Raw genomic sequence first — 72089 nt, 5'->3', positions numbered from 1 at the left:
GAAGTTTATCACCAGCTGCCCCTTTACTGCATCACAGAAGTTGGATGTGTTACAATAGCTTGCGTCCATGACTCTGTTGTGCAATTTTGGTTTCTGAAATTTCTGGTTAAACCGCTGACTCAGAACTCTTTTGCTTGGCTGCTATGACACACTGCATCACTTACTGAAGCATGAGTTAAGGCGCTGGCTTCAAGAGACACGGAAATATAAACACGGATTTATTTGATTTTTGTCTCCTCCATAGCCTTCTCCACAGCAGTCTCTAATTACGGCTGGGTAGCCAGAGATAATTTTTTTAAATTCCCATTTCAAACAGTTAATCTCCTTGACGCTCTGAGCCGACTTTATCTATCTGGCATATTTTAATCTTGTATTTTCTCCAAGTTGCTCAGGGCATTGTACATGGTTCTCCTGTCCCCATTTTAGCCTCACAGCAACCCTGTGAGGTAGGTGAGGCAGTGAGAAAGTAACCAGCCTAAGGTTACCCAGCACGCTTCATGGTAGCATGGAGATTTGAACCAGTCCCTCTGCTGTTTAGACAGTAGACTGCTGACAACCGATCTGTCTACATGAATTATCATGCTACCTCTGTCATGCTCTAATTCCTACCAATTTGTTTTCATGAACAGTTTGCAGGGCTATGCACTTACTTCAGAGTAAGCCACATTGATTACTGTGGGGCTTGCTTCAGAGTAAACTTGCTTAGGATTGCACTGTATTCTTCATACTTTGTTAAAGACCTAGCATTATATTGAATGCTTTCCAGTGCTTTAACACAGATGTCGCTTCAGGGAAAGGCTACATAAAGAAAGGCATCATCATGTCTAGAAATGTGAACTTAACAATGGCCTTGCTGGATCAGATTAATGGTTCATGTAGTGCAGCTCTCACTCTCCAACAGTAACCAGCAGCCAGAAAAACAGCAGGTTGTCCATGGAGACAGCTGTCTCCTCCTGCCCCTCTCTGGTTTAGAGGGGCCAGGTCTGGTCTGGCATCCATCAGGAGATGGGGGTGGGGAAGGGACATAGGGGACGTGGTTGTCAGTGACAGTGTGACGTCACTTCTGGGGGAAACCTAAAAGTGATGTCAGTCACCTCTAGGAATTCCTTGAGGCGTGGTGTCACTTTCAGGTTTTCCTGGAAGTGACATTGCACCAATGGTGATGGCCATTTTTATTTTTTCTGCCAGCTGCTGCAGTGCTGGTGGGCAAAGCCCGCCCCCAGTAAGCACATGACAACCCTACTGGTAATCTGTGGCAACCATGTTCTGAAAGACAAGGGCAGGACTGCAGGCCATCAGCTCTGATGATCGGTCTGGGTCAGAGTATATTTTTAACAGGACTTTGTGTTTTAACAGGACTTGTGCAACTGGTGCTCTACTAACCCCAATACCAGGGGCTCGTTTGGCCTTTTGGTTTGGCAATCCCAGGCCAAATGAGATGTACTGAGACCACCAGACAGAAGGCTGATTCGATGAGCCAAAGGTTATGCAGGCCTGTTTTAAATCATTAGCTACATTTCTGAAAATAATTTGTCCCTTTGGAAAAAAAACTGGGTGAGTCTTTCTAGATGGTTCCAAATGTGGCTCTTCTTTTATGAGTCAAGAAACCTGTTATTTGTCTGCCATTGGCCAGAGTTTTCCTCTGTTCATTATTCCAAACATATAAAGGAAGAAGAAAGCATCAGTGTGCTCAATGAACAACCACAAGTTACACCATAATATATAGGGAACGAGGAAGAGCTTGCTCTGTTTCTTCCTCTGTGCATATCTGCCATATATTGTTGTAAGACAATGGAATATGAATACAGAAGAAATCACTGGGGAGAGCCATAGATCATTAATTAATTCTACTTCTAAACAGCTGTTGAGAAAGATGTCTGCTCATTCTAATTAGTTTGGAGAAACCCCAGAGTTCCAGGATACTTCTTCGCCTTGCTGATATATTTCTGCTGTTTCTTGATGGTTGCTAGACTTCTTACCTCAGAAAATGAGTGTGTCTAATGGAGAACAGTGAAACCTTTTACATCTCAGACCTACCTAGAAAATGGACCAGGGCTAAGCGTAATAGCTGCTCAAGTCAGTCTTCACATTCCTGCTTCCTTAATGAATATGTGGCCTGGGTCAAGAATTAACTCAAGAACACTAAAATTACATAAGCAGCTTTCCTTGAAGAAGAAAAAAAGGCTTTGCTTTTTATTTTTATTTTAAAAATTAGGACATTTAGAGTCTTTCCAACAAACAAGATTAAAATCACACAGCTTGTTCCATCCACAAAATATAAAGGGCAGCCTCAGTTTGCCCTGGGGACATGAAGAGAAGTGAGATGTGATTTAACCCTTCAACCTCTACTCAGTTTGACATTTTAAAGGAGAAAATACACATCCTTTCACATATGAATCCCCCCCCTTTAAATTTTAACAACAAAGTGGGGATACAGTTTCAAGTAACAAATTGGAGTGCAGATGAAGGGTTAAAATCTCCTCCCTATTGCATGGCCCCAAGGCAAATCAAGGATGCAGTTGGCATTTTCTGGATGGAACTAGAAATAGGGAGGGTCCTAGTATTTTCACTGTTGACAATAGAAAATGCCATACTAAAGGCACAACAACCCCTATGAACAATTCTATGGAATGTAGGGGCAGGCATTTAAAAAATAAGTGCGAACCTTGGCAAGGCAGGGCAGTGCTGTGGTTTCAGTTGTCAGTACAATGAGTTATTTCGTTATACAACTTCCTGTCCCACTTCCATGACTCCTGTTTTCTGACCCTTCTCATTCCTCACCCACAGTATTCATGCCCTTCCACCTCTCTTTATCCTTTACTGCCTCTTCTTTCAAAAGGATTCCCCACTCAAAACCTTCTTAGGAAACAGGAACCTTTATAATTCAACAAGTTTTCCAAAACATCCATATCCACTCGCATAATTATTTCTCCTCATTCTACCATAGCATGTAAATACAAAATTTTACACCAATAATCTTTAGCCACCACGGGATTTTAAGACAGAAAACTCCCCTCCCCTTAACCTTGAACAATGAAGAAGAGTTGGGTTTTATATGCCAACTTTCTCTACCACTTAAGGGAGACTCAAACCAGCTTACAATCATCTTCCCTTCCCCTCCCCACAACAGACACCCTATGAGGTTGGTGGGGCTGAGAGAGCTCTAACAGAGCTGTAACTTGCCCAAGGTCACCCAGCAGGCTTTGTGTGTAGATGTGGGGAAACAAACCCAGTTCACCAGATTAGCCTCTGCTGCTCATGTGGAGGAGTGGGGAATCAAACCCGGTTCTCCAGATCAGAGTCCACTGCTCCAAACCACCGTTCTTAACCACTATACCACGCTGGCTCACACCAGGTGAACATTTGTCTCTGAAAGTGCAGTAACTGGTTTTGAAAGTTAGAATTTTTGTCAAAGAAAATATTCATACTGATGCAATAAGATGCAGTTGGAGGCGCAATCATTTCAAAGAGGTCAGACGCTTGCAAAAGACTTTGCAAAATGTGATGCATGTCCATGCTTGGGCGCAGAAACTCCCTCACCCCTGTCCTACTTCCTCAATAATTGCTTTAGAAAGGCAGGTTCTACATCAAGTCAGAATTCTGAACCAAGCACCCAGAGCTGGTAAGACACAGAGCATCCCCACAGTATAGCTTAACCAACCACATGAACTGACACACAGAAACTCTGCAACCATATTTTTCTAATCTTTTCAAGAAATGTTTGCTCCCTTTAAGTTTCACAAATGTTTCCTGCGAGTCCAAAATTTAGTTTTAGCTGACATTTGGAAGCTGCTCCAGTCCCAAGATAGGGTAAGGTTGCTTTTTAGGAGAAACTGCCACCTAAACCCCAAAAGACATGGAATGGCAGAGTTACTATAGTTCAGTAGCATTTTTAGGGGTAGTACTAGTGTGGTGTAGTGGTTAAGAGTGGTGGACTCTAATCTGCAGAACCAGGTTTGATTCCCCTTTCCTCCACATGAGCAGCGGTTTCTAATCTGGCGAACTGGGTTCAATTCTCCACTCCTCCACACAAAGCCTGCTGGGTGACTTTGGACTAGTTCCAGCTCTCTCAGAACTCTCTCGGCCCCGCCTACCCCATAAGGTGTCTGTTGTGGGGAGAAGAAGGGAAGGCAACTGTAAGACGGTAAGAAGGCGATTGTAAGATTGTTTGAGACTAGGTAGAGAAAATCGGGGTATAAAAACCAACTCTTCTTCTTCTCTATGGGCCCAGCATAATCTGGAATGACGACACTATAAAAAGGAATCATAACTGCAGCAGTCTTCAGGATGGCACAGGAAGGAGAGTTTCGGCTGTATGCAATCAGCTTGCTAATTACAAACAGGCTTCCCAAACTCCACCCACCCAGTCAGTGAAATTTCCTGACGGACCAAGATTGAATACCTTGAAGAGGCAGGGCTTTAATAAGCTATTTTGCTCAAGTATTTATCACCAGCTTCCCTTACTTCTGTTGTGATTCTTTGATTTTAATGAGCTGTAGGTCTAATTTGACTGGTGGTGACTGGGCCTCCTCCCTAGGAGTTGGCCAGTGGTGCAGAGTCAGACACAAAATACTGCTTACTGAGGAAAGAACCTCACCCAACAGTGTTAGTCATATGACCTCTGAGGGACATTTTTCTGGAATTTTTTTTAAATTAGCATTTCCTTAGCATTTAGCGCCCCACACCACCCATCCTGTTCACCCAGATTAAAAATGTAGGTTTTCTGTTCAGAACTGTTTAATTCATTGATTTTAATACATTTTCGTTCTGCCGTTCCTCCACGGAGCTCAGGCTGGCACAGGTTGTTCTCCTGTCCTCCATGGTATCCTCAAAACAATGCTGTCAGGTAAGTTAGGCTGGGAAAGAGTGACGGTCCCCAGGTCCCCCATTGAGCTTCATAGCAGAGTGGGGATTTGGACAAGGATCTCCTAAATTCTAGTCTAACTATACCACGCTGGCGCTCTATAGTCAGAAGCTAACAAGCATGGTAGATTTTTCCCTTTCAGTTTATGCCACAATAAACGTCTTAATCATTAAGGTGTCTCTAGATTATTTTTGTTTCTTTGTTTCTACTCCTGTCCCAGGTAAGAAACAAAATAGAAGCACTCAGGGGACTCAGGGCTGCTGCCCATCCACACCTCCTTGGTAAGGTTTACTTACAGGAACACATTAGGTGATGTCATTGCATTCAGCGCCTCCCAGCTTCCTGCAGCCAAAGAATTGGAGCACGCTGAGGAAGTTCTTAGTGCCTGATGTCATGTCACATTGCATATTTCTTTCACTAGATATCCCAGAGCACATGAACCCATGAAGCTGCCTTCTACTGAATCAGACCCTTGGTCCATCAAAGTCAGTATTGCCTTCTCAGACTGGCAGCGGCTCTCCAGGGTCTCAGGCAGAGGTATTTCACATCACCTACTTGCCTAATCCCTTTAACTGGAGATGCCGGGGATTGAACCTGGGACCTTCTGCATGCCAAGCAGATGCTCCACCACTGAGCCACAGCCCCTCCTCTGATCAATGTGGATCAGCGGCAGCGATGCATCTTTCGTAACAGCTGTAGAGCCCAACACTAGGCATTCATTATATCACCCCCCTAGACAAGCATTCAGTGAACTCACTGCCTTGCCCTCTTCCACCCTTTGCCTTGGCTCTGCTCAGACCCCTGTAAAGGCCAGTATACAGATTCTGTACACATAACAAACTGCTTCATATAGCAAGCCTTCTTGCACTGTTGCTCTGCCTAGCAGAGCCCCCTCACCAGTAATGGACACACCTCTGTGACTATTCTGTGTGGGTCCAGAAATTCCAGTCACTCTCTGAAGGATCCATGTGACATCCATTCTAGATGTTGTGTGTGTTAAATGCTGTCAAGTCACTTCCGACTCATGGCATCCCTGTGAATCAATGTCCTCCAAAACGTCCTACCTTTAACAGCCTCACTCAGGTCTTGCAAATTGAGGGCCATGGCTTCCTTTATAGAGTCAATCCATCTCTTGTGGGGTCTTCCTCTTTTCCTGCTGCCTTCAACTTTTCCTAGCATGACTGACTTTTCCAGTGACTCTTGTCTTCTCATGTTGTGACCAAAGTACGATAGCCTCAGTTTAGTTGTTTTAGCTACTAGGGTCAATTCAGGCTTGATTTGCTCTATAACCCACTGATTTGTTTTTTTGGCAGACCACGGTATCCATAACTCTCTCCTCCAACACCACATTTCAAAGGAATCTACTTTCTTCCTATCAGCTTTCTTCATTGTCCAGCTTTCACACCCATACATAGTAATAGAGAATACCGTGGCATGAATTACCTTGACCTTGGTTGCCAGTGACACATCCCTACACTTAAGAATCTTTTCTAGCTCCTTCATGGCTGCCCTTCCCAGGACCTTTATCTGCTATCTAGATGTTATGGAGGAACAAATAAGTGGAACAATAAGTGGTTTGCCATGGGGGGAAGGTAAAATAGGTAGGAAGGTAGACCAACCCTAATGTAGACTGTAAGTCCTCTGGGTAGGGCCTCTGTACCTTTTAAGTTTGGTATAGCATCTGTGCATACAGGGTTATAAGAGATGTTGAGATAGCAGATAAAGGTCCTCCTGCTAATATAATTCACCTGTCCCCACATGTGCACCTGAGGCTTCCAGATTCCAGCTGTAATTCTGAAGCTTCTTATCAGCAAAGTCATGATCAAACTCACTCGGCACCAGGACTTCCAAAGGAATGGAGGAAGTCATGTTGTTTATGAATCAGCAGGCAGCAATGTTTCCTCCCTCTTTGGGGAGGAAAATCAAGGCTGCAGAATAAGACAGAACATCAAGGTCCTAACTACTTGCAGTAATTATAAAGTCTTACAGTGCTGTCCTGTCTCACTGTTCCTTTGGAAAGCTACCATTCAGGAGACACATTCTACACCTCTTTAATAATGTTTGTCCAAAGATCCAGGTAAATGTTTTCTAACAAACAAGGTAATTCAATATTATTTCTAAAAATCTTTCCACCAAGGGACTGTCTAAAACTCCGCTAAAATTAAGTTATCACAAAGGCAAATGTAAAAGGGGGGGGGGAACCCAATTTCCCAGCAGTGACTTCAGAGTAGTTACTTCATACAACAAATCTATGGGCATTTATGCTTGGTAATTAGCAGTGCGTTCCAGGCTGAAGTGCCTTGCATATATTTTTGAGTTTTTCACGCTGAACTGCCATTCAGGAAGTGACTGTGAAGCTGGCGCATACCTGCTTCACATTTCTTAAAGGTAAAGGTTCCCTGTGCAAGCATCGGGTCATTCCTGACCCATGGGGTGATGTCACATCCTGACGTTTACTAGGCAGACTTTGTTTACGGGGTGGTTTGCCAGTGCCTTCCCCAGCCATCTTCCTTTTACCCCCAGCAAGCTGGGTACTCATTTTACCGACCTTGGAAGGCTGAGTCAACCTTGAGCCGGTTACCTGAAACCGACTTCCGTTGGGATCGAACTCAGGTCATGAGCAGAACTTGGACTGCAGTACTGCAGCTTACCACTCTGTGCCACGGGGCTAAAAGAGCCCCTTTAATGCGACCTTTTGTATTTACTCCGCCCCCGCACCAAAGCATTTACTGAAGGAACCATGAAAAATCACGAACGGGGCTTAGCTATGCAAACGACCATTGCCAATGGCTATGCAAACGAAGGAGTGAAGGAGCAGGCGAGTGTGTGTGTGTGTGTGTGTGTGTGTGTGTGTGTGTGTGAGAGAGAGAGAGAGAGAGAAATTTCTCCTTTTGCATCAGGACCGTGAATAGACATTTTAAAGGTCACGTTTAAAAAAAGAGCTTTGAGCAAGCATCAAAATGACCCTGCACAAATGGCCTATTTGTTCTTCTTGTTCAGCCATGGCTGCCTGCTCTGAAATACCGGAAGCCCATGTTACTGAATCTTTTTCTTTTAAGATGCAGTTTATCTAATCTGCGTTGAATATGCAGCAAACAAAAGGGAGATTACAAACATATTTTATTTATTTATATCATTTATACCCTGCCTTTCTCCTCAATGGGGAACCAAAGCAGCTTACATCATTCTCCTCTGCTCTATTTTATCCTCACATCAGCAGGAATAAAAGACAGGCACAATCCTATGTGCCATTTGCAGTAGGGTCGACGGCACAGCAAGAGCAACAGAAACAAGAGTTGGCACAGCAAAAGAAAGACGCTGCCCCAACACTCCTGAAGACTCTGCTGTCAGCCACCAAGCAGGCTGTTGCGCATGGATGTTAGCCAATGCACAGAAGTCACCAACAATGCATGGCAATGGTTGGACAAATCCGTGCCATCATTCCATCTGACCCCCCCCTTTACAGAACCAGGCAGCCGTAAGAAGAGCACAGCCCCCTCCCCCAGTACAGGTCTCCAGGTTTTTTCCCAAGAAAAGGGCTTGAGACCTGCTGTGGCACCAGTGCTTCCAGGCAGATAGTTCTCATAACACTAGATTCTAAGCAAGCACTAAATATAACACACCGTATCAACTACTTCGGCAACTGTTTTACATGTTTTGATTGATGAAAACAGAAATATAACTCAGAACAAAACTTCCGACTTTTTGTGTACATCTCTGTTAAGTCCCACTGTCTCGAACAGGCCTTATACATGTTGCAGTTTCCCTAGGGATGTCCCTGCGTGGGATGGAGGGGCATATGAGAGCCAGTGTGGTGTAGTGCTTAAAGTGTTGGATGAGGATCTGAGAAATCCAGGTTCGAATCCCCACTCATGCCACGGATGCTTGCCGGATAACCTTGGGCCAGTCACACACTCTCAGCCTAACCTACCTCAGAGGGTTGTTGCGAGGATAAAACGGAGGAGTGGAGAATGATGTAATCTGCTTTGGGTCCCCATTGATGTAAAAGGCGGGATATTAAATAAAGTAAATAAAAATTCTGAAGTTCTGTTAGGGTTGCCAACCTACAGGTGGTGGCTGGCAATCTCCTGCTGTTACAACTGATCTCCAGCTGATAGAGATCAGTTCCCCTGGAGAAAATGGCCGCTTTGGCAATTGGACTCTATGGCATTGAAGTCCCTCCCCTCCCCAAACCCTGCCCTCCTCAGGCTCTGACTTCAAAATCTCCCGGCATTCGCAACCCGGAGCTGGCAACCCTAGATTCTGAGCTTCGCATTCGTTTGCGGGCTTGATTCAGATCAGGCCCACAACATACAGAAAAAGGGAACATAGACCTCCCTCCTATGACATTTTCCTAATCTGAAATGCCCCGGGGGAACTATTTATCCCATACGGGGCTGCATGTTCACCAATGTTTGCATAAAGGGGCTAACAGCACCCCCCAGATGAGGGTGCTAAACACACTTATTAGGGGTAAATCCAATTGAGCTCATTGGAGCTTGCTTCTGAGTAAACTTGCTTAGGACTGTGCTACATGCTAGTAATTTGGCCACATCCTTTAATCTTGCAGCATCTCAAACTGTGTTTAGTTGTCTTGAAACTGCAGCTTGAATTAAGAGGGAACATTTATCCAAGGTCAGTTTCTCCATAAAATAAAGACACCTGCCATCCTCCTGGTATAAAGTTTATAGAATATTCTGTGTACACCTTAATTTGCATGGTCAGCACAACCGCCTCTAAAAGTTACCAAATTCACATTTTATATTGGAAAGATTTCTCTCTCAGATCTATAGGCAGTCATTACAACTTTGAAATGCAAATAGGTGAAGCCCAAAAAACTGTCTGCATTTGCTTTTGACCTCGAGTCAACAAACCACACTGTACATCTCCAAGAGACGTTGACCTATTTCAGACTGTTGCACCTTTGTGAAAAGTTTGGCAGCCATTTCAAGAAAGCAATGAGTCATGGAATAAAACATCAGTTGCAGGGAAAACTTTCCATGAAAATAGCTTTTTGTGGCAGGCAACACTTCTGATCACACAGATGCTAGTTAGAACGTGGTCTTCAGTGAAAAACTGGCAAATCATAGAATCATAGAGTTGGAAGGGACCACCAGGGCTATCAAGTCCAACCCCCTGCACAATGCAGGAAATTCACAACTACCTCTCCCCTCCACACCCTTAGTGACCAGAAGATGGCTAAGATGCCCTCCCTCTCATCATCTGCCTAAGGTCACAGAATCAGCATTGCTGACAGATGGCCATCTAACCTCTTCTTAAAAACCTCCAGGGAAGGAGAGCTTACCACCTCCCGAGGAAGCCTGTTCCACTGAGGAACCGCTCTGTTAGAAAATTCTTCCTAATGTCTAGACGGAAACTCTTTTGATTTAATTTCAACCCATTGGTTCTGGTCTGACCTTCTTGAGCAACAGAAAACAACTCGGCACCCTCCTCTATATGACAGCCCTTTAAGTACTTGAACATGGTTATCATATCCCCTCTCAGTCTTCTCCTCTTCAGGCTAAACATACCCAGCCCCTTCAACCTTTTCTCATAGGACTTGGTCTCCAGACCACTCACCATCTTTGTTGCCCTTCTCTGGACCCGTTCCAGCTTGTCTACATCTTTCTTAAATTGTGGTGCCCAAAACTGAACACAGTACTCTAGTTGAGGTCTAACCAGAGCTTTCAGTTTTTGGAAAGTGGAACAAGAAGCTTGCACAATACACATATAGTTTCCATGTATGGGCATGTGGGGATTTCATTAATCTCAAATAATAAACATTTTGTTTCTCCTTTTTGGGACACAATGCCATATTGATGCCCTCAAGGCCCTCACCCCCTGGGGACAGGGTTACCGGGCTCCAGGTGGTGGCTGGAGATCTCCCGCCATTACAACTGATCTCCAGACGACAGCAATCAGTTCACCTGGAGAAGATGGCTGCTTTGGAGGGTGGACTCTATGACATTATACCCCAATGAAATCCCTCCCCTCCCCAAACCTTCTCCCTCTCAGGCTCCACCCCCAAATCTCCAGGTAATTCCCAACCCCACCTGGGGACCTCCACTTTTGGTCATGGCTTGTTCCCCTTTTTCCTGTACGCTTGTACACCTCAGTGTAAGCCTAGGATTGAGAGAAGGAGCCTGAATTAAACTAGTAATCAAAAGATAGTGAGTCACACCAAGAAAGGAATGCAGGGCATTTCTTCTATCAATCATGCAAATACCCACCTTAAGAGGGATTCAGTTGAGGGCCATTTCCCTCAAGGACCTTGGAGCCTCTTCTCAGAGGATTTGATCCTAACTAATGGCCCAAATTTCCAAAACAATAAGCAATGGGCTTCCCCTCAGTATCTCAACAACCGGACAGGAAGATTCCTGCCCTTCCCCAATCATAACAAGTACCTGGCTATAGATACTTATCTATCTAATTTCCAAATCTCCCCAAGGGAACATTTTTAATACTCTCAAGGCACAAGGGAAAACTCCCCTCCACGCTACAGACAAAGGATTTCCTTTCAGGCTGGCTCCTCTCCGAAACTTCTGCATTCTGATGCCAACACCCCATCCCCTCCTTAGTGTCAGCAAAAGGATATAGAGTTACCCCTCCATCCAGATTTGCAGCTAATTTGGAACCCATCCTGTTCCCCCAGCATCTCGGCTGGCCCCTCGCTTCTCTGCTTCAGGGTCCTGTCTCCACATCTCCTTCTCCCGCCTGGTGGGTGTCATCCCCCAATACTGCTTCAGCGCCACTGAGGACCCCCCTCCCTTCTCTCCAGGAGCAGGCTTGTATATCCTGCTTTCCCCTTTTCAGTTTTATTCCCTAGTAGGTAGGCAGTTTTTCTAGGAAAATGGTTTTTCTTTGCGTGTCATTTCCTGCGTTGCTCCTTTCTGTAATTTCCATTGTCGCTTGTTCTACATGGCATAGATTTATTCAGTCTCTTTTTCTGTTGGTTCAGGCTACCCAGAAACAAATTGCTGGGCAGGGCAGGCCCTTGGGCCCAGCAGCAAGACGCTCCTGAGTGGAGTAAGTGGGGATCAAGGGCAGCCTTTGCGGTCTGGCCCAGGGAAGCTCAAAGGGCGAGGCAGCAGTGAGCCAGCCTGGCTGGAAAAACAATGGCCCAGGTGTTTTGAGGCAGGGCAGGGAACAGAGGAGAAGAGGGCGGAGCTTAACTCAAGGTGTGAAGGTGGGGTTACATCAAAAGGAAGGGAGGGGAAATAAGAGAAGGCTGCTGGCAGGAGGAGAAGTAGGGTTGCCAGCTCTGGGTTGTTTTGAGGGTGGAGCCTGAGGAGGGCGGGCTTTGGAGAGGGGACTTCACTGCCGTAGAGTCCAATTGCCAAAGCAGCCATTTTCTCCAGGGGAACTGATCTCTGTCGCCTGAAGATAAGTTATAATAGCAGGAGATCTCCAGCCACCACCTGGAGGTTGGCGACACTAAGAAGAAGGCAGAAGTAGGAGTCAGGTTGCAGCGTTGTGGCTCTTTGCCTGTTTAACACAGTGTTACCCTGAGGTAGGTGACGTGAACTATACCTTAGGGGTCTGTATTTATGAATAAAATAACTGGCTTAAAGAAACAGTGACTGGGCTTGCGATCTCAAGACCCCATGGACTCCAGGTACGATGTTCCCCTGCCACCAGAGGGCACTATAGTTATAAAACAAAGCCTTCATCTGTTTAAGACTCTTTACCCCCTCTTTTTTCCAAGTTTTCCAAGCCACAGGCTACATCCCAAGTATATTAAACTACAGTGTTTGCTCTGTGCTACCAAGGGGACGCATTTGCACATTACAGCCCTGACTAGGGTTGCCAGGTCCCCCATCTTGATTGGCGGGAGGTTTTAGGGGGCAGGGTTGAGGCGGCTGTGCGCATGCAATGACGTCACTTCCGGTTTTACTTCCGGAAGTGCCGCATCGGCACAGCCGATTTAACACTCAAACCCCGCATCACTGCAGCTGCTTTAGCACTCAAACCCCCATATTTGGGGGATTGAGTGCTAAAGCAGCTGTAGTGATGCGGCGCTTCCAAAAGTAAAACGAAGTGACATCATCACTTGTGTGTGGCTTTGGCGCGGCTGGGTAGATTGGCAGGCAATTGCCCACCAAAACCACACACCTGGCGACCCTAGCCCTGATACTTGTAGATAAATTTGGATAACAATATTTTGGATAACAATATTTTCAGAGATGAGAGCAGATCTAGTAATAAAAATGAACATGTTTGACCTATCGAATGTAAACATATGACCTCTAACTTGCATATAGGGTTGCCAGGACCTTCTTCCACCGGCGGGAGGTTTTTGGGGCGGAGCCTGAGGAGTGTGGGGTTTGGGGAGGGGAGGGACTTCAATGCCATAGAGTCCAATTGCCAAAGCAGCCATTTTCCCCAGGTGAACTAATCTCTATCTGCAGGAGATCAGCTGTAATAGCAGATCTCCAGCTAGTACGTGGAGTTTGGCAACTCTACTTGCATAGCCTACAGCAAAAGCAAAGAAAGACCCATCTGGGAAGGCCTTATAAAAACCTGCATAAAACAAAGAGTATAACAGCACTAACCCTAACCAAGCGCACAATCCAGGTGGAAATTTTGCTGCACAAACTCCACTGAACAAGCAACACCTCACACTGCCTTCTCTGACTTAAATGTCCACAGGCAACATCCTTAGTAGACTGCAGCCACACATAATATTAGTAGGGTTGCCAACTGCCAGGTAGTTCTGGATAATAAGATCAGCACGATAGCTCACAATATTAATACAGTCTATTAATAAAATCAAAGACAATGAAAAAATTCCTTGTATTGCATATAAGGGTGAGGAACATAAACAATATCAAATACTGTATTCTGCTCAGGTTATAGTCACCTAACAGTGATTCATACAAAAGTACAGGGCAACAGAAATTTAAACAGCAGCAGCACAAACAATGTCAAGTACTGTATTCCGCCACAAACATCTCCCACCGGTGGCGAAGAGGGACCTGGCAACCCTAAATATTAGCCATTTGTGAAGTGGCACAATAGTCAGTAAAAGTTACAGAAATGGAAATGGCTATCATTTGTGATATTTCACGCTTGCATAGGATCCAGACACACTTCTTCAGCAACTGACAAACGTTTGCGCTGGTGACATTTGCCTGACCTTCATCATTTCCTGTTTAACTGGAAAAGTGGCTAGTTTTGAAATGTTCTTTACTCAAATGCTACCAGGATGTCTTAAAAAATTGGTGTGTGTAAGTGGTAGTGGTGGTGGAGGGAAGAGAATCAGGTTATACCAGTAGACTGCATAAAAACATGCGTCCTTCAGATTGATGCGAATGGGAGAGTTCGGGTGCTCACTTCTTGGTACGTGCTACTGAGATACTAAGCCTGAAGAAACAGGGATATTGGGTTAATTATAGAAAGGAACAGCCCTGTGAGATCGCCACAGCCTGGTTAAAGTACAGAGGAAAGCATTATTTACACTTGCACAAGGCAACTAGAGAAAAGGCTAAACACAACCTGGAAACATGCATATTCTTGGCGGATTTCACTGATTCTGGTAAACAATTTTACCAGACTGAATCAACATCTCTGTAGAGGCCAAGGCATTTAAAAGTAAAAAAATGAAAAAATGAGGACATGATAGGAAACACACACACACATTTCTGTTGTGCTTTTCACCTATGCAAAAAAATAAAATAAATCTTATTTTCATGCTTTGTTTCTCATTTTCCTCTGGATGTATGACCACTTCTGTTTAACATCTGATCGGATTTTTATAAGGAAGTTATATTATCCTCTTTGACCAATGTTATGGGAAATACAAAGAAGGCATGACTATGTACAGTGAAGCCATTGTTTCAGAATAATAGTCTTTGCTGTACTTTTATTTCTGCCTTATCCTGCAAGTACCAGGAAAATAGCATTGTAAAGATTATTACATGTTTAATTAGGGGTGCAGAAAGGGGTGGTAAACTGCTCCTGGGGCCCACAAGTCTGGCTGCCTGCAATTTACTGGTTCATCTTGTCTCAGGTTCGTGGACAAACAAGGTTGCTCTCATCCGACCTTTGACCTTCAGAACAGTGGTTTACAGAATCAAATAGGAAGCCTATTTGCCTATCTAGTGAATTGGCATTCATGGTTATTAATGATTAATCATAAACGGGTACACGTTAAACTATATATTGCATTATCATATAAATAGTTTGTGTGCTTGAACACATACTTGACTGCATTTGGGGATTTTGTGCAGGAACAAGACTCTGCTTTGCCCCAGGTTCTCTCTCTGTGGCCCCTTGTGCTTTACAACCCTTCTTTCATGCTGGTGTGTAACTACCCCGTCTCGAGCTACCTCATCACCCCCCCGCTTCCTGTTACATGTACAGCTAGAGCAAATCTATGGCTAAACCAGATGATGAACCACGGTCCCCTCTGTTTCATGCGGCCTAGGTATACCGAGTATCTAAAGGCTTTATCATGGTACGTTAAAAGATGTGCTTAAATGCTTAGCTGAAGGGCTGTCTTGTAACTAGCAAATTATAAGTAAATCTCAAAGGCTGCTATCCAGAGGGCCCAATATAAGCCCATAGCCTTTTATGGTCTGGGACCTGCGGGACTGCCTCTCCTGGTATCCCCCCCCCCCGCAGAGAACATTATGTTCTACCAATAATAATCTTCTGGTGGTCCCTGGCCCAGAGTGATAGGCTGTCCTTGACCAGGGCTAGGGGTTTCTCAGCCTTGGCCCTGGCCTGGTGGAACACACTTTCCAATGAGACCGGGGCAATGATTCTCAGCTGAACATGGCCGACTTCCATTAAAAGCATGCTGGTGTCAAGTTCCATCAGTGTTTGGTTTGTGTTGGCTACTTTAGATGACTGTGTCATCTTTTCAGGTTGCAATTCATGAGCGATGAAGAAACTGTGTAATCTTATCTCAGATCCTCCTCCCTTCATCTAAGCAGACCTGTGACAAAGTCAAGAGGTCCAGCTACAGAGGCCAAAGCTTCCTTTCTCCTGCTGTCCCTCCACAACTTGTATTCACAGGTATACCATGGAGGTCTCATTAATTCATCATTGCTAATAGTAATGGATGGACCGTTCCTAGGGGTACTTGTCTAATCCCTTTATAAAGCCATCTAAGGTAGTAGCCATCACAGGACATGGCAGCAAGTTCCAAAAAATAAATTATGGCTTAGATCCACCAGAAATTTCTGGTGAAGAAGCGGTTTCTGTCAGCAAAGCACAATTTTCTTTACCCTTCCCGCTGTAGCTCAAACTTGCCCACAAAATGCTGCTCCTGGAGACAGGAAATCTCCCAGGGATAGCATGAGGGGACAGTCAAAGGTCTGTCATGGGAGGGGGAATTGGAAATAATGACTCCCTTCCACAGAAATCCTCTGCTGGATCCAACCTTATGAACTGGATAGAAGAGAACTTGCTTTAATGTCAGCTCTTCCATACGCCCACCCAAATTAAAAGCTCTAAAATTCTATCTAGCATAAATTCCATTTAGGCCCTTCACCAGATACATGATATTGTTAACAAATACCTATCAAATTGTTCTGTGATAGTAAAAGCAACAGTAACACGATAGTTTTCAATGAGCCATTATCTTAGAACAAGTAGTCACAATTCGACGTCATTGGTTGGACTGGACGGGTGAACATAATTGGCATTTGGACAAAGAGATGGTGGCACAAATGGATGTTCTATGGGAGAGCCAGCGTGGCGTAGTGGTTAAGAGCAGTGGACTCTAATTGGGAGAACCGAGTATAATTCCCCACTCCTCCACATGAAACCTGCTGGGCGACCTTGGGCTACTCAGTTTTCTCTGAACTCTCTCAGCCCCACCTACCTCACAAGGTGTCTGTTGTGGGGGGAGGAAGGGAAGGCGATTGTAAGCTGGTTTGAGACTCCTTAAAAAAAGGTAGAGAAAATGGGGATAAAAATACTAAGTCTTCTTCTATTTGCCTAACAACACACTGAGAGGAAACCATATGGAAGAACCTCATTCAGAGGAATGAAGTTAAATTTGTGAAGTGTTGGCGTTGACACAGCACCTTCCAGCCCTTCATATTCAGTATACTCTGAAGTATACTGCAATACGGACAGAGAAAACTATTCTCACTCTGATCTCCATGTAATTTTGCTTAACTTTAGACCAACAAAAGACAGCACTGTGTTTAAAAAATCACTCATTAACTTTCATCATAGAAAGGTCTAACAGGGATGAAGGATGCTTATGACTGGCATATGATTTTGCAATGGCCTAGCCTTGTGCAATTGTCTAGTGGATAGTTGTAACAGCAGAGCAAACTGCAGTCCAAGCCTGCCTTGGCAGTTGTTTATCGTGAACTAGTCTTATAATCCTGATAAGCAAAGCACTGAATTCAGCCTCGTCTTTACTATTTTAGTTGATTGCTTGTTCCACTTCAGCCTTGGAACTACCGTACTTTGCTTAATCTCTTTTTCTGTTCTCCCTGCGTTGCTTAGAAAGGTATCCTTATTAAATCAGACTGCAGTTAACATCATCAGAAACTTTATTTAGTCTTAATAGTTGGCCAACAGGATAGCGAGAGGGCAAGAACAATTGTGGCCTAAGCTCCCTCCTAAAGGCAGCACCTCCAGGGGCACCTTGCTTTGTTGGATTATATCGTGGTGTTAGCTCAATATGCGTTGAAAATGGTGTGACATATTCTGAGTCACCAAGCTCACAGCAGGATGAAGACCATAGATCTGGCAGGAAAACTAACCAAGCAGGTCAGTACATATTGTGACTACCTATAGCAGCGGTTCTCAACCTGTGGGTCGTGACCCCTTTGGGGGTCGAACAACCCTTGCACAAGGGTCGCCGAAGGCCATAGCAAAACACGTTTTCCGATGGTCTTAGGAACCGGGACACCGCTCCTCTCATGATTAAGGGCTGCTGGTGGCGGCAGCGCCGCCTTGGGAGAGAAGGGCGGAGCGGGAAGAAGCGTGTGAGAAGCAGCCCTGGCGCTCGCTCCTTTTTCTTTCTTCCCCCCCAGCCCAACCGGTGGGCGCTCCCCGCATCCCGATTGGCAGCGGCCTCGCCCTGTCGGAGGGGATGGCTCCTCCTCCTCCTCCTCCTCCCCTGGCTGAGAGAGCGACGGAAGGGGTGGGCCGCCCGCTCTTCCAGTCAGGGTGGGAGGCGGATGGAGTGGGCGGCGTCCGAGGGGGGAAGCCCTCATGGGCTGCGCTCCCGTCATGCGCTTAGTCTCCTATGCTACGAAAGCGGGGGGGGGGGGCTTTTACTTCTGAGCAAAGGGGGGGACGAGAGGAGCTGGGGGGTTTTGGAAGGAAATGACCGACCCGGCGCCGGGAACACAGCCCTCGCGCTACGCGGAACAGGTGCAAACACGAGAGGAAGTGTGATTCAAGCGCTGGGCTTGGAGGGACGGGGGTACTCTCTCGACCACGCTGCATTAACTCGCTCTTGGCTGCCTCGGCAGAGTTTTCTCGCCTTCAGAAGGGAATAAAAGTTGCCCTGCCTAACGGGGCTGTTGCAAACGTTTGGGCAGCTCTTCAACGCTGCTGCAAAATGATCATTATGCCCTTTCTTTTGTTTTCTCTCGTTGCCCCCCCCCTTTCCCTTGGTTTCTTCTTGTCTCAAGTCCTTGGAGGACATGCGACATCCTGTGCCGTTAGTGGTCATCTGCCTACTACGATTAGTTGTAAATCAACTCACCATTAGGAATAATCACTATTATATATAGTAGGTAGAAAATTAGAATGCCATCTTTAACTTGAATCAGTGACTGTAGTTTTATTCTATGCTTTAACTTATACTCCATGTTGTATTCCGTATGTATATTTGTTGGAAGCCACTCTGAGCCAGACTCTGTTGGGAAAGTACGGGGTATAAATTAAACAAAAATAGAATAAGTTATATACATGCTAAATTGTATTTTTGTGAAATCAAACCGCTTCTTTCATTTGAATAATGGAAAGGTGTGCCTTCCGTTTTATGCAAATCAGATATTTACATTATGATTCATAACAGTAGCAAAATTACAGGTATTAAGTAGCAACGAAAATAATTTTATGGTTGGGGGTCACCACAACATGAGGAACTGTATTAAAGGGTCGCAGCATTAGGAAGGTTGAGAACCACCGACCTACAGTGTATCGTATTCTGAGAGGTCTTTGCAGGTCAAGTCTGAAGGGATTTTTGACATGCCTCTAGCTTTAATTCAACCAAAGCTAGATCAGTAATCTTCTCTTTTGCTTACGCTTGTTTATAGCAAGCCCAGTTCCCCATATAATGCATAGCGTTTGAATCCATTTTTTTCTTATATGATCTTAAGGTTCAATTTCCAAACAAGGAAGAGTCCTTGTTTTTCCTATTCCTTTTTACTCTTTATCAAAGGTTTACGAAACTACTATATTATAGCCAATCAAGTTTCAGAGGAAGTTGTAAAGCTACACCCATTGAATTTCTGCCTGGGTACTTCCCTTTCTTAAGGAGAAGGGCTGTAGGTCAGTGGCACAGCATCTGTTGTGCATGTAGGTCTCAGGTTAAATCCCTGGCATCCAGTTAAAAGGATCTTTTAGTAGGTTATGTGAAAGACCTCTATGCGGGGCAACAGAAAGCTGCTGCTAGGCAGAGTACACAGTCCATACTTTGACAGACCAATAGCCTGACACAGTGTAAGGCAGCTTCATGTAATATGAGTCCAATGTTGACCTGAAAGACCCAGCCAAAGTGTGGATGCATGCAGTCTAATTGTGCATACAATATGTAAGATTGTACAACATGTTTAACTTCTCTCCCATGTAAACAGATCTGTGTCTCACTTAATAACTTGTATACTTAATGAAACAATAATTTGTAAGTAGCTTAACTCTTCTCTTAACATCAAGGTTTTGTGATCCTGGATCCTAGAATACAGTAAGTCATTTTGTAAACTTTGGGACAAAGTTTCAACTCAATATGTATATAGTGCTCAGGAGGGTTCAAAGACCTTCACATACATACTGTCAATAATCCTCCTTTACACCATGTACGGTAAGTCAGTAGTAGGATTTTCGTATTGCATGAGGAGGGGGTGGGTGGGAAGAAAGAGATGGCAGCATGCCTAATGCCATGCAGTGAGTTCATGGCTGCAAGGACATTTGAACTGGTGACTTTGTAGTCCACAACCCAGTCTCTTAAGCTTGTACACCACAGTAGCTCTCAAAGGGACAAACTACTGCAGAAAAGAGCAACCAAAATGATTAGGGGACTAGAGCAACTGTCCTCTGGGGAGCGGTTAAGACACTTAGGGCTGTTTAGCTTGGAAAGAAGGTGGCTGAGGGGAGACATGATAGAAAAATTATAAAATTATGCATGGTTTGGAGGGAGTGGACAGGGAGAATACTAGAACACGGGATCATCTGCTAAAGCTGGAGGGTGAGAGATTCAAAACAGATAAAGAAGTATTTTTTCACACAACGCATAGTTAAATTGTGGAACTCCCTGCCCCAGGATGTGGTGATGGCTGCCAGCTTGGACGGCTTTAAGAGGGGAGTGGACATTTTCATGGAGGAGAGGGGTATTCATGGCTATTAGTTAGAATGGATACTAGTCATGCTGCATACCTATTCTCTCTAGTATCAGGAGCATGCCTATTATTTTGGGCGCGGTGGAACACAGGCAGGACGGTGCTGCTGCACTCGTCTTGTTTGTGGCTTCCTAGAGGCACCTGGTTGGCCACTGTGTGAACAGACTGCTGGACTTGATGGGCCTTGGTCTGATCCAGCAGGGCCTTTCTTATGTTCTTAATTAGTCCCACATACAGTATGCAGGCTGCTTCCCCACCTCTAAAAACCATCTTATAGGACAGGCAAGGAGGAAAGGAGGATGACAAGGGGAAGGTGACAATGGCACTTTGCCCTGTTGGTGGGCACATTCTGTCCACTTCCTCAGACCTCACCCTCATGCCCCATGTGACAGAACACAAATCCAAACAAGATAAACCTTGGCTCAGTGGAGAAGGAGGGAGACTCCCAGAGGGAGACTGATGCAATCAGGCATGTCTAAAATCACAAATACAACTATAAACGAGGAGCAGGAGCCAGTGAACGGGGATGAGAAAGTAGAAGAACTTGGCCCCGGATTGAATAGCCTCCACTGGAAAAAGGAGAGAAGCAGCGATGGACTAGAGCAGGGGTGTCAAACATACGGCCTGCGGGTTGGATCTGGCCCATTGAGAGCTTTTATCCGGCTCGCAAGATAGACAAGGCTGCCACTTCCCCCTGGCTCCCCATCTGGGCTGGCAAGGAATGGCCCGGCCTGGCCAAGTGATTTATGTCATATCTGGCCCTCATAACAATGAGTTTGAAACCCCTGGACTAGAGAATTCTTACACTTGCCTTTCCACAGAAAGCATCTGGATCCAATAGGAAGTGGGCTTCACTTGCACACATGTGTGACAAACATATATGTTTCCTTGTGTGCTGGAGAAGGCAATCTCAAAAACCAGTGCTATTCCTACTCCTAAAAGTCCCAACCTCCCCCCCCCAGTTCGTTAGCCACAACCACCTCTTCTCCAACCGCCTCCTGTGAACATCCCACCTTCCAAGTACTCCCCCTTACCTTCCACCCATTTTTCAAGCAATCCCTCCTATTCTTCCTTCCAGCCACACCCCAGGGCACAGTTCATAACAACACATGGCAAAGATTGGTCAGCAACTAGGAGACCAAAGTTGAAATCACAATCGTGCAGCTCACTGGGCGACCCTGGACCAATTACTCTCTCTCAGCCTAACCAACTTCACAAGCTGTAGAGCTCCTTGGAGGAAGGATGGGACAAAAATGAACCAGACAAGAAGAGTTGGTTTTTATATGCTGACTTTCTCTACCAATTAAGGGAGAATCAAACCGGCTTACAATCACCTTCCCTTCCCCTCCCCACAACAGACACCCAGTGAGGTAGGTGAGGCTGACAGAGCGTGACTGGCCCAAGGTCACCCAGCTGGCTTCATGTGTATAGGAGTGGGGAAACCAACCCGGTTCACCAGATTAGCCTCCACTGCTCATGTGGAGGAGTGGGGAGTCAAACCCGGTTCTCCAGATCAGAGTCCACCGCTCAAAACCACCGCTCTTAACCACTACACCACGCTAGCTTATCATCTCACTATGCTTATCACAACTAACTTATCACCTCACTATGCATATTCAACTTAAAGCAGACATTGTCAAACAGTATCCACTTCAGTGCAAGCACTGTATGAACCTGTAAAACTATAAACTAAAGAAAACTGGGGGCGGGAAGTAGTGATCTGTAGTAGGAATGAGAAAGTGGCAAAAATCACCTTCTCGCCAGCAGACTGCTGTCCTGCTGCCAAAATTGCTGTTATGCCAGCAAAATATCACTTCTGAATCCAATGTCAATGAGATCTTTTCTGTACTGAAATAATGTAGACTTGCAATTCTTGGATGCAGCCATGGATTACAGGGAATTTCCCCCCTCTTACATGAAAACAAAGACTTAATCTTAAATCAGAATCTTTTTTTGAAGTTATCCAAGGCAGAAAATCTATGGCAATTCTATCAAATGTACATGTTGTGTTCTACAGTAGTACATGACAACTGGGTTGATGCTGGAGACCAAGTTTATTAAAGATACTACCAAAATTTTGGCAAACATTCCAAAAAATCAGACTTGTAAACATAATGCTTCCCTTTTCAATTGGCAGCACTTTGAAAAATATATTAAGACAAAAAGAAAAGACAAGTATAATTCAAAAACTCAATTTTGTGACCAATAACTTATGTTCCCACATGATAAAGTGATGGTTTAAATTAAACCAATTAACTGCATGAAATGAAAGTTTGTGCTGTTTGATGATCACAGTATTTTATAGTTAAATACATCTTTGTTATACTCCTGGCACCCAGGAAAAAAATCTTTAAATATACATTTCATGTAGGCAATAGCTTCTTTGCATATTTTTTCTTCAAAAAATACTTTTATAGCAGTAATATAAATAGGTCGCCTACATGTTTCATTTTATAATTTTGCCCAAAAACTATAGAATTAACTTTTGTAATGTATCAATCCCCCCCAACAAAGCTGACAAATAGTTGAAATGGAAATATTTATCTTTATAGGAAAAAAACCTGCACTAAAACTTGTCAGCTGTTTTAACCTGAACATTTGGCCTGTAAAGCAGATTTCCTCCAACTTGTATATGCTCACATGCACACAACACTCTCGCTCTCATGCACGCATACACACACACTTGAGACACTAATAGGCCATGTAATGCTCCCATTGCTTTGATGAAGTGGGAAGCAGTGACTTTATGGAGCAATGAATTAAGTACAATCAAGATGCATAAGCAAACACCATAAGGCAACCATTGCAATGGGGGTTGAAATCACAAGTTACTGTTGTTGACAGACAGGTTGTATATGTTACATATACACACCTCTTAACCCTCCCAAAACAATGTTTTTACTTTTTTTTAAAGTTTTGTGCAAAGTTTTACACTTTCTACCATTTAAGGCAAATAGTTTTGCATTAAAAGAAAGTCAGAAAACAGGCTTATAGGCATCCAAAAAAGCTTCTCCTTTTGCTACAAGTTCTCTTTTAAAAAATGTGCACAACCTCAGAACTAGAGAGACTGGATCCCCCAATACCCACTGGTAAAATGATTTCCACTGATAAACATGTAAGTGTTAAGGAAAAGGGGACCAGAAAAAAGCAGCTTCAGCTACGTAGGAAAGCAATATCCTCCTCATCAACAAAAACAGCAACGCAGTCTGCAAATGCTGAAGCTTCTGCATTAGAGCAATTTCAGATTTTTTAACCTTGGAGCAAGTTGTATGGAATTTTAAATAAATAATCTTTAGTTTATTCACATCTTCTGGTCCAGAGATCTAGTGCCATGACTCTGCTTGCCGTTGGTCAAATTCACCTATAAGTCTTTTAATGTGCGCCAGCTTGTTATGAAGATATTCACATCTGTACTTTTCTTCATGGTAGTTGGGGCTAGACTACAACCACAAAAAAGAAGAAGATAGGCTTACCAAATGGATCACATTTAATTATTTAAAAATACATCTTGATTTTGTAGGTCGTTCCACCAATACTTGTGCGCTTTATGCGCTGGATCCAGGCTAAATTGGCCATCTCCACTGATTCCCAATTTCCACATGTCATTTCTCATGGTCCCTTATCCCCCAGGAGCAGCATTTCACACATAGGTGCAGTAGAGCTCAATTAGCTGTGTGGGGAGGGGGAGGGCAGGAAAGTTCTGTTTTCCCATTGGAAAATTTAGTCTGGATCTAATCCCACATCATTAATTTTGCAGATAACAAAACTAGCAGCGACTGCAAATACACTGTAGTCCTTCCTTCTCCTTTAAAAAAAAAAAAGAAAATGGCAGAACTGATGCACACAAATTAAGAAATGTTTAAATAATTCTATACAGGGAAGACTAACCAAACTTAGTGCTGTGTGTTGGCTAACGGTATAATCAATAACGGTACACCAAAGGACCCAGGAGTTACAGTGCAACCTGGGTCTTTATGATAGGAAACATGCCCTTATGTTGCATCATGGGACCGACCAGCTGAAGGGTTTGTAAGTTGCCTTATGTGGGAATGCTTTGGAGATGCAGCTCCAAGGAGTCAACAGTGTCTGATTCATTCTGTCTATAGACGCAGCCACTGTGACTTGCCGACTGGGGCAACTGACCCAAAGAAGTGTCCCATGGTGCTCGTGCACATTGGAGCCAGAAATACGGACTGTATCCCGGCCTCAACCAGGCCAGACATTACTTCCTCCACACTTGCCCTTGTGGCTGTTTGCACAAAGAGGTTTACGAACACAGGAACCAACCAACAGTTACTGTATACTGACACAATGCAGCGCATGTTAAGTACATTCAAATCCCACTGAGAGCAAGAGTTAAATGTCAAAACTGGTGTCCCTCTGACCTAAGAGGGATTTGTGCAGGGCATTCTCTTGACTAGTCACCTGGTGTCGCATTGGCTCATCTGCCGCTCTCAATTTCTACTGTTAAGGTGGGGGAGGGGCATGCTAACCTCTCAGAGCCCTTGCTTCCTTGGCAGACCTCTTTAAGCCGTTTTTGTCTTTTCCAGTCCAATCCTTAATAGCTGGCTTAGCTCTGTATAATCTGGTTCCTCTGGGGCCCTTATGCCTGCTACACCGTCATGGCTATAGCCAGAAATATAGAGCAACAATTGCTGGTCTTGACTGAAAAAGTTATGGAAGATGCTTTTGCAGACCAGAATCACGGCTAGCCCAGTCTCTCTGTTAAACATGCCAAACAAGGAGTCCAGACTCCCAGAACAGCCTTGGAGAGGGACAAGGAAAGAGGTGTAATAGACTAATATGGTTTTTAGTAGGTTAGAATGGTATATAATTGATATCAAAAGATGTGTTTGGGCTCAGCTACAAGAAGCGTCTGAGAATGGCAGGAGTGTCCAACTAAACAAAGAAGTGAAGCTGTTAGTTCAAAGATTAGTTGGAGTCCATCAGATAGTCACTGTAATAATTTTTTATATTCTTGGTTACAATACACTGAGATTTCATATACATGAATACAGAAATTTGGTATAGTGTTTTAAGTCATAATTAGCCAGCCAAGAACATGAGCCCTTATTAGGTGGGATAGCTATCTATCGTTGGAAGATGACTTTGAAAACTTGCAAACATGGGAAGCTGAACTGATCTGGACTGCCTTCATCGAAGATACTTCTTGCTTGTGATCTGCTATATTCTTTTAGCTTTAATGTTAATATAAAGGATATAAATAGTCATGTTTTAATAAAAAGATAAAATAAAAGCAATAATTTTCTAGTAATATTTTTACTTGTGTACTATACCCAAAACAAACCAAAAATGTTGTCGAGGTATACCTTTTGTCAAGTTATTAATGCTCTGACACATGAAAGCTAAGAAGGTGCCTAGGACTTTGTGAGTGCAAGCCTATATCTGAATCAAGGCTAACCAGAGTCATCCAGAACAAATTCTCCAAGCCTCATCTTAAAAAATATATTTAGAAATGGGTTCAGGATTAGAAAGCTGGCACTAAGTTTTTTAATTCTATTGGGGAGGGGAAAAGAATATACAAGAAAATAAGCTATACTAACCTGTTTGATCTTCCGATATTCTTTTAAGACTTCCTCATGCAGTATCTACACCCAAAACAATAAGAACATCAATGATGTATGTCCCAAATTCTTCCCTGCTATTCTATTGAAGTACCGGTATGCATAGGAAATAATATTTGGTATTAGAAGGAGAGTTGGTTTTTATATGCCGACTTTCTCTGCCACTTAAGGAAGAATCAAACTGGTTTACAATCACCTTCCCTTCCTCTCCCCACAACAGACACCCTGTGAGGTGGGGGGGGGGGCTGAGAGAGCTCTAAGAGAGCTGTGATTAACCCAAGGTCACCCAGCTGGCTTCATGTGTAAGAGTGGGAAACCAACCCGGTTCACCAGATTAGAGTCATGTGGAGGAGTAGGGAATCAAACCCGGTTCTCCAGATTGGAGTCCACCGCTCCAAACCACCGCTCTTAACCATTACACCATGCTGGCTCCAAAAATATGAATATACCCCCTTTTAATTGCACCACAGAGCACAGTAAGAAACACACACAGGGCCACAGAGAGCCCATGCCATGCAGCAACATAATGCTTTCTGACTAGACACTTAAATATTCCACCCCCCTTGCCATTTGTCCCAACTCTGGGATTAGGGGTGAGGACAGAAGAATTTATCCAAACTTGGATCGCCCCTTTGCTCCTCTTACAGAGTTGCCACTAATCACAGGTCTAAAACACAACAAGTGCTACTTCTCACTCAACTGAAAGTGGCCTACAGGGTAACAACTGACCCGAGCCTATTCATCGGACCACCATATTGCTTAGAAAATAGGAATAAGCAGTCATCACTAAACTTTATTGTCTACTTGTTGCCTTAAAATATATCAAGCCAGAAAAAAAGACAAAACCTTGGATCCATCAGAAGAGTGTGCCTTCCTCTTCAACTACCAGTCTGCTTGCTTGTCCCCCCAATTCTCCCTTTGGGACAACCAACCTTCATGAATAAAATGCATCACATAGTATGGGGGAGCTGCAGTAAGGAACCCAGAGAAGTTGCCTCTTCCTCCTGCTGGCAGCAGTGAAGGGTGGGGAAGAACACGATGAGTTCTCCAATTCCCCCTCTTCACTGCAATGCTCATACCCCGGTGCGTTTTACTTATAAGGGTCACCTGACCCTTAGAAAGGCTTTAGGGGATAAGCAGCAAGAGGCAGGGAAAGAGCCATTTCTACCAGCTTCTTCTGTGAGTTTTTCACAATGGATTCAATCCAAATTCACAACAAATAAACAATCTTTCTTAAAAAATCCAATACTCATTTAAGCCAGCCAAGGAAAGGAAGCCCAAAAGAGAGATGTTGCTGTGTTTGCAAAAAACTGACACCCCCCCCCCCCAACCAAGCTTCATCAAGTTTGTAGGGCGGGAAGTACTCCAGCACTTGGTAAAAATTCTGTCTATAAGACTTCAATGCACAGGCTTGACACACCCAGCAAAAATTCTTTGATTCTCTAGTAAAGAGTCGGAACTTTGAACTGTGACCTCACACTGGGGTAATGATATTATGGTCACCCAGCAATACTATTCAAAATATCCATAAAGACAGAGTTATACCACCAAAGTAGAAAATGGAAAACAAAATGTTTTACCTGATACTCTTTAGATCCTGGAGAAAGCAGCTTACGCTGTGCATCTAGCTTCATAAACCTCCTAGTAACGTTGTCCATCCTTGCATGCAATGTTCGGTATTCATCATACTCTGCATTGAAATCATCCTTGTAACTTTGCCTTTGTTCATATGAGACAATTGCTATATATTTTCTTTAAAAGAGAAAGAGAGATCAAGTAGAATCATCCCCAATACTTTCAGTTTACAAGATATTTTCTAAGCATTTATTGATCTTGTTTGTGGGCTTCCTAGAGGCACCTGGTTGGCCACTGTGTAAACAGACAACTGGACTTGATGAGCCTTGGTCTGGTCCAGCATGACTTTTCTTATGTTCTTATCTACTTCTCCTTTAAAACGTTGCACAATTTATGATCCTTAACCTACAGGTATTATGAGCCAATCACACTTCACCTTTTCATTCCTTTTCATTGTATTCAATAAGTATGCCTTAAAAAGATGACCTTCAGGATTTGTATTGGAATAAAGGCCATTAAGATTAAATATGGATATCATAATCCTTCTGTGAGTATGTGATTAGGCTTACAATTCCTGGAGTAAATTATAAATCACCATAACTTTTGAAGAACAGGAGTTGTTCCAAAAATGTCAGACAAAGGTAGTCAAACCTTAGCCATTTGTATTTTCAGTAAAATATTGCTTTCATTAGGGAGAAGAATATTTTTGGTCTTTCTCTTGAGAGCACTGTACCTGATTAATTAAATTAATAATTAACGTTTTAATCAGCAACAACGGCGTCAAGAGGAAGTCAAAATATCCTTCTACCTATTGAAACTGATATTTCAATGGAAAGACATTTCATGCAAGCAAAAAGCTAGCTTTCAAAGTAGCAACAGCACTGCGCACCGGCACACTGCCTCCCCGACTATCTTGTTACACCCCCTTCTCTACTGCGTTATTGCTACTACTAAGAGGAGTAAGGTATCTATAATTTCCTTGGGGAAAGCATTTGAGCCTGAAAGAAAAGGATACCTCCACTGGTTCTTGAGCTCTTTCCCTATCCCTTGTCTTGTGCAGTTAAAGTCCCTTTGGGTGAGAAACTGCTAATATGCTCTCAAGTGGGTTTACAGAGCAGTGCAAGACTGCATTCTCTCAGATTCTACTGTATGGGGGGGGGGGAAGAGTCCACACTGTCCAAGCAGGACAAACAGGGTCTGTGCCAACTGCAGCTGATATGCCATAAACATGTGTAGGCAGCATGATTCCAGGGACAAGGATCACGTGGATGTGGCGAGAGTCGAATTAACATTGCTGTGTTTTACAGTAGCACATTTGACTAATATGCAAAGTTGCGTCAGCATTTCAGTTAAAAAATGGCCAGAAGTACAGTCTGCTCTTAGTTGTTAGGTTTACTGCAGGAGTATAGGTTGCAGGGTGTCCTGCCGCTGCCTAACACAGACACTATGGAAAGGCATCCGAGGCACCTCACACAAGTTTCATTCACTTCTCTCGTTGAGGGAAAAAATTCAACACAACAAACTGAAAAAGCAGCACCCCAGATAGTTTAAGACAAGCTATTTTTCTGAAGGGTTTCCTACAACAGCTTCAACAACTTGCTCTGGTAATTATTAATTAGGAAGATTTCTAAAAATAGTTAGGCTGGACAAGCAACAAAAGGAATGTACACTACGTACAAACAATGCCCAATTCTGGTACTTGAACAATATATTCCAAGCATGCCTAGCTGAACAGGAAGCTATTAAGAGTTTTGAAATAACACCCCTCCATGACTATTTACCATTTCTAAAATCTACTGAACAACTAGCAAGAAATGTCATTGATCTTACATTGACAGACACTGGTTCAGTGAGTCAGAAGACGGGGGGGACTTGTTTACATGAAGAGTTTTAAAACTTTTAGCACGTGCAATTATAGTGAATATCTTGCTTATTGTTCTGCATAGAAATGGATTTTTAAAGACAGGGCTAATGGGCATTGCAACACAATATTTATCTCACTGAACATCCACTATTTCCTGTGCTTTCTATATGTCTTTGTTCCCTGCCTGCAGAGTTTGCTCTGTGCCATTGGGAGGGGGGAGGAGCATCCTCTGTATTGCTGGTGCCACCACTTAATCTTACAGGGGCCCATGCAGTTCTGTTGATGGTGTCACAATGATATCTCTGACACAGCTAGAGCACAGATATGAAACCAAATCACATGGGTCACCACAGCCAGATTAAATGGCAGTGAGGGCAAAGGGGAAAAATGGCCCTAAGCAGCAGCTGCTACCAAGAGAACAAAAGGACTGAACATTACTAAACATACAAACACGTTTGCATCTGGTGTTAGAAGTTGCAAAGGAATGGGAGGTACTTTTCAACACTTATAAAAATGACGGATATAAATTCTAGCTGTGGAAGCCAAAGTTGTCCAGAAGTATCTTGCTTTTTTGGGGTTTGTAAACAGCTCAGAGCATAGGAAAAGCAGCTATTCAATGCCTTAGAACAAACAATAAGCTGAGCCTTTGCATGCTGCAGCCCTATGAGATTTGCAAAAGGAAAGGAGAGGGCTAGAAGTTGTGAACTGGAGGAGTAAAGAGGCTCTGTCTCACCCGAGCAGCCCACAGTCTCGGTAACTCTTTAGTATCACTGACTTGATTCCGAGTTCTCCCCTATGCAATTGCCAAGAATAATCTGTCTTCAAGTCTTTGGGAACAAATTGGATTAGGGCTATTTTTTCAACAAGACTTCTGTACAGGATGCTACTCTTTGGGAAGAGGGGATGGAAAATATCTATACCGGGACCAACATTTTCAAATCAGTATCCAAGTGTTTCTCCTAGGCAATCCACTCATTTGCTTCAGCCTTTTCATACAAATAAGGCAGTCAGATGTGAAGCAAGAATAAACTTCATCCTAAAGTCTGAGGCGGCATGTATACCAAGAGTGCTTTTCTCTTCCAGATAGGTAAGACAAGTAAGAGGGGGAAGCCAAGATGCCACTGCTAAAATTTAAATTTTTACGTTAAACATGGCAACATTGCCTTCCCTCAGAACGAGAACATGGCAACATTGCCCTGTGGCTTTTCCATTTTGTAGCCTGAAAACAGCTTTCATGGGTTAAATGCTTTATCACCAAGGAATATTGCATAAAAAGGTTTCTCCCTGCCCCACCCTGCTGTCCCAGCATTATTCTACTTACACAAAGTAGTCTGGTAGCTCACTTGTTGACAAAGGATCTGTTGAAGCAGCACAAGTCTTTTTAACACCTGTAAAGAAATAAAAGTTTTGACACTTTGATAAGAGATTATATTAAAAGGCAAACCTGCTCTGACTTTGAAGTGCCTACACAGGGTGCTCCTTCCTAAGGATTAGTTTTCATAGTCTCCAGAGACAATTGAGAGCAAAGCATGCTATTGAATGTTTATAATGGAGGTTGTCTGACAAATTCTCAACAGCCAATGGCAGGAATTTAAAATGCAAAAGCAACTTCAGACCTCATACAATAAAAGCAGTCTAGTGTTAACCCTGGGTCACCCTTCTATTATTCCAAGACAAGTCATGGCATCTGCGCAGCAATTCAAGAATTTCTGTGGCAGATGTCGGCACACAATAGGAGATGGGAGTTTTACATCAACCTCCAGTTCTCACTGGAGTGAAATAAAGACTTTCCTTTAACTCCTTCCCTTCCCTATAGCCACACCAAGTTATGGACCTGCAAAGCTCCAAGAATTTAGTAGCAAATCAATCACGCAGGAGGGGGAATCCATAAAATCAAGCCAGCGCTGTCTCAGGGAATGATCGGGGTGCACCCAGTGCTCCTCAGGACAACAGGTTAAAAATACAGCTTGGGTGTGAAATGCCCCTTGAAGGTGCTTCTGCTTGGGAAAGGGGCCTTATGGGCACTGCAGATTCCCACTTGGCATCCCACAGCGGCCTCCCATGCCACTTTGTGCACCATTCCAGCTCTTCCTGGATCTTCAAAAGTAACTTACGGACAGGGCATGATGGACTGCAACATAAAGGAGGGGGGGGTAGGAAAGCCATGTTGAACAGGCAGTCATCAGTGTGAAACACTCTGGTTCCAAGCTAGCATGAATAAGCCAGACAGTTTGCTTTAAGTTTATTAATGGGCTATTGCCTGCTGGCTATGAGCAGCCCTATAACTTTCACAAGGGCATTAATAGGTGTGGGTAATTCTGACGTGTTTACTTCCATTGGCTGTCAGCAAGTTTCAAACACATTAAACCTGATATTACATCACAATATTTTACAATGTAGAGCACTTAGATAAGAAGTTATCCTTGATATTCTGTGGCTATAATTAAAATTATGCGACTTGCATCATAATTGTTTTGTATTTAAGAACACATCAAAGGTATAAACAATCTAGAGGTATGCTGATTAAGATTATATTCCCTAAATCAACATTTTGGGAAAACGATATTACTTAGCATACCTAAGAAGCTAGTAACAATTCAACGAACCCAGCTGGACTTCTTTAACTATGCGATAAAAAGGTCAGGATTCCATGTTACCCTGTATTATTAAACAAAAGTAAATTCAAGCTTTCCCAAGCTCCTACCGGGACAACCATATCATGGGCTTCAGTGCTCAGAAAACCTACAGTATTGTATCTATCAGCAGTATACTTAAGCATGGATTTATTTATAGAGATGTAGATCAACTTTTCAATTAACTCCAAAGACTTTAAAATAGGTCACAACTCAATTTGGCTCAGGAAGTGTTTAAAGTGATAAATTATTAAAACACCCTTATTAATATTCAGTAACTCCAGTTTATCTTTAGAAATAGCTCAAAAGTTCTAGAGTCAGAGTTTCCCCCCAGATGCGCTAAGGGTCTGAATATCATTTCAGGAATTGAACTGACGATAGCCTGCAACTTCATGGCTACCCAGTTGTCATCACAACTCATGGCAAAAATCCAGAACTGTGTATTCAAGCTGAGTGCTTTAACACAATGCAAGCTAGCACACTGATGTAACATGAAATGCCATATTTAACATTAGAGCAAATAACTAAATATGCAGAATTGCTTCCAGCTCTACAATATGGATTAATTTACTCTGACCACTTAAAGTCACCCACTTTGTCAATCACCAGTCATGACTGCTAGTCAATTTTAGCTGTGTTCCTAAACTGTATTTCAAGTTTAGCCAAAGCATTGAAATATCCCCTATAAATCAATGGAGTAAACTAGCGTCATGGTGGCTGAATCAAGAGGAAAAGCAATTAGGTAGTTATTTATACATAGCTCCAGGGTTCTGAAATTTTCTATATCCTGATAGTTCTCACACTGCAGATGTCATTTTTGGATTACCACATAAATTATTTATAAAATAAAACAAAAAACACATAGATTGGCTAAAGAAAAATTAGAAGCTCTTGAAAGTGCAAAAAACCCCAAAAGTAAAACACAGGCTATTTCCTGCTAGTATGCAAACCCTTTCCAGTTCTGACTGATTAGCTAAGATACCACAGAGGCTGTGTTCCAGCTGCACCTTAACGAAAATCAGTCCTCCCCTCCTCAACCACTGACCAAAAAGCTGTGATGTCATGGAATGTTTGAACATTCCACTGTTTAGCAATACCCTGCCAAAACTAAGGGCAAAAGTGCTTATGTGTTGTTGGTGGATTTATTTGCATAATTTCTTACTCTGTGGCATGGGGGAGGATGAAGAGTTATATTCAGGAGAGTGCTCAATGTCTGTTTTAGATAAAAAATACTTGGTTATATATAAGGTTATTTTTCCCATACTGTAGTTCTAAGAAATCATATTTAGGGCAAAGGAAAAAGCACCAAGTCATTACTGACCCATGGGGTGATGTTACATCATGGCATTTACTAGGCAGACTATGTTTATGGGGTGGTTTGCCATTACCTTCCCCAGTAATCTACACTTTACCCCAAGCAAGCTGGGTACTCATTTTACCGACCTCAGAAGGTTGGAAGGCTGAGTCAACCTTGAGCCGGCTACCTGAAACCGACTTCCGTCGGGATCGAACTCAGGTCATGAGCAGATCTTTGACTGCAGTACTGCAGCTTACCATTCTCCACCACCACTTTATCATTTCCGCTAGTTTGACTTCAGCTTACTAGTAAACAAGAGTGTATTGTTAAGATATGGTATCTGTTTGTTGTTCCTCCACTGAGATAAATTCCTTTGAACTGGACATTTGAAAGTTTAGAACTGGGAAAGGTTTTTTTAAATATTGTTGAAGCAGTGGTTCGTTTTAGTTCCAATGCTAGCTCAAACACTGCTCTCTATTAATACAAGATATTTACTTAAAGACAATAAGGATCAAAACTAGAATTCATATATATAAAGCAGGGATTCCCACTGTGGTGCCTGTGGGTGCCATGGTGCTCGCCAACACCTTTCCTCATGCCCATCAAGTATTTTTATAAAGTGGGCAGGGACAGATGGGGCTTGTGCCCAGCAGGGTTTACAATTGGCAGTGCAGATTAAAAGACATTCTGTTAAACGGGGCTTCTGCCTTAAATGCTGGAGAAGTAGTATGAGAGTTCTGCATAGCCTCACTTCTGAAACTTTGTGGCTGGCTCCGCCTCCTGCAGCAGACATTTTGTTCTTGCGCCCACCACCCTGTGTCAGAATTCCAAAGGTGCCCGCAGGCTCAAAAAGGTTGGGGGCCCTGATGTGAAGTATGCAAACTTATTCTGCACTAGGCACTTACATCCAATGCATAACTGCAAGATTTTACTCTTTACTAAAAGATAGAGTGAACAGCGTATAAGATGTTGTGTGGACACACTTCAAATTTTGTCATGGTTTACACATCCCAGAATTAACTTTATAACCTTTACAATTACAAAAGAGAATCAGTAACTGAGTGCTAGATAATGCCGAAAGAACAATGACAATCCTGAGATGCAGACATAGCTACAGCAATTACACATCAGGTGATCGCTGTCGCTTTCTCTACAGCATTTAAAGGTACCTTACTATGAGGAGGTAATGCCAGGTCTTTTCTTCCTACCTACTCCCAACACCCTCAGTTATTTATGCATTTCTTTACAACCTGAGCACCAGTGCTCACACAATTGTTCCGCCTAGTTAAATCCTTATGTAGCAATTCTCCCATACAATTCTTCTGTAGCAAGACATTAATGAAAAACCATCCTGAGTTGCATCATCAAATCTAATATGTTCCCTGACATGCTAACTTCCTATTTATAAAAACCAGGTTTTCACCAGCTATACAGTTATTCTCTCTATTTCAATCTATGAAGATATGTTCAGGATATCAAGGGACACATTCCATTGTCCTCATCTAGTATACTAGTTCTTTGGAGACATCCTTGTTCCTAACTGTACAGGCACTTTGAGCTGAAAGTTTTGACCCAAGGAGAGAAGGCACGCACTTCTGTTCTGTCCAGATTTTCAGAAGGCTCTATCTGTGTGTTTGTTTGAAATGCATGAGGCAGTGATGAAAAGTTCAAAGTTTGGGAACTGAATGCACAATGCTATTAATGTGTTTATATATTTCCTCACATACGAGGAGTAACTTTTTTGGGAGGAGGAAAAAACCTAGTACCTTTTCCTTCTCCCCACAAAAAACAGGACCAAATATGTAGATACAGAAGCACTTCTTCTGTATACACACAGAATAGAGGTTTGCCTCTATTCAGCAGTTAAGGCACATTTTAAAATTGTGTGTAACAGACTAAGGTTTGGCTCCTTAGTCCCAGTGAACTAGGGACTGAGCATCTTGGCAGGGCTTATCTGGAAACATGATGGGCATAGAGTCAAAAGAGTCAGAGGCTAGGGTGTGCATACACTGCCCACCAGTTGCGTACCTGAACTAAAATCTCAACACTGTAACAGCGATGTAGTGTGCCAAAAACTGCACTAATACTGCATTTCAGCTCTTTCTGCACATCTTACTACACTTTCCCCAGCATTCTCTTCCTTTTTTGTGCAGAATGGGGCTAGCCTTTTCAGTCTCTTCCCTCCCCAGTTCCACTAAATCCTTTTTAAATAACGTAATTGGAATTGTGTTCCAATTCCTTGGATACTGTATAAAATGGATTTTACTGTGGATAAGAATCCTAGTGAAATCATTCAATTTCTACTACTGTAGAATGCACCCCCCCCCAAAGCACAGAATGCCTATTGAACGATATGGCACATTAGAATAAGAGTTTATGGCATATGCTGTGCCATATCACCTTTTGCAATAGTTGCTTCATTAAATGACCCACCCACTACTGCTATTGTTTATGCAAATTAAAACAAAATTAGTCTTACAAGAACAAGCTTATAGTTTTTCAACGGACTACAGAAATTAATCGGATGCAGGATTGCTCATATATGCCTTTTGCTCGCGTAACTTTGTACAAATTCATTAATTCGGTATTCACTTAAATTCAGGCAGAAAGAAGGAAGGCACGGCAGACTGTTACATTACCACGGCAGCATGAAAGTCATCTGCGTGTTTGGGTCTCAAGCATCTGGTGCATCGTTACGAGAAATACAGGAGGTGAGTGGGAACGGAAGGCGAGGTAGGTATGAGAAGTAACCACACCAGCTGCCTGTCCCACATGGATCCAGTATGCTTATTTTACTGGGGAGGTGTGGGACCCTACCATGCGGAAATGGCTTCCACATTGCATTCAGTGTAAGAATGTACCACGGTTGCTTTGACCAGACACAGAAAAAAAAATGACAGTACCTTCACTAAAATTCAGACTGGAGTTCTTCAACTTGGCAATCTCTTTGTTTTCACAGTCTTTCGCCTTCTCTCTAACATTCTCAATGTTATGTTCTTTAATTTGGTCCTTTTCCTTATGCTTCTTTGACTTCTTCTTGGATTTTTTGTGCAACACTGAACGTTTCTCATCTGTAGATTTTGGGCACACAGACAGATCTTCAGTGGGTGCTGGGATTTCCAGTGGAGTCCTAGTAGTGCATTTTTGATGCTGGTCCTCATAAATGCTGCCATTCTGACTCAAAGTGTCAACAGGCAGGTCTTGAGTTCCCCGGCCTTCAGGAGTGCTAGGGGAATTGGAGTTAGAATTTACAGTCCGAGGAGGATTTGAAACAGAAAGGCAAGTTGGAGGAAGTGGGGGAGCAGCTGGTGTTGCAGCAGCGGCAGGAGGAGGAGGAGGAGGTGGTGAAGCTTCACCATTTTTTTCACCAGAATTAGTCAAGTGATCATTTAACGTTGGTTGAACTCTATTTGTAAGATGAGATATCCTTGGCTTTTTATTCATTAAAGGATCAATGAAGTCAGAATCCAAAAGCCGTTTCTGCAATAAAAATATATTTTGAACACATCAATATTTTGAACACATTTTGAATACTTGTGCCCTTAAGTCTTTAGAACTCCATGATTAGATACATCAGCATGTATCTAATCATGGAGTTCTAAAGACTTAAGGGCACAAGTCTTCAAAAGAGAGAAGCGTTGACTTCTGTAGATTCCCCCCCTTCCACTGCAGACCTTGGCTTTGCCATTATGGTATCCCAAGGGGTCCACTGACCCACAGGAACAAAATTCCAGAGGGCTCACTGGTCTGCATTGGGAGTGCGACGCAGGTAAGTCCTGCTCCATGAGATCCGTGGACCACTGGAACGCACCATTATTTTATCAACTGGGAGTAGTTATTATGCCGCTGCCCATGTACAAGATATATTTACTGCACTTAAATATAAATGACCTATTTGAAGGTTCAGGGGGAAAATGCATTTCAAGTGTACAATGCCATGAGAACTCTTTGGAAAATGAGCTCTTCCCTTAGAAACAATCCTTGCTCACAATGTAGTAAGAATTGACATGCCTATGCAGTATATATAGTATAGGTGTCAGATGAGAATCTGGGAGACCCAAGTTTGAATCCCCACTCTGCTGTGGAAGCTTGCTGGGTAACCTTGGGCCAATCATATACTCTCAGCCTAACCTACTCCTCAAGGTTGTTGTGAGGATAAAATGGAGGAGATCAGAATGAAGTAAGCTGCTTTTGGTCCCTACTGGGGAGGAAGGCCAGGTACAGAGGAAGTAAACAAATTACTTGAAAGAAAATTGTTCCTTTAATACTATTGTTGGTGCTACATTGCTGCTTAATGCATAGCTTGTTTGTTCTAATTTCTCATGTCCACATGAGATGAAGGAATGATTCTAATGTTGCTTTGGGTCCCAACTCATTTCCACTGCATAGTGGGTTTTTTGAAACTGAAGCTCTTTAGCATGTGCAAATGTACCCAAGATGCATATTATTTTTTCTGAGCAAGCAGTTCCCTGCATGCCATATTTTGATCTTGGAAAGTTTCAAGTGCGGCTTGGGGTTGTGGGACTGCCAAACTGGAAAGACAACAAATGCCAGCTGCATGAAGTAGTCAGATGGGCTGTGACCATGAGAACAGAACTGCTTAATTCGCTGTAGCTTTGATTTAACAAACATAACAATATGCAAAACACTGCCCCTCATCCTGAAGAGAATGGGACTACAGCTGATGTTTTGTTTACAGACTGGGATGGATCTTGGTCTTATTTCTAAACTGAAATTATAAGATTGTTGAGTAAAACTGGTCTTTATAGCAATCGGGATGAAGTGCTAAATGAAATAGCAAGACCAAACCACATTATATGAAAGAATCTGAAACAAATCTTGATTGAAATATATATTCCATAAAAGTACTGATGTTTGGAATAGCAAAGCTAATGACAAATTCAGCAGAAATTAAAGCTAGAACATCCATTTTGTTATGCCATTTTTGCCTTATAGATAATCAAAAGCATATTACTTATAATGTACTTGCCAGCAGCCTTAGATTTAGAAATCATAGTGCAGGAATCAGAACAAGTCTGCAAAATATTGTTTGTTTAGTATCATTTTTTCCCAGGTAGCCAAATACTGAGTGACAGTTTCTGAATATTTAGAGAAGAGGAACTTTTGAGATCTGACAATTAGGATCATGAAGGAGGTCTAGTAAATTGTTATAGATCCACAAAGAGTTAAGTAGTCCTGCCCTAAAGTAGGCCTTACCATATCTGCTGTTCATATTCATGAACACTATTCCTATCTCATACTAATCAAATGAAGCCTCCAAACATGGATCCACACTTCTCACATGCCATCTTGCCACACCATATAGAACATAAAGAACAGCAAATTAAATACCTGAGGAGATGAAGATGCACCATCTTTAATAGTACTCAGAGGAGATTCCAAGTGACTGTTGCTGGTGGCATTCTGAGATGAATGTAGTTTTCTGTTTTTGTTTTGTTTTTTAAAAAAAACACATCCAGGTTACAAGGAAAGTCATGCTAAAGATACACTAGCAGATCTTATTTCTTGGAAATAAGTGGACTGTTTCTAACCTGTTTTATATTTTTAAAAAAGGACTGAACTTACCTAGAAAGTATTAATTCCAGTGACTGCCTGTCTATCCCATTGTATCCAGGCCAGTCTTTATGAACTTCTTTATAAACATATTCTTTCAATGTATAAGAATTGTCTTTTGGATTCAAATTGGCTACCTACAAGCAAAAATAAAAAAAACATATTAAAAATCATGCTTACGATATACAAACACTGCCACAATGTTAACTATCAATATAAAAAGAATAGTAAGAAGACAGCAGCATGAATAACAGACAGACAATCAAGCCCAAAGGGCTGGCAGAACAAAAGTATTTTAATTCCTCCTCCAAGCTGTAAGGGACTTGACACTGTGAGCTTCTCCTGGAATAAGATTCCACAATTATTATGTCCCATAAGTAAAAGAACCTGCCCCTTTTTGACCAGAGCATGCACATGGTACAAGACCCCACAGTACAGTCTTCACAGGAGTCTGGGGGTGGGGGGAGATAAAGTAGACAGTATTTTAATACATGCCAAACCTGGACAATTTACAACCTGGAACTAACTGACAACTAGTATAGTCTTAGCATAGGTATGATTTATCCTGGCTAAAAGGTGGAAGCTGCATTCTGTACTAATTGCTGCTTCCAAGGACTACCCCACACAGAGTGCATTAATGCTATCAAGAAGTTACTAAGGCAGACATGGCATCTGCCAATTTAGGATCCTCAAGGAGAGGATGTAATCTGAACCAACTAAAACCGGTGAAAGTATTAATAAAACCGCAGTGACAATAAGTTGCTTTTAAAAATCTACACCAATTTTTCTTCTATGTCTTAGTGCTGGAATATGTAGGGCAGAAGGGATTTTTGCAAAGAGTTCAGGACTAGATGGACCTTGATTTATCATAGCAAGGGACTTCTTGGCAAAGCACACATTTAGGATCACTTAAAGCAGATTAGTTATGCCTTAATGGTTAGAGATCCTGAGTACATACTCTTGTGTTTCAAATGCAATACGTATCAGTGGACCATGGAGATTTAAGTAAAAATAGAGTTTACCCATGATGTAAAAGACATAAAAAACACAGACAGGTTTATTCTCTCCTAAAATAGAAGTGCACACTTTGCTAAAAATAGTTTAAGTTGTGCATGCGTATGCACATACATTCAAATTTACACAGAACCTTTTTCTTCCGCGTGCCAAAATGGTAGCTAAGCGCCTTAATGTTTTCAATTATATCAGCAACAACCTCCAAACAGAGGTAAACCTCTCTATCCCTGATGTCGAAACTATGGACAGGATCCAGAGAAAGGATCTGCATACGTCTGGTAGAGCTGAACATGAAGCTGGGGCTTTGCTTATTGTTCTTGGCGCAGCAGTTACTGAAGAAACAAACTGCTGTTCAGTTGAAAAGCAAGCTTACCTCTCTGGCAGCAAGAGCTGCTGCAATAAGAGAAAAAAAGTGAGAACTGCTTCAGAAGTTCCACTGTAAGCTTTCTGAAACTTACTCTTCAGATCCTACACTCTCTGTAAAAAACTAACAATCCTGAGTTTTGAAAAAACAGAAGTTCTTTATCATCTTAATTTACAGACTTAGGTAAAGCTACAGCAATTATTCATCCCTCTCCCTCACACAATTAATAGCAAAGGATAAAATGAGCCCTCTCCCCCATGCTATTCAAAGTTGTTCTCTTAACTCTGTCCTCAAAAAGCACTAAACAATCTATTCTACGTATCAAGTGATTCATAGACCAAACTTTGTATTAAGTCATGAGTATGGATCAGACCTTCAGGCGTAGCTGGTGGGCGGGGCAGTAGCTCTGATCCAACCCAGAGTTTTACACTACAGTTTAATGAGTTGCATTAAATTAATCTGGCAAGAAGCCATTCTCAATGAAATCACTGAAAATCAGAGACCACAACATGTTTTTCCAGAATGTTTTAACAACTAGGTTTTGTGTAAAGAATATATACTTTATCCTATCAAGTCCACAGTTCAAGTATTATTTGTAGTTTATTAATTGTAATTATTTTGCCAAACAACCTAGGTTTTTCCTGATTTCTATGAGCAATAAGACCAGTTAGTATTCTGCTTGACCTGCAAGGAGTCTTGATTATGCCAAAAATTCCCCATGTTTTAAGTAATATTTTGAGCACTGAAGATTATGAAAAGTGTAGATTTATTAAGGAAGCATCAGTTTTAGTCCAACAATATGACCCAGCCCCATGTTTGTATATGCAAAAGGCAAGAAAAAACATTTATGCAACTAGCCCACAGGATAGCCTGCCATGGGTCTATGATACATAACTGTTCATGTTTCCACTGTGCTTTTTGGATGTCAGCAGAAGAAATAGGATGAATTTCTAAGCATCTTCCACGTTTGTTCAATTTCTGAAAAAGCATACAAAGGAAACAGAAAACCTAACTCGAGCAGTCTTTCTGCATGCCATTTGGCTTAAGAATGCCTACAGATTTAGGATATGACCATACCAGCCATCTGCCCCATGATACATCCCAGAATACAGGAGGAGCCATGAAGTTGGGGAAATTTTCAGAGAACCAGTGCTAAGCTAACAGTAACGCAATCAGAAGAGACTCAAGGAAGATGGTATTTGCACATGCCTTGAAGCGGGGGGGGGGGGGGGGGAAAGGAAAACCTCATCAGGGAGGTAGGAAAGTAGCAGAGCTCTAGAACATCTTGGAGTTGCTTCTTGGGTGGCAAAGAACCCATATATGGGACTGCATAGAACCACAATGTATAACACAAGAAAAGCAGCTGCAGTCAACAACTGAGTAAAGGAAAGGGCAACACCCTCTTATACGTACTAACTTTCTTCCGTTCTCTAAGAGATTAACATGAAAAATATCCCCTCCGATACCACATGTCAGTAAATATGCTTGTGAGTGGTGCATGAACTTCCCATTTCTTATGCAAACTACACAGGTTAAGTTTTGATCTACTGCTGATTCTCTCTCTCCTGTGCACATGTACTGCCAATGCACAAGAGCAGACAGGAACGTGAGGTACAGAACATATATTGTGGGACAGATGAAAAAGAAAAACATGAACTCCAATGAAGATGTGCCTTTAGTTAAAGCATCAAGGTCTTACAAGGCATAGTGCTTTTTTAACTACCATGAAAAATGTTTCTGCACTATTCAATAAACGCTCTAAATCCAATCTAGAATAAGCCACATAATGTGGCTAGTTTAATTGACAATCTTAAACCCAACTGTCATATTAGCTTAAAGAAATTCACTCTGCACAAAGAAACGCCTAAGATATAGTATTGGCAGTTACTGGCCACAACACAGAAAGAGGTGAAGCAAACCCCCCTAAAACACAACATGTAAAAATAAAATAAGATAAAGGAATAGCACAAGAGGGGATTTGTATTACTATCTCAGCGAGAATACTCCATTTCAGAATGGTAGAAGAATGGCAGCATTTGATTTATTTGAGGAAAAACTCTTTATTAAGTACAAAATTGAAGAGTTGGTTTTTAAATGGCTACTTTCTCTACCACTTAAGGAAAAATCAAATTACAATCACCTTCCCTTCCTTACCACAGACACCCTGTGAGGTAGGTGAGGCTGAAAGAGCTCTAAGAGAGCTGTGACTAGCCCAAGGTCACCCAGCTGGCTTCATGTGTAGGAGTGGGGAAACCAACCCGGTTCACCAGATTAGCTTCCATTGCTCATGTGGAGGAGTGGGGGATCAAACCTGGTTCTCCAGACTAGAGTCCACCACTCCAAACCACTACACCACGCTGGCTCAACTGCTGCCTATAGTTTTAATATAATGCTTTTAAACATAGACCACTGGGATTTAAAATAGACCCCAAATGATGCTGCTAACTACACATTTCCTGAAACTCTTCAATAGCTATAAATTCCTGTAATCAGTTTTATTCATGATGGGTAGCTGTGTTAGTCTGTCTGTAGCCGTAGAAAAGAGCAAGAGTCCAGTAGAATCTTTAGGTAGTTTTGTTAGAATTTCAGGTGCTACTGGACTCTTACTTTTTTCTACCGCTAGTTTTATTAAGTACTTTATCTACCTACATGCAGTTCCTTCTTAGTCACTTTCAATTTTTCTGTCCTGCCTTGTTTTACCATGAGAGCACGTTTCCAGATTCAGAGTGAACAAAAGTTCACTTTGTTTTGTTCTAGAAAAACATTTCAATTAGTGAGGCAAAATTACTATTTATTGCTAAATTTGCTGTTGGAGAAGTATAAGGGTTGGCAAAACCAACCTAGGATTTTTTTTTTGCAGCTTTGGTATAAGGATGATTCGTTCTTCTCTCTAGAACTCCGGAGCCTTTTCCTTCTTTAACATAGTGCTAATCGTTCTTATTAACAGTTCTGCTACTTATTTGTTTCTTAGTTGTTTGGCAATGTGGTAAGGTATCTGGTCCCAGAGCTTTCCCCATGGTTTTCTTTTTTCATCACAGTTGATATGGTTCAGCAGAATAGCCAACTCTTACACTCTGTAACAGCTGAACTCCTTATCTGACCCTGCTGGAAGACCACACTAGAAGACAAGCCCCTTCTTGCTATGGTGCAGCCACTGACCGCTACCAGGTGCACATACATTGCTTCTGGATGGCATCCATTCTAGTGATCCTGTTAGAACTTACAGCCTGTCCTCTATGTTAAAGGATACTGGAGAATCTACCAACGGCTGGGCTTTACGGTGAATGGCTACAGCAGCTGCAAACTTTTCTTTCAACAACAAATTCCCTAATGCAACATCACATTCTGCTTTGTGGAAATAGATGCATAATTCTTTAGATTTAGGCTTAAATGTGCAACAATTTATAGATACAGATGTCTACAAAACTGGATGCTTTTTCAAGGCATGCAAAAAACAAACAAAAATGGTAACTGGGAAAAGAAAAACAAGTACTGTCTACTATTTAAATATGGCAATAAGAGTAACTTAATTGTTGCATACAACAAAAAGATAAGGTTCAGAAGAATAAAACAGATATACTCACCTGCTGAAGAATAGCTGCAAGGGAATTCTTGTCTTTCTGACTAACACCATCTTTTAATAACCGAGCAAGAAGTTCTGGTTTCTTGTAGGGTTTCAGCGCCAGTAAGTGAATCACTCTATCCCTATATGGCCGTTGAGAAATACTGTTGTTTAAGTGGGTCTTGCGTATTGTACTTGCAGGATTGATGGGAGTTGATCTTTTCCTCTCAGGCACTGCATCTGGAATACTTTGTGGTGCTTTCCGAATTTGTACTCGTTTACCTTCCATAACAAAAAAAATTTTTTAATTCCCTCCCATCTCAGACAGAAACAGTTTCTTCCAAACTGAACATCACCAGCTTATGTCCTACTACAGATGTTTTAAAAATAGGTGTATTATTCACAATATAGATTCATTACCATCTTAGAAATCTGTTTATATTAATACTCATCATGACAAATTTCATTGCCCTTGCATTCCAAGTCCAAGCTAAACCCTTCAGTATATTTATCATTTTTGAGAGGTATGTGACAAACTGCAATTCAAGCCAGAGACGAATTCCTCCCTCCATAACACTAGTTCAGCCATCTTGTGACAATGTTTCGGGAAATGTACTATGTACTATAAACTAATAATAGCTTATTATCTTGTTTTATGCCTCCAAATTATTATGCAATATTTTAGCAGCGTGACAGCAACTTTATTGCATCAAGAAAAATGGTTCTATAAATCTAATTTACTGGAAATAATATTTCAACAGAAGCAAAAGCAATGCCTTGGGAGTGAAATCTTCACTGCTGAAAGGACTGACACCATCATCGCCTGCAGCGTCATGCAACTTGCTTTTATGGTACTTATGCAAAGTAGATCTAGACACTTGATCACAATGCTCAGAATGTAAACTATTAGTGATAACTCTTCTGAAATCATGGAATGTTGTTCACATACACTTAAATGGGAAATTATCATCAATATGGATAACACATGGGTTTGTACAATCTTTGTGGGGAGACAGAACTGTCTGTTCCAATTACTATCATGGCAGAAGAAGTGGTAGAAGAAGAAGAGTTGGTTTTTATATGCCAACTTTCTCTACCACTTAAGGAAGAATCAAATTACAATCACCTTCCCTTCCCCTCCCCACAACAGACACCCTGTGAGGTAGGTGAGACTGACAGAGCTCTGTGATTAGCCCAAGGTCACACAGCTGGCTTCACGGGAAGGAGTGGGGAAATCAACCCGGTTCACCAGATTAGAGTCCACCGCATGTGGAGGAGTGGGGAATCAAACCCGGTTCTCCAGATTAGAATCCACCACTCCAAACCACTGCTCTTAACCACTACACCACGCTGGTAGAATTTCAAATAGGAGCATGCCAATAATAAAGTCTCCCACCATCACCCAAACAGGCTGTGGGACATGGGGCTGAGGGTGGGAGCAACAGCGAAGGGAAAAATATCAATCAGACCATGTTGTCTTGGAGAAAAAATGGCCACAGCTTTTATTGAGTACAACTGTAGGAGCACCAGTGCAGCATAGGGCATGGATCCAGCATCAGGTGACCCACCTGTCAGCCAATGACCCAAACCCTTCACCCAGCCTGCCTGCTGGGGGAGCAGAAGAACATAAGAAAAGCCATGCTGGATCAGACCAAGGTCCATCAAGTCCAGCAGTCTGTTCACGCCATGGTCAACCAGGTGCCTCTAGGAAGCCCACAAACAAGGCGACTGCAGCAGCATCCAGCAGCATCCTGCCTATGTTTCACAGCACCTAATATAATAGGCATGCTCCTCTGATACTACAGCAACCATGAGATGGCAAGTCTAGGGGTCTCACATGGGCGTACCCCACTGCATGGTTCCCTTGCCACCTGAGGGTTTAAACTGGTGCCTGCCCATTAGCCTTGCATAATATGGAACGACCCCACCCTCAAGACCCCATATGAGGGTCCCCAGATGATGGGAGGCAAGCATGCAGGCTTGGCCTCCCCCCAAAATTGGATACGGTCTAATGCTCCCCCCAAAAGCCTGTTGCTGCAGCTCCAGACAGCCGCCAATGAGCTGAGGGAGAAACCCTTCCCCTCTGATTGCTCCCCATCCCCGCAGCTGCAAAAGCTGCCCCAGGTAAGTCCAGGGGGAGATGCATGTTGAGATCTGAGTGGACGTTTACATGATGTGTTTGAGAGCATAAACAAGGTGATGATAAACAACCATGGTACAGAGACACTGATGGGATGGGCAAATTATGGGTCCCAAACAGATTCCACACATTACCCCAGTGACAAGTATTGTTAAAGCTTTAGAATTCTCTGAAGTAAGGCAGCATCAACAAAATTTTAATTTTTTACACTTCAGTGTTACAGCAGTTGGCTTCCTGCTATTACAGAAAAGAAAAGAAAATACAACCATACCTACATATGGTCCGCCAGGTTTTATGACCTTTGTACTTCGATTGCGAGACTCCTCTTCTGCCTGGGTCATACGTTCTCTGGTCATTTGATAAGAATCATTTGTTGCACACACTGTAATTTTGTCCTGTATAAATCCCAGACAACTGAGCTGCGAGGATCCAGTACTAAACAACAACAGGAAAAGCTATATAAACATCTACTGAATGCAGACTTAACACCGTAGAGCAAAACCAGCATTCATTTGAGAGATACAAATACATTTACTTCTGGCCATTTATGCCTAAATTGTGAACTATAAGAATTTAAAAGATTCCATTCACTTGATGGAAAGGCATAGGACTGCTTTCAGACTAACAAAGGTTTGTTTGCAGTGGGGGTTGATGCTCCCTCCATCCTTCCCTCACCTGCAGGAACCAGGAAGCCATCAAACTCCAGCAGGCACCTATGCGAAGTGTAACATTTTGAGACACAATGTTTAATCCTGTTTTGAGGGGAAGAAACAGACTCCAATGTGCTTAGGTGCCTGCATCTGGATGTCATCACAAGCTGAACTTTGATTAATGCTTCCCAAACCAGGAAGCCTTGAGTTGTGCTCCATGTGTTAGGAAAGGAAGCAAACTTGGCAATGAGCAACTTTTGGGTTCATCGTGAAGATTTTGAAACTATTTTTTCCTTGTATTAAAAATAATTAATTTGCTATTTACATTCACAACCCAAAGTCTAAACATTTTTGCTCAGAAGTAAATACTGCCAAGTACTTTGGAGCCTTTTTCTGTAAAAATATTGTAATTACAGGAAATTTCAGCTCCTTTCTCCTTAACTTTTCCTCACATGTGTATGTACCTTCTCAACCCTTTCTATGCATCATAACTACTTCCATGCCTACAAGCTGAAGCTACAATAAACCCATTAAGTTCTAAGAGGCTGCGGCACTTTCTGTAATTCATATAAATTCTCTACTACATCCTCAATGAGTTTCTGCCAAGAATACATATTAACATTCCTTTTATTACATTCTATAGCAAAGACATGATTCATAACTGGTCTCCTAGGTATATTCTCCCTTTTCTATAACATTGAGTAATAAAGGTAAACAGTTCCTCCTGTCTATTCTTTATTAATGTGTAATTTTGTAGAACAGCTCTGAAAACCATGTTTGTTCTCCTGCTACAAAACAGGTGCTATTTTGTAGTGTAACTGGAAGGAATAATTTGGCATATGTGCACTGTACAGGAGTGACTGGAATATCATACCAGACATCAAGAATAGGACAGCTGGAGTCTTCTGTAACACTAACACAAATCAAATCTAAGCAAGATGATTTCCATAAAAAGATACTTTTATTCTACAAGAGGGCATGACACATCTTAAAGCAGTGCTTAAGATGTCTGACATTGTTTGACAGAGCAGCATCATTGTCTTATTACAATAATTTTGTAGTTCTCTACCAGAACACACTGGGAAACAGTTTGCTGGACGCAACACACTTCATAATAGCTTACCGTGAAACAGTTTGCTGGACGCAGTCAAAGCTTCCCTGAGGATTGTCTTTACCAACATTTGACAAATAGAAATTAAAAGTATGTACTTCATTTGGGAGATCAGCTTTAGGAATCTTAACAAGCTGAAAAACAATCAGAATAAGGCCCAAAGGTTTATATGCAGCATTACTATTTATGATTCATAATAATTGCAATGGTACTTTTCTAGTGTAGGACACTATGGCTGCACTGAGATATGACAAAATTGGCTTCTTGCCTTGCTTGCCTATTTTCTCCCTTGTGTGAGGTCTGTGCTCTGTGGTCTTCTTGGTTTTAGAAGCCTTCCCTTAAGCACCAGATTGCTGTGATAGTACAATGCAGGTGCCTCAGCAAATTGGAACTTGCTCTCTCCCCACAAACCAGGATTTGTAACCTCTGAATGTAGCCTGTCAATTGTATGTAACCGGCAGAACTGACAGAGAGGAACACTTGAAGAAAAGCCCCCCGAGGCCAAAAGATTCCCAGCTCTTCACACTCATCCCAAACACAGCTTTACTGGGACATTGGGGCACTAGCTAAATTGCTTCAGCATTTAGAGATGCTGCCAGTATTATTGGAATGACTTCCTTTAGCTCGTTTATTAATCCAGGTGGAGAAGGAACAAACCAGAATTGTGACACTTCATTCAGTACTCTCCCTGGAAGTACTAGCAAGGTTCAGCATCTACTGATACTTCTCATTTATATCCACACATACCCAGCCTACTACAACCCAAAATAACCTTAACATTTCCCTCTCTATTGGTTTCAGAAAGGAAAATAGCTAGCAATCCATGACTGAGGGGTGGGGAATACTAGTGGCACTGATATTAGGCAGCTGGACACATAGCATTCCTATAGGCCCTGACTCCTTTATTTATTTATTTATGCCCAGGAACTCTGTCAGGATGGTGATATATACTGCATATCTGTGCAAGCCTCAAAATAAAATCATGACCATGAATGTATTGGCCTTCTGAGGCTATAACCTCTTGTTTACGAAACTTGAAAATACTATTAGGCAATTTACAGCACAATCCCATCATTTTAGACTGGAGTACCTGTGCATGGCATCGCACTGTTAATTACTAAACTATAGGCTAAATTACAGATGACTAAGGCCACTTCCTCACAAAGGTGTTTCCTTGGCTTCCCCTGTACACTCCAGTGCTTTAGGAGCATCCTACATGACATAGTGGTCTAATTGTGCTCCAATTGTTCTTTTCCCATTCTCAATATCTTTTCTCAAAACTGCTTTGCCCTGATCTTTTTGGAAAGAGTATAGTGATAGTCCAAGAGTGTTATTAGTTGGTCTGAAAGGGAAGGTATGCATTATCCAAGAGCCTGCCCACATCAGTGCCGTTTTCCTTCCTGCAGTGCATTGAAGTCGCCATTTTCTGGCTTGTTAAACTAGCAATATCTACGTTATAATGATTTGTTGCAGCAATCTACTACTTCAAAAAAATATCTGGCTGAAGTTTTAAAATATTGGGTTTTAGTTTATGACTTACTGTTATGTTTTATCTACGTTATTTTGTAAGCGGCCTCAAGGAGGCTCCCAGGAGACGCAGCATAAAATAAATAGGTTCTCTGAATTCCAGCTTTCATTAAGAAACAAAAGCATCTAGCCCTTTTCATTGCAGAGAATGAATGCGAGCTATATGGAGAATTGGCATTGTGTGGAGGCAGTCTTAGATGCAAATCATTACTGGTATAAGTAAATTACCGTATTTTTCGCTCCATAAGAAGCACCTGACCATAAGACGCACCTTTAGAGGAGGAAAACAAGAAAAAATATATTCTGAATCAAATGGTATACTGCCCCTGGAAGCCCGGCGGGGGGGGGGTCTTTAAACTCCTCCGCGCTGCCATCCCAGGCAGCGCAGAGCACTTTCAAGACCCCCCCCCCCGCCCAGCTTCTAGGGACTCCCTGGAAGCTCAGCGGGGGGTCTTTAAACTCCTCCGCGCTGCCATCCTAGGCAGCGCAGAGCACTTTCAAGACCCTCCCCGCCCGGATTCTAGGGACTCCCTGGAAGCCGGGCGGGGGAGGTATTTAAACTCCTCCGCGCTGCCAACCCAGGCAGCACAGAGCACTTTCAAGACCCCCCCGCCCGGCTTCCAGGGAGTCCCTGGAACCCTGGCGGCGGCGGGGGGGGGGGTCTTTAAACTGCTCTGCGCTGCCTGGGATGGCAGAGTGGAGAACTTTCAAGACCCCCCCTCCCGGCTTCCAGGGAACTCCCTGGAAGCCGGGCTGGGGGGTATTTAAACTGCTCTGCGCTGCCTGCCTGGGCAGTTTAACCTCCGCACCCCCCTGGCGCTTCCTGGTCCGAGGCTCAACAGCTGAGCCTTGGGACCGGGAAGCGCGGGGGGGGGGGGGTTAAACCGCTCTGCGCTGCCTGGCCAGGCAGCGCAGAGCAGTTTAAAGACCCACCGCCCCCCTTCCCGCCCTGCCCCGTTTCCTGGGACTCCAAGGAAACCGGGCAGGGTGGTCTTTAAAGGCGGGAGGGTCTTGAAAGTGCTCTGCGCTGCCTGGGATGGCAGTGCGGAGGAGTTTAAAGACTCCCCCACCAAGCTTCCAGGGAGCCCCTAGAAGCAGGGCGGGTGGTCTTGAAAGTGCTTTGCGCTGCCTGGGATGGCAGCGCGGAGGAGTTTAACCTCCCCCCAGCGCTTACCGGTTCTGAGGCTGCGCTGGGCGGCTGGGAGGGGCCTCCCGTCCCCCAGCTGGCTGGCGGCTTTAAAGCCGGCTCCTGGGGCGCGTGAGCTCCACGCCGGGCTCCCGCTGCGCTGGGCGGCTGCTGGGGGGGGCCTCCCGCCCCCCAGCTGGCTGGAGGCTTCCTAGCCGGCTCCCGGGGCACGCCGGCTCTGCGCTGGGCTGCCGCGGCCGGGGGTTGGCCGTGGCTCCCAGGGCCTCTTGCAGCTTTGCCCTTCTCCCCGGGGGCCGGATTCACACACATTCGCTCCATAAGATACACAGACATTTCACTCACTTTTGAGGAGGAAAAAAGTGCGTCTCATGGAGCGAAAAATACGGTACTTTATTTAATCGCCCCCTGCCCCCGCACACTATTTCAAGTAGCTGTGTATTTCCAAAGAAAGAAGTGATCAGAGGTTTTAGTTATAATTTCCCACTACTGCTCTATAAGAACCCTTACTCTTCAAGATGTGCAAAATTTTCAGACTATTTTAATTCTTTTGTAAGTAGGTAAAACTTAATTTTGCTGCTGAAGTGAGCTGCAAAATATTGTACTTAAGAATCAGCAGCTTCTATGAATAGCTTTTGTGCAACTGCATAATGGCACCAGCATAATGCAGCTATGCCGTTCCTCTGCTGGCAATTAGCACTTTATAATCTCTTCTACAACACAGTAAATTCTGTACTGTGCAGAAATAAAGATGAATGTATACAGAGAAGAAAACAAGCTCTGTCGCATGATTTATTGTTTAAAAATATATAACATGGAAAAATATTTGAGACAAAGTAAATAAGATTAGATGAGCATAATGTCCTATATTTGTTATGCTGGTCCCTTTGGGCAACGTTACTAAATTTATCTTGTCCAGCAAGAGTAAGCTATGCACAGAAACCAGATTCAGCATGTAAGTACTCTACAACAGGTACCAACAGGTTGCTAGGCTAGGAAAAACACATACATATCAGCCAGTTTGGCCCACTCAAGTGCAGCTGTTAGGCAAGGCAGAATCTCTGGGAAAGGGTATTTGGACTGGGTCTAGGTGCTTTCCACCTTTTGCTTCACCTGCAGTTAATGTTGTGAAATGCTTCTCTCAGAAATACCTATATAGTGAAGTGCTACTATTTTGAGATAGCCTGTACAAAGCTTGAGAGGCTTGGCACTCCAGTTTCAATAAGAAATCAAGCACAGTAGTACAGACCATCTTCTGCTGTGCTTGGGGCTCCCCGCTTTGAGGTCTTTATGTGGCAGTTCATACTGCAAAAGAATGTTTTTCCAAAATTTAATCCTGTTTTTATTACAGAAGAACTAAAAATGATGTTGCTACTCTTGATGCTGTGTTATATGCTTGAGCAGGTGGTGGCTATGCAGCTCCAATCAATCTTGGATAAAATGGATTATCTAGACCCATTTCAATCCAAATTCAGGCCTAGGTCTGGAACAAGATCATTCACTTTAACTGATGATCTTTACCAGGACAGTGACAGAGTGACCCCTATTGATTCTCCTCGACCTCTTGGTACCACTAAATCATGGTACTCTTGTGGACAGGCTGGCTGGATTGGCAGCAGAGGCACCATGCCTAAATTGTTCTGAACATACCTAAGCTGACCAATTCCAGAAGACAGTGCTAAGGGGACTGCTGCTTGGCATTTATGCTATGGGGTCCTGAAAACACCTATCTTGTTTCCTATGCTGTTTGACATCTACATTACACTGTTGAGACTGACTGCCTGGGTTTTTGGAGTAAAGTGCAACAAATATGCCGATGACATCCAGCACTATTTCTCCTTAACAACTGAACCAGGAGGATCTGTAAGTCCTGAACAGGTCCCTGGAGAAGGTAATGGGATGGATGAGGGCCAACTGAAACCTCGGTCTACAAAAGACTAAGGTGTTGCTGGTCAATAAGAAAAGCAGCTCAAGGACTCAACCTTGCCTGAAGGAGCAGATTTGTATGGTGCTGCTAAATCCGTTTCCTCTGCGCTACCAAGCACCTTTCATCAGCTTGAGCTGATCAAAAAAAAAAGAAAAGATCTGACCACAGTGATCCAAGCTCTTGATAACGTGCAAGATTACTGTAAGGCACTCTTGTGGGGATGCCCTTCAAAACTTTCTGGAAATTACAGTTGGTCCCAAATGCAGTGACTAGGCCAGTGGTCGGCAAACTGTGGCTCGTGAGCCGCATGCGGCTCTTTGGCCCTCTGAGTGCGGCTCTGCCAATCCGGCACCCACTTGGCTCTGCTTCTGCCGCTCCCACCAAACTTGCTCGGGGGCTAGAAATTCCCTCCATTCCTGGCTCCCGAGCGGGTGTGAGCGGGAGAGGGGCGGGGGAAGAGCGCTCGCTTTGGCCCGCAGCCAATTGGAGAGGCGAGTGTGCCGTGCCGCGGCCCGCCATTGGCTGCTGCGGGGAGGCCGGCTCGGCCTTGCGAGTCGCAGCGGGGTAGGGCCCGGATAGGGCTCGGCCGGCTGCTGGGATCGGGGGAAAGGAGGGGACCCCTTCCAAGCGCCGGCCGGTCGGGCCCTCCCGACAGCCTGTCTGGGCTCCTCCGGCAAGGGGAGGCGGGGGCCCGGCGGGCTGGCTGGGACGCCTCTGGGGTGGGCGGGCCAGGCCGGCCTTCCCACTTGGCAGCAGCCCATCGCTTTCCTCCGCGGGGCTGGCGAGGGCTCATCCCGGAGGCTCGGCCAGGCGGCGGCCCTCGGAGCCCGGGCTGGACCGGCGGCAGGGAGCGCTGACAGCTCAATCATGTCGTCAATCGGGCCAGTCAATCAAAGCGGTTTTCCGAGCCGCCGAGTGTCAATAGCAGTGGGATCGCGATGGCGGGAACTGATAGCGGCTGATTGATCCATCGCTGGCAGAAAGGAGCTCGGGGGGGGGGAGGGTGAAGGAAGCCAGTGGGGAGAGAAGTTGCCCATTTAGGCACGGGGGGGGGGTTTGCTTTGAATTTGCCCCTCTCTAGATGCACATTTCCCCCATCCGAATTCTCAAAACTCTGCATGGGGCGCTTACTGTTGAGTTTTGAGAATTTGGATGGGGAAAATGTGCATCTGGAAATGTGCAAACCCAAGGCAAAACCTCCCGTGCATCAATGGCCAAGGAGCCCCAGACCTCCTCCTCCTCCCCCAACCCGGGCAGGGGGGAAACCCCCACCCAGCCAGGCCAGCCTCCCTCTGCGATCCCCTGACTCTTCCTCAACTCGGCGCCCTCCGGCCTGCCTTTCCAGCCCGCCCCCGGGGTTCCAGAGCAGCTGGGCTCCTGGCCGTGGGGAGGGCCCGGCTGGCCGGTGACCCGCAACGGCTCCCTCGCTTGACTCGCTCCCGACGCCCAGGCGGAGAAGCCGCCGCCAGAGAGACCTCTGGCCCTTTTCTGCACCAGCCCAACTGGAAAGCGGATCCGCTCCGAAAGGACGAGGGCCGCCGCTGTGTGTGTGTGTGGGGAATTAAGCATTCACTTTCCAGGAACTGAGAAAAAACGGGGATGGGGGGGATGGGGAAACGGGCCAGAAGAGACGAAGGCAGCGGCTTTCCCTCTCCCGCCACCCAGAGGCCTGGGGCATCGAGGAAGAGCTACCCCCTTCTCTTTTATTTCCCCAAAAGATAGCCCCCTTCCCCACTTTTCAACACGATCTCTGCCCAGTTCTTCCGTGACTCAAGGCTGCCCAGGGTCGCCGCCCGGGTAGCTGCCTCTCCTCTCCATACAACCCCCCCCAACAGTCCCCGCCTGAAACCCGGAGGCTCCCTTCCTCCCAATGTGTGTTATGTCTGGGAGGTTTCGCCTTGGATTGGCCGCTCTCTAGATGCAAACTTTCCCCATCCAAATTCTCAAAACTCAACAATAAGCCCCCCATGGAGAATTTTGAGAATTCGGAGGGGGGAAACGTGCATCCAGAGAGCAGCGAATCCAAGGCAAAACCTCCCAGACATAAATGGCCTGACCTCGAAGCTTTTGAGGCTGGGGGAGGGGTTTCCATCGCACCCTTCTGCAGCCGGAGTTGGCAGGGGGGGCGGACGAGGAACTCCAAAGGGGGGGGCTGATCTGAAACCAGACCAACTTGCAGGGGGGACCTCTTGCTCCAGCGCCCTTCTGGAGGGCATCCCCCTAACGCCGCGTTGGGCCGGGTGAGAAGCGGTGAGTAGTGTGGTGGGGGGAGAAGGAGATGCAGCTGTCTTTGGGGAGGAGCCCTTTTTGTGGAGGGGGAGAGAAAGACCCCCCCCACACACACACACATTATTAAGTATGATATCAAGTTTTATTCAGTGTACCTATAGTTTAATTAAGACTTAAAACTTTAATTAAAGTTTATTAAGTTAATAAACAGTACCTACCTATATCTCAAAAGAAATCTCAATCGTTGTACGGTTGATATTTGGCTCTGTTGACTAATGAGTTTGCTGACCACTGGACTAGGCTATTATAATGGAATAGTTACAAGGATCGTATCACTCCTGTACTAAAAGAGCTACAGTGGCTGCCTGCTTCGTCTGGGCCCAATTCAAAGAGCTGGTTCACAATTTAAAGTGCTTTAACAGCTTGGGTGTACTTGAAAAACACTTCTTCCTGATCTGTCCAGCTAGTCAGTTAAAATCTGCTTCCCAAGCCCTGTTCTCTGTGCTTCACATTCAGAGGTGAGACAGGTGGCTACGAGAGGCAAGGCTTTTTCAGTGGTAGGACCATGCCTTGGGAAAACCCTCCCCATTGAACCTCACCACCACATACTTCACTGGAGCCAACACATTCCTTTTTACCCAGGATTTTAAGGAACGAGTTTATCTCAAAGCTGTTCTGTGGTCTGTTTCTGGCCTGAGGACAGTCTTGTGGATATTTTTAAGCTGTTCAATTGTATTATGTTGTTTTTATACCCTTGGCTTGTTTTAATATTGATGTTTTTATTATATTGCCTTTAACTTGTGAGCTAACTTGAGTAGGTTTGCAAGGAAGGGATATAAATTCTCTAAATAAAAAATACAGGAGGGGGGATACTGAATGAATCTGCATGGCCCAAGCTAGCCCAAATGTGTGTGTGATGTTGGAAGCTAAACAGGGTAGGCCCTGGTTAGTACCAGGATGGGAGACCATCAAGAAAGTCTAGGGTCACTATGCAAAGGCAGGCAATGGCAAACCACCTCTGAACCACTCTTGTCTTGAAAACCCTACAGGGTCGCCACAAGTCAGCTGTGACTTGACTGAACTTTCTACCACCACATCTTAAAAACCCTCTATGGAGGGGATGGGGAACCCTCATGAACAAAGTCCCACGGAGAGCCTGCAATAAAAGGGGAGCTGGGCAATTGCTTCTGCCTACTTTTGCAACAGTCTAGCAGCCAAAGATTGTGTACCTTATGTAAGCTAGGAAGAGAACTCACATTTACCAGCACTATTGTGGAAGAGTGAGCTGTTTGGCCTCAACAGCCATATATAATCATTTTCCTACACAATAATTAGTGAAAGCAAATATATGTTCATCATAATATGCAAAGCGATGCTTGGACTGCCCAAGTGATGTATGTGCACACTGGCCAAAATACACATTGTACGTGACATATTACTAAAAACATATTTTTCTTTAAGGAGCAAAACATAAAAATGGTAAAAGGTAAAGAAATATTTAAACAGCAGTAAATGTGTGAAGTCCAGCATTTGTTTTCATACCACTAATGTCCTGACACTGTGGCAGAACACAGTACCACCATGGGAACCGCACAGCGATTTGCTTGCCTTTGTTTCAAAACATGTTAAACCTTCTTTCTGTCCCAAGTGCTCCAAAATTTATACAACTCAAGATCAGCTAAAGTTACCAGGATGCTCCTTACCAAGACAGACATCAGCAGCTATGACACACTATCACCCCAATAAACCTGTTCTAAAAAGTCCTCTTGAAACTGTCACAATGGACATAGGTAAGGAGGGTATTCTACATATGCAAGCACCACTGGAGAGAAAACCCTGCTGTATACAGTGCAGACCTGACCTAGAACAGGAGACAAAGCCTTATCTACTGATCTCAACAAGTGAGGGGGAGTAGGAAGAAAGGATTCAAATGCAGGTGTACTACACATGGCTGTTCACTGTCAAAGCTTCTTATCCAGCAGTAAGCAGTAGGAAACAGTAACAGCCATCCCTTATACTTTTATCAACACTTGTAATAGCAATAGATTTTAAAGATAAGCACTGCTTCTTATCCAGCAGTAAGCAGTAGGAAACAGTAACAGCCATCCCTTATACTTTTATCAACACTTGTAATAGCAATAGATTTTAAAGATAAGCACTCACCCCTTGGAGTCCTTGAAATTGAATGGAAGGTCGAGAAGGAATCAGTTTCTAAAGAAAAAGAAGAAGTTACCTCTCATTAGAATGAAATTCAGAATCGGGATATTAAATCTTCTATAGGTATTGAACCTGAGCTCTGAAATAAAGTTATCTTTCGAAAAATGAGTAAAATAAATGTAATTTGATTTAGCTAGAATATAGAGGAAAGAATTAGCTTTTACAAGGAAATGAGTAGCTACAAGACTTTGCCCAATGTAGCTGTCACAGTCCCCACTGGAATAATTACTGGACACAAAGCCCTTACTCCTAATTTAGAAAATCTACACTGTAAGTAACATTTAAAATATTTGATAGTAAATGGTTTGTTACCTTGTAACAGGCTGATTTAATATGCACAAACACAAAAAGAAGCCTGCTAGCTAAATTTGTTTTGGTACAAGAAAAACTTATGAATGTGAATGGAACTCTTGGAAATGATCCAAATACAATAAAATTGAGTGAATAGCTTTATTGTAAGCGATCTATGCTTTGCACTAAACAAAGAAAGTGACAAAAAGTGATACTCAATTCCTTGTTAAAGATCTTATTTGGTGCCTCATACAAGATAAATTCAGTTTTTCAACAGCAAATTATAGTTTCAGGCCACAAAAAGCAGGATGCATCTAACCAAAGAATATACTCTATGGGCAACACACTGTGGCAAATGTTTCATATGTAATTTTTTTCTGTTAATTTCCTCCCAGTATAACATACTTGATTTTGATAATGGCACATGAAGTTAATTTATCAGCTCTGATATTCCTTTTTAATGGAGCTCTCTATAGCACTTCCACCATACATCAATTAATACTAAATAGTCGACAACTGAGTTTAAGCTGTAGAAATGAGCATGTATTTCATTTATGATTTACTTTGCAGCAAAAGTCAGTCATAGAATAATCACTTTAAATATAAGTTGCATGTACATATCTGAATCGCAACCACTTTTCCTCTTGGTTCTTCATTATCTAGTGCAAACTTTTCACATGTGAACAAGAGTGGATGTCAGCAGTTCACTCAAATAGGCCTGACACTGGTGAACAATTAATGATAGCAGATTCATTACTGAATTTCTGCCTCAATTTCATAGTGACTTGAAACAATGCAGAGTTGTTTCCAGAAATGTAGATGTTGCTAAGGTGGCTGATGAAAGCCACTGTATGCACCAAAGCAGCTACCTGCTTCCATCTTCATTTTTTTTTCCATGCTCCCACCCCTCCCCCAACACAAAGGAAGTTTAAGGACAATATTGCTTGTACGGAAGCAACACAGGAAATAATACTGATGTATTTTATAATAAGAAAGTCAACAAAAATCATATTCATATCTTTGTGCACCCGAGTAAAGCCCAGTAGCACAAAATGTTTGCAATAAACTTGAACTTTTTTAATTTATTATTTGTATTCAAATATAAGTTAAAATTAAATGTGTATGATTAATGTGAAGCACTCGGAACATCCGAAAGTGCTGATGCTAGACATTATTATATAATGAACTTTTAAGATACATATCTGCAGTTGTTTACAATCTCTAGTAGCTTCTTGATTCTGAAAAAAAAATCTTCCAAAGCGAACAAACTGAAAGAGGGAAAATTTCATATATGTGGAACATATTTAAAAGAGAAACATTTTACATATTTTCAGAGGATAGCTGTGTAAGCCCAGAGTAGAACAGCTAGATTCGAGTCCAGTAGTACCTTAGAGATCAACAAGATTTTCAGGGTATGAGCTTTTGTGAGTCAAAGGTATCTGACGAAGGGAGCTTTGACTCGGGAAAGCTCACTCTCTGAAAATCTTGTTGGTCTCTAAGGTGCTACTGGACACGAATTTAGCTATTTTACACACTGGAACACTGAATGTGTAGCTTAAACTACACATATGTGGACACAGAGCTATTAATTGTACAACAGGGGCTAAAAAAATGGGGAGAAACCACGATTCAAACCAAGTATATCCCTTTAATCAGCCAACTATTGTTCCTTTGATTTTCTATTACTTTGTTTCTATTTATTTTTAGATTTTAAGCTGTTTTGGGCAGAGACCTGTTTTATCTTTTGTAAAACTCCAAATACACTTTAGATGTTATAGAACCAAACTTGAAAAGTATACCCCAACATTGCATATAGAGGGTCCATGCCTACCCCAGATTTAGGCTGAGCCTTACTTAATATGGTAAGTGAAGAGGGCTACACACTAACATGCTTGGCGCAATTTAACTCCAAAGGCTGTCCGCATTTTAACCCCCAAACAAGGATGAACTGATGCCAGCACCAGTGCTCAAACTCCTAAGCAATTTGAGGCTTCTTAAATGCCAGCTCGAGAAGATAAAGGAGGAAAATCAACCTGTTGATATACCAGTAGTAGAACTATTAACACCCGCCCTGACCCCAATGTTCTTACTGGTTATTTATGGGCACATAAAAAGCTGGCCTTGACTCTCTCTCTCTCTCTCTCTCACACACACACGCACACATCAGATTCCAGGAGTATTACTTATGAAGCCAACCTTCAAGAGTGTGATCATATTTAGAACAGTGCCAATGCCAGTTTGGAAGAAGGCAAAGTCTGATTACAGAGCTGCAGCAAGGAGCAGCCTGGCCCACTATGGACATTATTCTTCCATTTTTTCCCTCCAATTAAACTACCTTGAATTTGCTGATCAGACAGAAGGAAAAAACAACAAATTCTTCCCTTTAGAGAAGTTAACAGCCAAGAAAAGAACAGGCTGCAAGTATGACCAAATATAAAGGTACATAGTGAGATTATCCCAGGATCATTTTTATTTTATAAAATGGTATTTCAGTTTAGCTTTGTATTTCACTGTAGCTTAGTATTTTGACAACATCTACAAATTAAAGAAAAACAGGAATATATTATAAAGTGAGCGCTTGGCATTTCCATTTAGCTTGAGACCATAAGCATTTGATGGATAAAGCAGTTTAGATGAGTAATCAAAGCAGTTGCATTTAGATGTCATGAACCAACCGGTTTTCTTGTGATGTGAATGAGTCTGAAATCCTCAGTTCATGTATCCCCTACCCACTTTCCTTGTGTGCTCAGCAAAGATTGATTCAGGAAGTCTTCAGTCTTAGTTGAGGTAAGGAGTGCATGAGCTTGAGGATTTGGGGTTTGTTCACATCACAAGTGAATTATGGTTTGTGATATTTCCATATGCTCACTACCTACTGAAGTACTCAAGAGATGCTTTTAAGGCCTTCCTTGCTTTCAACATCTCATCTTGAGGTAAACATACCCTATACCATATTCTTGCTAAAAGCTCACATAACAAAACTACCTGCCTCTAATTAAATCAACCAAAGATTGTATTTTATTTAAAACATTTTTATGCTGATTCCACTGATCAAGCTCCACAAGGCGGTGCACATAAAAACATTAAAATAATTAAAATTAACATTTAAAATAATAAAGTAGTGCAATAAAATAATTCAATTAAAAAAACAAAAATACCAGATCTTACGCCAAGATCTACACATTCTTTAGTTTCTTCCAACACCTTTTCCTTGTTTTGCATTCATTATTAACATAAACTAATGTTAGCTAGAAAATTATGAAATTAATTCCTTCTTATTTCTACAGTGTTGCAATCCCTAGAATTTGAGTAAGACAACTGACATTACCCAAGGGTACTTAGATCCCTTCTGACTTGGTACTTTAAACTACTGAGTTGTTCTGAGATCCTCTGCAGTTTAGCAATGCCAACATTGAGAAAACATATGTAACAATACAAATCCAAAAGTTCAGATTTTAAATCCAAAAGTTAATATCATCATTTAAGTATGCCCAGAAGTACATTACATTTATTCAAATAATACTGCCAACTTTAATATCTACTTTTTGGCTCTGTAACTAGCTGTTCAAAGGGTGACCAGGTTTAGTTTCTTCAAAAATTCTTGCTGTATTACATGTTGCAGGAGTATACAGCACAGTTATGTTATGAATAATAAACTTGGTCTTTTGAAATTTCACTACATTTTATTAGTTCACATAATGTAATTATTTAGCTCTAATAAAAATTCTTCACAGAGCATTGTGAGATATTTTAGATTCTAAAACTATCTTTGGAGTTAAAATCAAGTTGAAAGGTAATCACATCTTATTTTAAAAGTTAAAGGCAATTAGTCTACCTCCGAGATTCATTTACCTGCAAAAGCAGTTTAGCAGAAATCAGCAGAAACCTTAAATAGTGATGTGCTGGAACATGCAACAGTATCACTGTGTTTGGATTACCACTGACCAACTCTATTCATCTAAGACATTGCATAATAACATTTTAAATTAAGTGTAATTTTATAGTTGTGTGGATTTTGCATTTCACACTTAATTTATTCTGGAAATTTTGCAAGTTCAACAATCTAAAAACATCTTTTCTTCTGTATCACAAAGCAGGATGTCTTGCATTCTTTAAAATGAAAAGGAATTATGGAAATACACACACATTTTCAACCTCAACAAAATTTTCATGGTCTCTTCACAGCATGTATAGGGGCATACTGCCACCGTTCAATTAGTTTTTCTTTTTAAGAAACCCTTTCCCAACATATTACATGAAGTCAGTTTCAAGATGGGAAAGAAAACTCGAGTACTGTAAGTAAATAATGCAGTTCACATCTTATACTGCAGTTCACATCTTATACTACAGAACTAAGAATTACATTTCATTTAATATAGCTGATGTAAAACCACCCTTGAAAATATTTACTCTAGGGATTAATTTTTTTAATTGGTTCAGAAAATAATGACCATCTGAAAACAAAGAAGCATGAGAAACACTTGTACATCCAACTACGCTTTGTTCTGTCCCAGTTCTACCTCTTAATTAAAAAGGGAGAGAACAAAGCATGGTTAAAATGTAAAGCAGCAATCGATAAAACCTGAAAGTTGTCTCACTTAAAGTAGGTATGCAATAACAACAACTATAGCTTTCACTGAGTTTCAACTTTCTTCTGCATATATTGCTGAAAATAAAGCTGACTTTTGTGGATCATTTGACCGAAGTAATGATTTCCACTCAGGTTTAACAAGGGAAAGAGCTGCTAAACATATTAATTATGCAGCACAAAATCCAGCGACGTTACAATGTTGAGTGGCCATGGAGGCAGAGGGAACATTGGGCCAGACATGTTAGCACACAGAAGCTTATTCACATACTCTATTTTAGATTCAACCACTTATTATGAAGAAAAGCGAAACAGCCATTAGTCATAGGAAAAGGCACAATTTGGAGGTCAATTCTGGGAAAACCACGTCTGAGTCATGTTTCTGCATGAAAATTTGAGAAAAGGAAAGAAGTGTTGAGGCTCAAGGAAGAGAGTCTGCTTTCTGTCAAGAACCTGTTATTTAAAATCTGTCTGGTTTTAGTATATTCCTATATCTTCAGAACTGCTGCTTGAACTATGTCAAAGGAAGCCTTTTGGAGGAATGCCTGCTGGCACTACAGAAGGCATACAACATTACATTTTTTTCCAGCTTCATCAGCACCTTTCAGCTTCCCAGGATTTCTGCAGTCTAATAAAACAGCTCTTCTTCATTTATCAGTAACAGAAACAAAAGGAGGCTTTTAAAATAAAAACACCCAGATATTTAACTTGAAATTCCTTTTTAAGAACTAACTAATTAGAGCTTAATCCTCTCCACTGTGACAGAGCAGTATACAGCCACTTCTAGTGTATGCTGAACAGACACAAATGAAGGCTCAAGTTACTGGAAAGCTACAGTAAGGGGGGGAAATGCAATGAGGACTATAAATCCTCCATTTCCCTGCACAGAAACCTATGATGTATTCCTTTTTGCAGTCCTACTCAGCCAGGATGTGACCCCCCCTCTAAACATTAGTAAGCTTGGGGGGGACTCCATATGCTTATGAGAAGTTAAAAAGGAGTAAACCCCTTAAAACGTTCGGTTCTTGTAGGTTATCCGGGCTGTGTGACCGTGGTCTTGGTATTTTCTTTCCTGACGTTTCGCCAGCAGCTGTGGCAGGCATCTTCAGAACAGTAACACTGAAGGACAGTGTCTCTCCTTAAAACCTTGTTCTCTTAAAACTTTGTTCTCAACCAAAAGCAACGAGCCTTTCTTTCACCCTTCCAAACGTTACTTTCAAGAATTAACTCTGATACAGAAGCGACCGCTGCCACAGAATACCTGTGAAAACTGTCCCACCTAACTTTTTCACAGGGGCTCCTGGCCTGCACCGTAGGAGACCATTTCCCCCACCCCCCAGCCGCATTATCAACTTGTGCGCCGAATCTGTCATAGTTGCCATTGTCCCTTAAAATCCCAACAGGAAACTCAACACTTTTAGGGGGAGGAAAAAGTGCTCGAGAAGTGAGGCCTAATACACACACAAACACACTCCCCAATCCAGGCGAGAGAACGAGGGGGGAAAAAAAGAGATCAGCAAAGAGAAGAACTAAGCTTTTAAACAAGTGACAGCTCAGCAGAATCGGCCTCATCTGGGAGCTGCTGGCTCCGGTCACCACCAGTTCCGGAGGCACAAGCTGGCACAGACGGACTCTCTTCTGCCAATGCCATTTTTTTTTAAAGGAATCGGCCACTCTCCTCCCTTTACGTGAGGAACAGGGACGGGCTGGCGCTGGGCCCTTTTTCAACAACTGAAACTTTTTTAAATATAATTCACAGCGGGTAGCCGTGTTAGTCTGTCTGCAGTAGTGGAAAAGGGCAAGAGTCCAGTAGCACCTTAAAGACTAACACAAATATATTTTCTGGCAGGGTAGGAGCTTTCGTGAGCCTCCTACCCTGCCAGAAAATATTTTTGTGAGTCTTGAAGGTGCTACTGGACTCTTGCCCTTTTTTTAATATGACCGACGAAAGAAAGAAAGAAAGAAAGAAAGAAAGAAAAAAGAAAGAAAGAAAGAAAGAACAGAAGTTGGGGGCGGGGGGGGGGGAGAAGGAGTCCAGTAAGGGATCTGGGTTTGTTTAAAGTTATCGACAAGCAGGCAGGCCGTAAAGAGCGACGGTGCCGGCGGGGGAGAGGAGACGGCTCCTTTCAGGGGGACCGCTTCCCTCGGCTTGACCCGCCCGAGCTTCGTCAACCCCCCTCGGAACAAGTCCGGGCAACGGACGAGATCCGCGGCCCGAGGCGAGGGGTGAGGAGGGGCGTCATCGTCCCGAGAAGGACCCCTCCCCCTGCCCCTCAAGGTCCTGAGGGCGGCGAGCCGCGGTTCTCCGCTTCCCGGTCGCCGCGTCGCCCCCCCTCCCCCCCTTTGGCCGTGTGTGGACCGAGGTCTGCCTCACCTTACTGCCCTGGTAATTTTCCAGCGCTCGGAAGGCCGTCTCGGTCAGCTTGACGTGCAGCACCGTGATGTTGTCCTGGGAGATTCTGCCGCAAGACACCCCGTACCGTCCCCCTTCCTGCAGCGCCGCCATCTTACGCCGCCCTCCGCCCCACAACTGCCACCGCCGGGGCCGCGAAGCCGCCACCGGAGGCTGCTCCTGCTGCTCGCGCCGCTTCAGCGGCTACAGCCATCCTGGCGCTGACGCACCAGCCAGCGCCGTCAGCGCGCCGCCGCCGCGCCCCGCCCACTTGCGCGCGCCCGGCCACGCCCCCCTCCCCGTCCTCCACGCGACGGGCGCTCGGCCAAGCCGCGACACGCGAGCGCGCCCCGCCCGCCGAGCCCCCTCATTGGCCAGCCTTCGAGACAGGGTCGGTGCGAAAGAGACCTACCCGGGTCAGCTAGAGAGTAGGGGCGGAGCTGTCGTCTGACGTCAACGCAGATGGTATTTAATCGTGTTTATATCATTATTGACGCTCAGGATTGAGTCACCTGCGGGGTCATTGTGTACCCTTGGCGGTTAACGGCCATTCTGGGTGCCGCCGCCGCCAGCTTCTTTGTCTGCTCGCAGATATCAAGTTTTCCCATATTCCGTTCTCGATGACCCTCCAGAGTCTCCTCGTCCGTTGCTGTCACTGGCCTCTTCCTGTCGAGACGTTTCCTTCTGCGCTTCTCCTTCCGCCCCCTTCCCAAGTGCCTTCATGAGGCTTTCCTTCTTTGTCCATATATATGTTTGCTCGTCTTGGAATTTTTTATTAGTCTGTAGTAAATAATGTTATTTATTATTACCACGTTTTCAAGTGAAGTGCTTTACAGTTCTTCTTTTAACGGCTCAGTTGTGTATTTTACAGTGGGTAGCCGTGTTAGTCTGTCTGCAGTAGTAGAAAAGGGCCAGAGTCCAGTAGCACCTTCAAGACTCACAAAAATATTTTCTGGCAGGGTATGAGCTTTCGTGAGCCACAGCTCACTTCTTCAAATACAGCTAGAATGTGAATCCATCTGTCTTTCAGTGCAAGAATGGATTTCCATTCTGTACGGCTGAATGTGATGCCTTCCATGAAGATAATTCACAGTGGGTAGCCGTGTTAGTCTGTCTGCAGTAATAGAAAAGGGCAAGAGTCCAGTAGCACCTTCAAGACTCACAAAAATATTTTCTGGCAGGGTATGAGCTTTCGTGAGCCACAGCTCACTTCGAAGAACCAGAAAATACCAGAAAATATTTTTGTTAGTCTTTAAGGTGCTACTGGACTCTTGCCCTTTTCTACTACTTGTGTATTTTACCTTCTTGAAGCTGCTTTGAGTTCTTCAATTAATTTGTTTTTATTTTAATTGATTATTTCACTTTTACTACTATTTAGTAGCTTGCTTTGCTTGCGACAGGGTGGTCAAATAGTGTTAAGCAACTGTTAAGCTACCTCAAGCATTACCTCTCCCTTGTCCTACCTCCGTACGCTGTTTTCACAAGGAATAATTAAATCAACGTGTGCAATTACACTTTCTGTTATGTGTTAACACTGACTGTTCACAAACATTGCTGAAGTTGCTTGTGAAAATTTTCAGATCCCTCTTGTCTCCTTCCTGCCCATTTCTTTTGTTCTCACTTCAGAATGCTTCACTGATTACCTTCTCCCCTGCAAGTTAAAACTCAAATGTTCTATTAGCAGGATATTGCTGGTCTGCTCTTAACAGCTGAACTTTTTTGTTATCATAAGCAAAAGAACTGCTCCTTCCGCTTAGATCTGGGATAAAGCTACAATGGGTGTTATGAACCTAATCCCAAATTTCATATATGCCTTAAAATCCTTTCCCCATTTGGCATACTCTGTACCATTCACTAGAATAAAACATATGTTTTTGGTTACAGTGATGACATAGCTGATGAACAAAATGCGAGGTGGGGTTGGTAATAAAAATATCTGGTAACTTGCAGAATTATGTACATATTTGCTCCTTATCTTAACAGAGCAGGAAACAAGTGGTGTGAATAAGCTTCTTCTATGATTTTAAGTGGTTAGCATGCCCATGAATGTTTTACCTTACCTATTTTACCTTTAAAATGTGCATTTACCTGTTACTTGGGCATTTCTACACTTGGCTCCCAGAAACCAATATGATTTTCAGTATGTTACATTATTCTAACTCCCAATTTTTTCTGTATTTGCATTCTAAGAACCAGGGCATACTGGCCAAAAGTCTGATGTCAAAACAAGAAAGCAGATATTCAGCTACCAATAAGTACAGTTGGAGGATCAGCTACTCTATTAGGTACAAATTCAGTACATACCAGCATTTGATACACACAGTGAGAAAGAGAGGATATGATCTGGTGGCAGGCTGGAACAGATGGTTGCATAATCCTGTTTGTCTCCATTCTGCCAGGGTCAGGTACAGTTTCTCCTTGCTGGTTTTTAATGTGGACTTAAACAATCCCTGATAGTTGGATAAACTGTGCTCCACTAACTTCTTCCTAGGATAAAAGACTATTTATCTTTTGTGATAATAATGACATAAGGTGATTAAAATAAATGAAGAATTGTTAGTACTAAAGACGGCTAAACAGTGATATCCTGCAGAACCCTGAGTACTCTGTGGTTTAAAAAATTATCAAAACGCTGCACCCAAGTTCTGTTACAAGAAGAGGTGCACTCCAAATCTGCATACATGATGCAAAATAAGCACATCTGCGTGATTTCTGCATTTCCTGTTGAATGTAATTTATTCTGTTTCCCCTAGTCATTAGGAAAGATAAGGAACGATGCAGGGCTCTGAAGCTCAGCCCTTTGGTTTCTGAAATTTCATTGATGCTTTCAAACTTTTTTTGTAAGCTAGAAACATACAGTTTATTTAGTGAAATTCCCAGGAAGTTAATGTCTGATTGTGCCCTACGTAACATGTTTTATCATAACAGAATTGTAGCAAACACAGAAGTCTAACTTTGCTAATGGAGGAATAACTTGGTCATTATTTGTTGACCTTCTTGAAACAATGGTGTGTGCACTTGAAAAACAATAGATAGCCTGAAGTGCAATTTAAAATGATAATAATAAAAAGGTTGTCTGTGGGTAGAAGAACAGCACTGCCATTTTAAATAATTTTAAAGTCTAAATGACACTACCAATGGAGATAAGGTGGGAGACATGGGATGGATGGTTCAACTTCTAACAAAATCAAAAAAGAAACCCCCCACCCCTGTACAGATGGTTCTAATATTGGCATTTTGTTTTAAATGCTTAACACATACTTATACATACTAAACATGTGATTGTGTTAAGTGTTGTTAAGTCGCTTCCGACCCATGGTGACCCTATCAATTACTGACCTCCAAAATGTCCTATTGTTAACAGCCTTGCTCAGGTCTTGCAAACTGAAGGCCATGGCTTCCTTGATTGAGTCAATCCATCTCAGGCTGCCTTCCATTATTGTCTTTTCCAGCAACTCTTATCTTCTCCGCATGTGACCAAAGTACTATAGCCTCAGTGAAGTTATCTTATCTTCTAGGGAGAGTTCAGGCTTGATTTGATCTAGAACCCACTTAGTTGTCTTTTTGGAGGTTCACAGTATCTGTAAAATTTTCCTGCAAATCTACATTTCAAATGAATCAACTTTCTTCCTGTCGGCTTTCTTCATTGACAACTTTCACACCCGTACACAGTAGTGGGGAATACTATGGTATGAATTATCTTGATTTTGGTCAATGACGCATCCTTACCCTTAAGCATCTTTTCTAGCTCCTTCATGGCTGCTCTTCCCAGTCTCAATCGCCTTCTGATTTCTTGGTTGCAGTCTCCCTTTTTGTTGATGAAGAAACCAAGGAATGGAAATTCTTTAACAATTTCATTTTCTTTATCTTCAACCTTAAAGTCAGATAATTCCCCAGTAGTCATTACTTTTGTCTTCTTATTTGCTTTAAGTTTTATCAGTAGTCATCAGTAGTCTTCACTATTTTCTGCCAGTAATGTGGTATCATTTGCATATCTCAAATTGTTAAATGTTTCTTCCACCAATTTTCACTTCACCTTTATCCAAATCTAATCAAGCTTTCTTTATGATATGTTCTGCATAGAGGTTGAAGAGACAGGGAGCTAAAATGCATCCCTGTCTGACACTTTTGCCAACTGGAAACCATTCTGTTTCACCTTATTCATTCAGGTTGTGCATCCAAACAATCGGATGGTGTAGCATATCCAATTCTTTTTAAACCAACCATAGTTTTTCGTGATCCACACAGTCAAAAGCTTTGCTGTAGTTCTGATAAATGTCAGTTGTCTCCTCTGCACTTAGGGTTGCCAGCCTCCAGGTATTAGTTGGAGATAGGATTGCCAACCTCCATGTGGTGGCTGGAGATCTCCTGCTATTACAACTGATCTCAGGGTGACAGCAATCAGTTCCACTGGAGAAAATGGCTGCTTTGACAATTGGACTCTATGGCATTGAAGTTCCTCCCCACTCCAAACCTCGCCCTTCTCAAGCTCTACTCCCAAAATCTCCAGTTATTTTCAACCCGGAACTGACAACCCTAGAATGGATCCTGTCTGCACCTGGAAAGACTCTGGAGGAACACCCCCCCCCCCCGATTGACAGTCCCTGATCTCTGGGTAACTAGACTTTAAAATTTTAAAAATTTGCCACCGGTGGGAGATTTTGGGGGTGAAGCCTGAGGAGGGTGGGGTTTGGGGAGGGGAGGGACTTCAATGCCCTAGAGTCCAATTGCCAAAGTGGCCATTTTCTCCAGGTGAACTGATCTTTATCAGCTGGAGATCAGTGGAAATACCCATCTCCAAACCCTGCTGAGTTTGCTGAGAGATCTCCAGGTTCAGCCTGGAGGCTGGTAACCCTATGATATAATATGCTTTGATTACCTATTAAGATGTAGCCCCAAGATGGGCGTGTTTAAAGTCCTAATGAACGCAGTGGAATTTATTTCCTAGTGAGTGTGTACAGAATTGTAGTAGACAAACACTGAATGTAAAACAAAATAATTTTTAAAAATAATTAGAAGACTTCAGTGAAGTTTTAAAGTGTAGAAATACAATTAAGGTGAATCACCATTACTCTAAATATAGGGGATTATGTACAATTTAAATATGAGTACCAACATTCTGCAATGAATGCACTATTTTTGTCTGCACGCATTTTGGCATGCCACCAAATTGTAGCAGTAAAGCCTCTGCAGATTATTACTGTTCCTAGCATGACAACACTCTGTGCTGTACAGATGTGTTGTATAAGCTGTGCAATAAATTCAGCTTTAGGTAAAATTCACTATGTGAGGTAGTGCCATGAAGAAACAACTACTAGATGAAGGTGTATTGTATGATATCAGTGCTAATTCACTGGTAGGCTCTGAAAAAGTCACTAAGGAAACTGAAAGAAAAGTACAAATGCTATTTATTTAAAACATAGCCTCCTTCCTCTGCAGTCTCAAGGCAGTTAACGGTACAATGCAATTTACAGCTTGTGCATGTTTAAACTCAGAAGAAAATACTACTGGGACTTCTAAAATCTGAAATTGAATGAAAGCCAGATTTCACCTGTTTGTGCTTGCTTAGGTCTCGTTGAAATCAATGCAACAAATGCAACCAAAGGGACTGAAGCATGTGTACCTACATGCAGGATTTCAGCCATCATGCTTTATTCTTCCTGATAAATTCTCTTTAATTCCTATTGGTACTGAAGAGAGCATGCTTCTGAAATGTGAACTGCTTGTAGCTGACTTTGAAAGATTAAACGTGTAATGAATATGTAGTAGCACCCGTCACATACACTTCTGCTATCTTGTTTTTCTTCTGTTGGTACAGTATTTGATTTACTTTTCTGAAACAGGCTGTTGTTACTAGGATGCCATTGCAAAGTTGCAAAGTTGGAATAGTTTGTTCAGTGTTTGGGACTGGACAAAAGGCTGACAATCCTGCTTTGGAAACATGTTTTGTCTGTAGAAAGGGATTTCCTAAAGTACTTGAGCTTCTGATTCTGAGAATTACCATCTGGAGGCAAACATTGTTGAAGTCACACTGATGTAAGAGAGTGTGGCAGGGAGTGCAAAGAAATCAATGGAAACTTCAAAAGTCAAACAATGAATACAAAAACACTTTCACAATGGAAACCATTTGATGTGAGCCCTTGACGGGTCAGTGGCAAAATGTCCACAAACTTCACTAGTAGGAGATTTCAGATCTAGAGATAGATTTGCTAGAGTTAAAAATAATTGTACCTCCCACTTGCTAAAGAAAATGCAACCTACATACATAGGATAGCTTCATATAAAAGGGAAAGCACTATCAAAGGAGGCTTGCTTGGGGAAATCATCAAAAATGTCCCAGGATAATAAGGTGACAAATGCACAGTTCAACAGCAAACAACTTTACTAGTCTAGTTTTTCAAGATCAGCACAACATGCACAAACATGTTGATTTATTTGGTAGGCTCATAGAATTGTTGGAATGGGAAGAACATCTAATTCAGCCATACACACTGAGGTAGAATCCTCCAATTCCCGACATTCTTAGCAAGTTAGTATGAATCTTGGTATAAAACTTCATAATTAATTCATGCTTAATTCATCACATGATATGGCTCAAAGTGCTGGAAGTGGAAATGTTCCCCATCCCCCGCAGTGCTGAACATGGAGTCCTAGCTCCTGCTAGGATTGCCAGTTCTGGGATGAGAAATTAGTGCAACAGGGGGGAAGGCCAAGCTAGGACCTGCCGCTGCATGCTAGTTTCTACGGGTAAGGAGATGTGGGTAGGGATGCCAACCTCCAGGTACTAGCCGTAAATCTCCTGCTATTACAACTGATCTTCAGCCAATAGAGATCAGTTCACCTGGAGAAAAATGGCTGCTTTGGCAATTGGACTCTATGGCATTGAAGTCCCTCCCCTCCCCAAATCCCGCCCTCCTCAGGCTCTGCCCCAAAAACCTCCCGCCAGTTGCGAAGAGGAACAACCCTAGATGGTGTGTGGGGGGGGTCATTCATTTGTGACCCTCTAGCTGCTGCCTGAAGTGGAACAGTTCCTTCAACATAACAAAACGTTTAAGGAACACTGAAAAATACTTCTTATTTGTGGCATTTTAAGGCATTTGCATGTAAAATGTTAATGTGTTTTTCTCCTTTTCCTAGTACAATACTTGCTTTATAAGCCTACTCTTTTCCAGAAAATCATTAAACCAATTTGAGGGAAGGATTTAAAAAGCAAAACAAAACCCTGTAATTGCTCTAAATCTACCAGCCTACGTTATGTAGGTAATTTAGTATGTAACAAGACATTTGGTTTTCTGTTCCTACCTTACATAATGGTTAAATACGGTATATCATTGTGTGAAATTTTTAGATAGTTTTTAAAATAGTGTTTTAAAAAGCCGCGTTGCTGTTGAAGCACTACTGTTTGTTTTGTTTCTGTTGCTGGAAACAGTTGTAGTCACCACGTATGCTTCCTCTAGTTCTGTCAATATATTGCCACCGCTCATATTTTCTGAAAGGATTCAACGTTGAATTTTGTCATTCTTTATGCAAACAAAGCTTGTAAAAAGAATACTTTCTGTCTGTCACAAACACAATGAATGACATCAAGGGAGCACTGAAGATAATTCTGGCATGCTATGAAATGCAAACTTTTCGTGCCATGAAATGAGCTCTGGGAGTGTTGAACTCTTCCCCCTCCCCCACCTAGGGTTGCCAGTTATCTGCTGAGCATTGGAGATCTCCTTTGCCCAGCTCCTGTTGCTCTGCTCCGGCGGCCAGTATGAGAAAAATAAAGTAAAAAACTGTCATTGGTGTTATAGTGTTATATCACCTCTCGGAGAAACCCTGAAGTGACATCATGCCTTGCTAGGAATTGCCAGAAACTCTCATGCTTGTCTAGGAATCGTTGGAAACTCTATGCCACAAGAACCCCCAAGTTACAAACCCTGGTCTGAAGCCTCCGTTTGGTGCTAATATTTGCTAGGATATTGGCATTGAGATGCCACAACTAATCGGGGCTTGATCA

At 42.8% G+C, this 72089-nt stretch overlaps 1 protein-coding gene across 1 annotated transcript; it reads right to left on the bottom strand.

Annotated features, from left to right (window-relative positions):
• Positions 1 to 22435: 22435 nt before the first annotated feature.
• ELL2 (elongation factor for RNA polymerase II 2) lies at positions 22436 to 64223 on the bottom strand. Its single transcript, XM_056848158.1, has 12 exons — positions 64067 to 64223; positions 56760 to 56807; positions 47782 to 47903; positions 46280 to 46443; positions 43891 to 44150; positions 38941 to 39065; positions 38707 to 38797; positions 36258 to 36834; positions 30746 to 30812; positions 27566 to 27737; positions 25965 to 26009; positions 22436 to 23840 (listed from the first exon to the last, which is right to left on the bottom strand). Exons 1-12 carry the CDS (start codon positions 64196 to 64198, stop codon positions 23724 to 23726), a joined length of 1920 nt encoding a protein of 639 aa, XP_056704136.1. The 5' UTR covers positions 64199 to 64223; the 3' UTR covers positions 22436 to 23723.
• Positions 64224 to 72089: the final 7866 nt, after the last annotated feature.

This window comes from Euleptes europaea, chromosome 4 (assembly GCF_029931775.1).
Source record: "Euleptes europaea isolate rEulEur1 chromosome 4, rEulEur1.hap1, whole genome shotgun sequence".
NCBI classification, from domain to species: domain Eukaryota; kingdom Metazoa; phylum Chordata; class Lepidosauria; order Squamata; family Sphaerodactylidae; genus Euleptes; species Euleptes europaea.
This window is presented reverse-complemented; position numbering and strand designations above follow the sequence as displayed.

Excerpts from the sequence above, each read along its gene's own strand:
- ELL2 (XM_056848158.1), bottom strand. The coding sequence starts at position 64,198 with ATGGCGGCGCTGCAGGAAGGGGGACGGTACGGGGTGTCTTGCGGCAGA. Across the intron at positions 44,151-46,279 it reads ACCTGGCGGACCATATGTAG|GTAAACGAGTACAAATTCGG; the intron begins GTATGGTTGTAT and ends TTGTTATGGAAG. Across the intron at positions 36,835-38,706 it reads GTGCATCTTCATCTCCTCAG|AAACGGCTTTTGGATTCTGA; the intron begins GTATTTAATTTG and ends TTTTTATTGCAG.